The 72,089-nt window shown below is 40.4% G+C and overlaps 1 protein-coding gene, 1 non-coding gene and 1 pseudogene across 2 annotated transcripts; 1 reads left to right on the top strand and 2 right to left on the bottom strand.

Annotated features, from left to right (window-relative positions):
- The first annotated feature begins 18,307 nt into the window (after positions 1–18,307).
- LOC131222012 (small nucleolar RNA R71) lies at positions 18,308–18,414 on the top strand. Its single transcript, XR_009159726.1, has one exon. It is a non-coding gene; the product is annotated as a small nucleolar RNA R71 (small nucleolar RNA).
- A 4,842-nt stretch (positions 18,415–23,256) lies between these two features.
- Positions 23,257–32,108, bottom strand: LOC131249742 (cytochrome P450 93A3-like; annotated as a pseudogene).
- A 13,047-nt stretch (positions 32,109–45,155) lies between these two features.
- LOC131249750 (cytochrome P450 93A3-like) lies at positions 45,156–59,539 on the bottom strand. The gene is made up of 3 exons (XM_058250518.1): positions 59,389–59,539; positions 46,559–47,559; positions 45,156–45,800 (listed from the first exon to the last, which is right to left on the bottom strand). Exons 1-3 carry the CDS (start codon positions 59,537–59,539, stop codon positions 45,156–45,158), a joined length of 1,797 nt encoding a protein of 598 aa, XP_058106501.1.
- Positions 59,540–72,089: the final 12,550 nt, after the last annotated feature.

The raw sequence follows: 72,089 nt of genomic DNA on the forward strand, positions 1-72,089 counted from the left end.
TAAACCCGATCCCGAACCCAAATCCAATTGCTGTAATAATGTAGCCCAATCACATGGCAAGAAACAAGAATGTATCCCTTTTAACACGCCCCTTTTTACAAAGCTTTAATTTTTGTTGTTGTTTCTATTAACATGAATTGAAATACTTTTTTGCATTATTTGCTTGTATTAGTTTTATTTTAAAAAAGTGCCCACTTTTTTGGAAGAAGTTTATGCAATTCTTCATGATTCTGAATTATAATGTTTTGTTGGTTTAATATTTATTTTTTTTCAGATGAAAGACACTAAAAGAAAATTGTTGCTGATTTTTTTCATTTTTTTTTTTTATGATGTTAAACTTATATGTATTTATGCGTGGATGAATGTAATGTGGATAAGATTGTTTGTGTTTGGATGGATGTAGTTTATGTTTGGATGAATGTAGTTTATGTTGGATTTACGTAGTTTGGGTTTAGATGGATATGAATGTGAATATGATGAAATATATTATATAACAGGTGTATATCATGAAGAATACGATGAAATATATTGTAACAGGTGTATATTGATCCCCTCAAATTTGAAAATGTGCTTCAAAGGCTCATAAGGGACGGTTCATGACAGTCCTTTTTAAGAACGGTTTGTGGCCGTCCTTTGAAGGCTCATAAGAGATGGTCTATGACAATCCTTTTAAAGGACGGTCCATGACCATCCGTTTAAAGGACGGTCCATAGCCGTCCTTTGAATGCCGATAAGAGACAGTCCTTTTTAAGGACGGTCCATAACCGTCCTTTTAAAGGACGATCCATAGCCGTCCTTTGAAGGCTCATCAAAGACGGTCTATGATAGTCCTTTTTAAGGACGGTCCATGACTGTCCTTAAAAAGGACTATCAATGGCTGTCCTTTAAAGGCTCATAAGAGACGGTCCATGACCGTCCTTTTTAAGGATGGTCCATGACTGTCCTTTAAAGGCTCATAAGAGATGGTCCATGACTGTCCTTTAAAGGCTCATAAGAGACGGTCCATGACTGTCCTTTTTCCGTCAATAAGAATGATGGTTTTCGACCGTCCTTTAAGTAATAAGACACGTCAAAATTTGACGGCCCTTGCGACGGTCCATGACCGTCCTTTTTGGCCATTTGATACGGTTTTGGACCATCCTTTTTTCGCAGTTTTGGCGTAGTGTTTGCCACATGTGCAACTGTCTATCTTTAAGTACCTTACATGTGCCATGTATGCCAACTTTGCATGTGCCAATAAATTTTTCATGGAGCCTATTCAGGCAAAAAATTATGCACAAAAGCAGACCCCAACTTCCATGTAAATTCTCGTTGAGAAACAAATCAGTTTAAATAACTTTTTATAATGTTACATATGACACAACACTCCTCTCATTAAATACTGTCCTTTCTTGTTATTTTCTTGCCAGTGAACTTGTAAATACTTCGGTGGAATTTTTTCTCTCGAGAAAATGCCATTTTCTCTTGCCCATGAGATTAGTTTTATGAAGAAAAAGTACAACCAAAGAAAAATATTAGGGTTTTTTTTTTTCTATATACACCCAGGATATCATAGGACCCTCAAAATATATCTCATTTTAAAGAATTTTCTTTTCTATACCTCCACAGTTGGTAATGGCGGGATTAGTTTTCAGGATGAAAATTCCCTTGCCATCAAGAATAGAAAAAATTTTAGGAGGTTGATCCTCAATTCACATGTTTAAAGTTGTTATTCATCTTTGTGCTTTTCAACTACTCTATTATAATCTTTCGTGTTTTACGACCACTCCATCTGGTAATCTTTCGTGCTTTACATGTGAAAGAGCCTCTCTTGGAATAGCTCCACTTGGTGGAAAAAAGTTGTCATAATTGAGTATGATCATGCATTTTTTCTTCACGTTTCATTTCAGACTTGACTTAAAGTCATGATGATGTAGGTTTAAAGATGTTTTAATAAAGGAATGTTGAAAAATAGAGAAATTCTGGTGAATGTTTAGTTTATAAGTTGATGATATGAAAAGTACACTTCAAGTTAGATGATGACAAACCAAAGGTCCCCGATCGATGTGGTTTATAGCTCATTCAAAAGCTTATCGAATTACTTCTCCCACAAACATAAGATCATTCGGATCCAAGGTATAACGAGGGAGATTTGGTAGTTTTATCAAAGTTGTGTAGTATTGATTGTGTAAGTAATGTGAGTTACGCTACTTTTGAAAGGACAAATAGTTTCCAAATGAAATGATTCTAGTTCTATTTGAAAGTTAATTAATTTATTTTTCTAACAAGTTTAAGGTTATATATCTCAATTCGGTTTGTAACAAGAGAGTTATGAGCATTTTTATGGGATTGCGGGATGTTAAAAACATTAACGATTGACCTTTTGAAAAATTTACAAATGAAAACTTTAGGCTTACTTTTGAAAGGTCAAATGATTTTCAAATGAAATGATTTTATTTTAGTTGAAGCTCTTTAAATTATCTTTCCAATGAGTTTAAAATTTCTCCAATCCGACTTGTAATGAGGGGATTATGGGTGTTTTGTGGGATCATGCAATGCTAAAAAATTAAGGATCGACCTTTCAAAAAATTCATGATTAAAATTCACGATTTAGGCTCAATTTAAAAGGTTAAACGATCTCCAAATGAGATAATTGTTATCCTATTTGAAAGATCATCGAATTTTCCTACCAATGAGCACAAGATTGCCCTTGATTTGACTTGTAAAGGGAGTTACGAGTGTTTTCTTGAATCATGTGATGCTTAAAAAATTAATGATCGACCTTTTAAACAATTGACAATTAATGACTTTGGGCCCACTTTTGAAAGGTTAAGCGATCTGCAAATGATATGATTATGATTTTAGTTTAAAGCCCATAAAATTATCTTTCTAATGAGCCTAAGATTGTGATGCATAGAAGGGCATGAGAAAGTAAAGAGTAAGATCACCGTCTTCCTCAAGTGATTAAAACCTTCAATCCACAAGAAATAATAAAAAAGAAAACTTGATTATTTTTATTGAACTATTTGTACTGTATATGAATTTTTGATTACACCACTAATAAAGATAAAATAAAACTCTAATTTAAAATTATCCAACATAACAAATTAAATTTTGACCCTAACAGAACTCCTAATTTGATAAGAATAGAATGTACTCAAAATAGTAACTTTTGCAAAAAATAAAAGGTCCCAAATTAACCTTAGTAGTGCATTCCTAACAAGAGTATAATTAATCTCTAAAAAAGATGAAAATTTAAAACTCTAAAACTAACAAGATATGATAAAAATTGAAATTACTAAAAATTATATTTTTTTATGGAAATTGTAGTTTGAATAGAAAGTATGCATTTTCTCGTGAAACAAACGACTGCAACTCATATTGTGGGTCGGTTGACCCTGGATGGCTTGCTGCATAAAGAATATTGATAGGTCATGCGTCCAGTGATGATTTTTGTATTAAAAGTTATGGTCGATTTACGGTTCACACTTCAAACGATAATTTCTCCTTATTCCGAATGAATTTCTTTGAACTGGACATGCCTGGGGCCAGTTATGTCATGGCTTATGTATGATTAGGCCTAGATTTGACAGACTACATTTGCTTCCATTCGGGCCAACTGTGCCAAGAATAAGTCTACTGCCGTAGTACATCAAAATGCTCTTCTCTAACATATAATAAGGGAGTTAACAAGCATTTTAGTGGGATCATGCGATGTTGAAAAAAATTAATGATTGACCTTTTGAAAAATTTATGATCAATTGTGAAAAATTTATAGTAGATGAATTTGGGTCCAATTTTAAAAGGTCAAATGATATCCAACTAAGATGATTCAAGACCTAATTGAAAGCTATTCAAATTATCTTTCTAATGAGCCCAATATTGCTCGATCGAACCTATAACAAGGGAGTTAGGAGCATTTTCATAGGATCATGCGATGCTTTAAAAAAAAAATCATGATCGATAACTTTGGGCCTAGTTTTGAAAGGTGAAATGATATTCAAATAAGATGATTTTGGTCCTTATTAAATGCTCGTCCAATTATCTTTCCAATAAACCCGAGCCCTGAAGGCTAAAATAAACATGCGTGATCTAGTCCTGTGATGATTATGCATAGCCTGAGCCCCTACCCTGACACCCACTTTTGTGCATGATTTAGGTTGTCCATTAGGTGTGCTATAGGGCATGATATATTAAAAAATTGCCCTTAAAAACTGAAAATGAGCCTGGCTGATAGCCTCTTAGACAGTTAGCCTAGGCTCTCTCCTTGGGCATAGTATTCTATATGTGTTGAAGTGGGCTTAAGGTCCAAAACCCAATGAGTCAGCCTGACCCATTAGCAGCCTTACATAGATGGATTGCCTAACCAAGGTTCGGAATGGCAGGATATAAAATAAAGTCAGGTTGGGCTATAATGACTTGTGTGTAAGCCAGACACAAAAATTGATAAGGCCATGATGCAGGCCAAGCTGGTAGGTCCAAGCCTAGCCTAAAGCTGGGTCAAGCTTGTTGGACGACTGCCGATCCCATTGCCATCCTCACTACCATGATATTTGTTGCATCCACCCAACCATCAGCTGTGAGGGCTCTTATCAGGACATGAGCCCAAAAACCAGCAGATCTAAAACTCAAGTTGCCTGCACACTTTTTCTTTGAATATTGTAATCCCCTTCCCCCTCAATGTGTGTTCACGCCATAGCCCACTAAATTTAGGTAACAATAATTATATATTTGAGATTTTGGTAATGATTACAAGTAAGCATACAACTTATGTAATACATAACTATTCTTTCCTGAACTAAAATGGTAATCCAGAGCATCAGTTTTTGGTGCCCCAGGATGAACCATGGATAAATAAATAAATAAATAAATAAATCTTTTTTATTTTTATGGTAGAAGAATAAATAAAATAAAAATAAAAAATATTTTTTGTGACAGTAGGATCTTATTATTATTATTATTATTATTATTATTATTTGTTGTCCTATCTCTATATCAATGTCACAACTCAAGATAACCAAGTTCGTTTTGCCTATAATACGGCTCATGATCTCCAGCATGTGTTGGGTACAATTGTGGACCACATGCTGAGACGCCCAATAATCCAAACCATCCATGTCCTCTCTACTAGACTGATCGATCCACTATCAGCTAATCATACTTCAGAGTTTATTATGATTTTTTATTTTTTGGGGAGTTGATGAATTGAAAGTTTCTTTTACAATGTTCTATATTCATCTACACCAACTGATAAATTATCTATTCGGAGTAAATTTCTCACGTTGGCTCATAAGGTGGAAATGTGTTCTGGACGATCGTGGAGAAGCATACTGGCTTTGGGCTGAAGTAATTTTAGTCCGCCCGGACTGAACAGTTTATATATATTACAAATAGCCCTTTCTAATCTTTCATTAGGCAACCCGTGCTTCTATAATATAGGCTCTTGATTTCGTTTCTCGGGTGTCTATTCTTGTGCATGTGTGGCCCACTTGCTCACCAGATAATTTATGGCTCACCCGTGCCTGGCACACCCAAATTTTTAGTATTAATCTTGGGCCTGTTGTACTAGGTCATTTCTGGTTCTTGAATGGGCCGGGCCTTGGACCTTAAGTATCAGTGGGCCCAGGCCTATCCTGGTCCTTACCAAACGCGGCCCATTTCCACCCCTCCTTGATCATACGGAACGGCGTCCAGAAAATGAACGGTTCTTATTATCGGACCATCTCAGCACTTGTGTCGACATGTGCCAAGACAGAATCCATTTTTTCTACTTTTTCTTACGCACTCTGTGCAAGTGGGTCCATGGTTTGGTAATCCTGACCTTCAAGGTTAAGTTCCCTACGGTAGATAAAGGGGATTTCCAAACATTTCCAAATCATACGTCCATAACCCTTCAACAAATTGTCCTCAAAATAGACGGTTGAGAGAAATATGCAGTGAAGGATAGATTTGATTGCCAGTATTTTCCAATTTTAGAACAGTTTTGGTTCATCTACCATCTGCAGGTTGTCCCAGAAGATCAACAATCTGGCTCAACGAACTAAGGACCTCAGTTGAACGAAATACGTACCGCGGGACACTATTCCGTATTCACCTTTTGCATTGAGAACATAATCTTCTTCGGTGTAGTTCAAGTAGGCCGAGTGGGCCCACCTACAATTGATGGTGGACCACTGAATCAGAGGCGTTCAAATAGGCCATGCATGACCCAGATGGATGGTGGAACGATTCTCTTTCATTCTCCATTTTGCGATCATGGTGATCTGGGGCCATGTCCAGGGACTCCTATCAAAACCGTTCGTTGGTAACCGTAGGTTGGTCACGTGCGCTTGACAGAAGAATCACCCAAAACCTACACGCAGGTTATCGTTGGATGCATTATCTTGTGAGTTAGCTACCATTTATGAAATGTTAGCAACCCTGTCCATAGCACACCTGACAGACGTATATTTCTCTACTACTGTCCATAACACATTGCAGGAGCTACCATGCAAAAATTGCACTGATCAGAAAAACTTGTTCACTCCCCAAGTATAGGGTTGTGATGTAGTAATAAACTCGGTAAGATCGAGGTCGAATCCACAGGGACTGATACCTGTACGTTATCTGAAGCGAAGTAGAGTTAGAACTAGACTAAGATGTGATCTAACCAAATAGAATTTTAAGGAATAATTGTGGAATAATTATCTAAAACTTCAAGGAATTCAGAGGAAAGAAACTAGGGATTCAGAGGATCCACTTGTAGAGATCAGGGAGATCTTATGCCTGCATCAAGAATTATGGAATTTAAACTGAACTTACTTGATCCGGTTTTCAAAAGATGAAAGGTATATGAATTAGAATGGATTCCATCACCAAACCATGCCCAGGAGACAAAGTAAACAACAGAATTAAACTAATTACCAACCAACCAACAATGTATGAAGATTAGGAAGGGTATCGCCATCCGACCATGCCCATGAGACGATGGTGAACAACAGGGCTTCCTGACGTCATAAACATTAAAAGGGGAAAAGAAATATTCAAAGCCATTGCAGACCCATTGTAATTTCAGTCACAACAGACCATTAAAGACTAAGAAAAATATTTCTTTAATAATCAACTAAAATCAACATCAGTTCAGTCTAAACAAAAGGCACAAGCAAAAAGGTCCCCCATCACGCTGCAAGCTTCACCTCTTAGCCCTAGCTAAGAGGTTCAGCCCAACATGAATGGGCTGGATCCCAAAACAAATACAATAGAAAGAAAAGAATAGAAAAAAGAAAAAAACAAAAATTACTTTCCTAGCTCCTTGTCGAACATCCCACGTTGAAGCCTTCCAAAACAAGCCCTCCTGTTGCCTCTCTCTCTCTATCTGACGTCCCCTATTCAAGCATGACCTCTTCTCCACGTTTGGAACTCTTTTTATAGCTTTTAGAGTGGTGGAAATCGGATTTGGGAAGCTATCGCACGCGCAGCGAAAGCCTTTTCGCAGCCAAGTTCGGAGCTTCATAACTCTCGCGTTCCTTGCGTTATTCTTATAAAATCATCGTCTCTTGGAAGTATTTTGGCTGGTCTACACGATGGACGGTTCAGATCTGCCATATGATCAAAGATGGTGGGCCACAACTGCCTGGAAAATCCGATTTCGCGGACGTGCGTAGCCTTTCGCACGTCCGGCGCTGACGTGATCGGTGGGCCCCACAGAGGTATTTTCGAAGAAATCCACCCCGTCCATCGGATTCAGAACGAAATTTCGGTCAAGAATGGGTAGTTTTGAACGTCCATTGACGCGGAATCAGAGAAGAAATCACCCAAACATCAATTTGAACGTTGCAGGGCAGTCCACTTATGGCCTCTGTATCGTGCACGTGTGCTTGCATGGGTCCAAAAGTTTAGCATGGGTTTGAAGAACTCATGGCCCTCTACAATATGGACGGCTTGGATCATTCACTAGGACAATGTGTGGGGCCCACTGGCGTCCGCAAAACGGCCAGTGTCCGTCCGTTTCCTGCGCCAATACGGCAGTTGCCGTTTTAGGAAGGAGACGCGGGTCAGCAGCGCTGACCCGCTGTACGTGGATTCGGTGCGGCTCGCGGCAGTTGTGTACCTTATGTACACGCTGTATATACAGGGCCCACTATAATGTATATGCAAGATCTGATCTATCCATTTGTTTTCTCATCTTATTTAAACCGCCGAGACCAAAGTTGAGACAGTTCCAGATATCAGGTGGGCCCAGAATCAACGGTTTATGGGCTGATATGTCAGTTGGGGCACTTCCACAGTGATCCGAGGGCTGAAATTTGATATGTACGGTTAATTTATGGCCCTCAGGCCATGTATGAAGTTTTGAGCCAATCAGATGGCGAGAACTATGTGATCTTGCATTTTTCACCAATTTCGGGCCTCTTTAACGTGAATAACTTGATTTCCTCGGATCTCTGGTGTGTAATTCCATCGATCTTGGTCCCCTGGAGTCCGTCCCTTGCCTTGGGTGTCATCAGAGCGTCAAATCCATGGTTTAAGCACCATTTTTCAGTTCATGCTTGTAAATACACTCTGCATCACAAACACGATTAAATCAAGCTATTAAACGGTATCATGCTTGTAAATCTATGCAATAACTGGGTCTGATATGCAATATTTGATCCTCAACACAACCCCCAACCAGCATTTTGCTAGTCCCGAGCAAAATATGCGAAAAGTAAGTTGAGAATTACAGAACAATTTCTATAAACTCGAGTGATTTTTGTAGAATAATCCAGATATGAGAATTCTCAGATTCATGAATGTTGGATATTACTTTCTCCTAGACTCAAGCACACGGTAAACTTCATAATCAAGTTCAAAGTATTATTCCATTAATTAGAAAAATTCTAATCATTGAGATCTATGAGCATACATTATAATCTCAGCTTATCATCATTAAAATTCACTTCTCTATTTCAGGATATCACTGGTAACTAATAAAAAAATTCATGATAACCAAAACTTGCCTCATAGATCATCTTTTCATTCCTTCAGCTTTTGGTTTTTCCATTAAAAGTGACACCAAGAAGGGGAATCAAAATCTCACCTACAGGGAGCAAACCTATGATGAAGACTGTACACCCAAATTTTTCACATATCATTTATAGGGAATTAAATCTACACCTATAGGGAGCAAACCTATGGTATAGACCATTCGCCCAATCCTTTCAATTTCTCAGGTTGGTTCCTTTCAAGCTTAGTGAGTACCAAGTAAATCCTTCAATATCAAACTGAAACCTTAACGTGAAAGCGAGATGTGACATGTGAGATCATAACTCAATCAATGTTTACAACTTCTAATCTTGGATTAACAATTCAAACTTAACTATGAAATCCAACAGATACTGAATCCAAGTGTCTTAAATTACCAACATCACGTATCTTGAAATTCCAAGTGCCCTAGATGGCCGTCAAAAATCCCTTCGAATTCACAAGAAAGTCCAGAAAAATTTAAAAAAATTTCACGATTTTTGCTCAAGACCAAGAAAATGCTGATTAGGAAATCTAATCTCCCACCCCCAACCTAAAATCTACATTGTCCTCAATGTAAAAAAATAAGCATGCAATGCACATGGGACAACAAAAATATAAGAGGAGTGATGGAAAGATAGTACCTGGATGGAGAATCAAGAGGCTTTCTCAAAAATATCAACGTAAAAGCGAGTCAGCACAAGAGAGAAATCAACAGAAGTAAAATAAAAATAACAAAAATGAAATCCTACCTACACCACTTTCGCAGGTACTCTCGATTGCATTTAGCGTATGCAACAAGCCTTTAAACCCCTAGGTTGTCCCTAGTGGACGAGTTGTAGTCTCGTGAGGGTTTGCAGCAATGTTACCCACAAACATGGAACTAACTAACTAGGGAAATGAAACAGAAAGAAAAGTTAGATTGGCTCCCATGAGCGCTAAGTTTACCGTCTATCCTAAAACAGCATAAAGGAAACTACCCTAGTCCTAAGAAAGTAAGGAAAAACTACTGAGTCAAGCCGCAAGGTTCCTCTTTCGGCCAATATCTTGATAAGTTTCTCAGTAAGTTCCTCAATAGGATCATCCAAAAGCCCTTTTTGCAATAGGCTTGGACGCCTTGGAGCATGACCTTCCAGAGAAACTTATGTACCTCATAAGAAATTTTCCGTTGAAGTGCTTGAGGTATCCATAGCATATACGATTCACCTGTGACAGAAGAAGTTTCATCGTTAGTATGCCATAGTGAATCAGAAACTACAGGTAGATAAAGTTTAGAAAACTTCGCAAGAAGTAATGTAGTCTCAACACATTCCGAAGTGTCAGTCTTCGGTTCAATTTTCAGTTCCTCCTCCCTTAATGGTAAACATTCAGGATCTGTGGAAGAAGGGGCTTCAGAGTAAGGGTTCGCTTGGTCCGTGACAACCACCGAGATAGTGTCATGCAAGGAGTCCACCTTTTCTTGTATCATGAGGTCATTGGAATCCACAAGGTGTGCCAAGCATGAGTTCAAAGATGTGGGAAAGTCAGCTGGGAGTGACTCGTCTCCTGCATCGAAATCTGTGATGATGAGCCCAAGGATTCCATCGTCTTTTGAAATGGATGGACGTATGCTCTCTTGCTCCAGCCCTACACAGACATATAGAGGGTCAGTAGATGAAGTATTGATGTGCCAACTCTGTTGAAGAGAAAGTGAATCGTCAAAATCCAATAGTTCAGATGGTGGCCTCAACTGGGTGGTTTTAAATTTCAGAGTCGTATCGAGTGACTCGTCCATCTCCCGAATCATATCATCATGTAATTCAGGGGAGTGGTCCAAACATGTCTCACAAGAGATAGAAGGGTTAGTTGTAATGAGCTCATCCACTTTTAAATCAGATATGTCAGGTGAGTGGAGTAGCTCATTATGACCACTCACTTCATGCACTTCTTGATCATTGACCTGGACCAAACTTGAGATTAATTCTAGGGGAACTGGGGCTGCACATTCATGATCGTCATCCCAATACTCATCATATTCTAGTTTAGTGCAGTGTACATTTGGGATGAAATCACTTTCCTCGCATTCTCTTCCCAGATTGGGTTGAGGTTCACATAAACCAACCTCTCTCTCATCATTGAAATCTAGTGTATCCTGTGAGTGAAGTATATCATCATCATTATATTTGAAAGACACCCATTTATCTCCACCATTCTTTTGAACAGTCATTGAGATCGACTCATCGGGGAATTGAACCGTATGCTCATTAATGGAATCCAACTCCTCATTCCAAATTTCAGATTTCTTCAAAAGCGAGTGAGGATCATTTTCCTCGCATTGTATTTCTGGATTGGATTGTAGTTGAGATGAGTGAGCTTCCTCTATCCTATCGAGGCGCGAATTGAGTGCTTCCATTGCTTTTCTAATTTCAGCAAGACACTCCATGTTATATTGAAATGAATTCTCTTGGATCGTTTCTGGTTGGTTCTCAAAGGTAGGGTATCCAAGAGAATAATCATTACAACATGTTGTTGGTTCATCTTCCCAGTTTTGATGGTTCCACTGGTTATAGTCATACTGATCATACATGGAAGAACATGATGGTTGATAATAATCCTCATTCCCATAATTATGATCGTATACAGACCTATTAACCGATGGAACATAACGTTCTAGTCGGTTCTCAATGTCAGTTCTCGATGGAGAAAAATCTTGATGTATACATTGAATTCCCAAAACCCTCAGGCATTCCCCAAAACTGCTTATCCATCTCAGCATAGACACGTACCCAAGCTTCCATAGTGAACCTTAATTCTGATTCTAATCCTAGAAGAAAATAAAAAATTCCTATAGCAGTACATAAAGTAAGAGGAGAAGTTAGAAGGATGTTACCAAATGAGAAGTTCCTATGTTAAGATCCTACAAAATAGAACAAAATAAGTTAGTTTCTAAGAATAGCAAGCCTATAAAATTCTTAAGAAGAGAAATATAGAAATAAAAAGAAATAAGGAAGAATTCCTAAATTAGAAAGTAGAAATTTAGAAAGAGCGTACCAAATTTAGAAATTTCTAATAAGCCTATAAAACAGAAAAGTTAGTTTCTAAACAGAAAGTCTTAAAATAGAAAATTTCTAAAAATAAAATAGAAAACAAAATTAGATTTCAAAAGAGTTAGAATTAGAAACTTACTAAAAAGGAATCCTAATCTAGAAATATAAGGAAGAGAGAAATTACCAATTTAGAAACCTATCTCAGAATCCTACAAAATAAGAAAGTTGGGTTAGTTTCTAAAAAAGGAAAACTATCTAAAAATAGAAAGTTGTTTAAATAGAAGATTTCTAAAAAAATTAAAGGAAAACCTAGAATTAGAAAATTCTAAAATAATTCTAAAAAATCAGAAAAGTCCTAATCTTAAACTAATCCTAAAACCAGTTAACTTCAGGAACGTAGCCGTCAATCCCCGGCAACGGCGCCAAAAACTTGTTCCCATTTATAGCAATATTCCTAGTGAGATGAATGATGTTTTATTTAAACCAACATGATTTAAATGATTTTTAAACTCGCAAGTATACGAATCAGATGTAGATACGGTACGTATTACGAGATCGTTCCCACGAGGACTGGTCGTCACAATTCAAATCTATGATTCTCCTTAACTAATCCAACAAATAATGGAATGAATTACTAAGCACAATTTTATGAAAAATAATTAATTAAGAACAGGGAAGAAAATTCAATCAGAGAGAGAGCACTAGGACTTTCGAATCCACCCCTAATTATCCTAACCCTTGTTTTGTCTGTTGATTCACCTTGATCTAGATTGATACCACTTATATAGAGAAAGCACAATCTGTGTCCTTAATCGGGCATACAGACTGTCTAATTCCTTTAAGCAATGCCATGAATGACATATCCCATATCCTTGGTCGGGCATAAGGGATGTACAATTCATTAAAGCATCCTGTTTCTTCCTCTATAGGAAACCTGTTCTTGATCAGACACAAGCACCTATAATAAGCATCCAAACAACATCCATATATATACTTTGGTCAAGTTCATAGATGGAGAAGTATAGAATTTAAACCCATAAAGCCCACTTAAAGAAAGAAACAAATTAATTGAAATTCAAAGTAAATCAACCAATACAAGAGATAATCAAATTAGGGGCTTCATCTCAGCCCCAGCTGAGAGATTAGTGACCCATAAAATCCATGAAAAATATTAAATAAAATTCATAAAAATTAAACACCAAACCAATCGATCTCTCTCTTCTTTCTTCTCTTTCTTCTCTTTCTTCTCTTCCTTGCTCCAGATCCTGGAATCCCCGTTCTCGAATACCTTTCCCACGTCCAAAACTCCCATTTTATAGCTGCTGGATGGCTGGATCGGTGGCAGAGTCGTAGAAGGACTCGGAGTACAAATTTTCGCAGCCGTGATCGGTGGGCCCCACAGAGGTATTTTCTGGAAAATCTACCCCGTCCATTGGATTCAGGACGAAATTTCAGTCAAGAATGGGTAGTTTTGAAGGTCCATTAGCGCGGCCCACAGAAGAAATCTCAAAAAAAACAGTTTTGAACGTCACAAGACGGCCTGTTTGTGGCCTCTGCACCGCACACGTGTGTACGCATGGGCGAAGAATATCAACATGGTTTTGAAGCTCTCGAAGCCCTCTACACGATGGACGGGTCAGATCGGCCGTACGCGTGACGTACGGGGCCCACAAACCTTCGCAAAAACGGCCAGCGGAAGACGCTACGCGGACGCCAAACCGACGCTGCGATGATGGTGGGGCCCATTCCTGGACTTTTCACAGGAATCCACGTCGTCCATTGGTTTCAGCTCGAAAAATCAGTAGGAATTGACTGGTTTTGGGGTGGATTCGGTGCAACCCACGGAGTTTTGAACTCACCGTCCATTTTACGTTTTTTCAGCGATCAACGTCCGTACATATGTATGGAACCAAACGGACATCTCGGCGATGACGATATCGACCTCAGGAAGCGGATGGACGGTTTGGATTGTCCATTTGGACAATAGGTGGGCCCCACAACCGACGACAACGGTCGGCTGCCGCGGACGCTGGAAACGGAGGTTTCCTTTTCAAAGACGTAGTCGGGTCAGCGCTGCTGACCCGACGCAAGCCCGTTCGGTGCTCGGTCAGTGCACATGTGCACCATGCACATGTCACTCAATGTGGGGTCCACTGTGATGATTTCGAGAAATCCAATCCGTCCATCTTCTTTGTCATATAATTTCAACCGTCAACACCAAGTTTGAAGCAGTTCCAAATATCAGGTGGGCCCCAAATTGGAGATTAACGGGCTGATTTGTCAGTTGGCTCACTTCCCGAGATCTTTAATGGCTGAAATTTAATATGTACGGTTAATTTACGGCCCTCATCCCATGTATTAAGTTTCGAACTGATCGGATAGCGGGAACCATGTGATCTTGCATTGTGGACCCTTTTCGGGCCCCTTTGGCTTGCTTTCCTCCAGATCCCAGGCATGTAAAATCTTCATTATTGGTTCTCTGGAGTCCATCCTGTGCCCTGGAGACTTTGGATCATGAAATCCAGCCTTTAACATCAATTTTCAATTAACGCTCTTCACTTCATCCTGTAACAAAAATACAATTAAAATATGGCATTAAACCTTATCATGTACGTAAAATCAGGCAATTACTGGGGTCTGATATGCAATATTTGACCCTGATCACAACCCCCAACCAGCATTTTGCTAGTCCCGAGCAAAACATGCGAAAAATAATTTTAGAAATAAAAGACGATTCCTGTAAACTCAAGTGACTTGTGAACAGATAGCTGAGATGTGAAAATTCTAAGATTCATGAATGGTAAGTAGAATTTTCTCCTGAAATCAAGCTCTCAACAGATTTCATAATTAATTTCAAACTATTAATCCATTAATTGGAACAATTCTGAACATCGAGCTCCATGAATGTAAAGTGTAATCTCGACTTACAAACATTAAGAGATCCAATTTTCAATCTCATGATATCATTGGTAATTCGTGACAACCAAGCTTGAAACCAACACTTATCTCACAGATTAACTTTTCATTTTACCAGCCTTTGATTTTCTTTTTGAGCAGTAACGCAAATGAGGGGAATCAAATTTATACCTATAGGGAGCAAACCTATGGCGAAAACTCGTCGCCTCATTTTTTTTTTTTAATTTTTTTTTTTAAGTCAACTATGGAGAATCAAATCTACACCTATAGGGAGCAAACCTATGGTGAAGATTATGTGACTTAGCCTTTTAATTCTTCTTTTTACCAAGTTAATCATTCAGTTATCGAACCGAAAGCTTAATGTGTAAGCGAGATGTGATATGTGAAATCATGACTCAATCAATGTTTACAACCTCTAATCATGGATTAACAATTCAAAATGGACTGTGAAATCAAGCAGATGGCCGAATCCAAGAGTCATTAGTTACTAACATCATGTATCTTATAATGGTAAAATCACAACTATCCTTCAAAATCACTTTGAGTTTAATAGAAATTCCAGAAAAAATTTTAAAATTTTCAAAAATTTTGCTCAAAACCAAGAAAATACTGATTAGGTAACCTAATCTTCCACCCCTAACCTAAAATCTACATTGTCCTCAATGTAAAAGAAATAATCATGCGATGCACATGGGACAACGAATAATAAAAGAGGAATGAGGGAAAGATAGTACCTGGACGGAGAATCAAGAAGCTTTCTCAAAGTTTGCGAAGAATTTCAACGGAAAAATGAGTTAGCGCAAGAGAGAAATCAACAGAAGAAAAAAAATAACAAAAAGAAAAATAAAAGAAGAGCCTACCTATACCACTTTCGCAGTGCTCTCGATTGCATTTAGCGCATGCAACAAGCCTTTAAACCCCTAGGTTACCCCTAGTGGACGAGTTGTAGTCTCGTGAGGGTTTGCGAGTAATGTTACCCACAAACATTGAAGTAACTAACTAAGAAAATAATGAAAATGAATGAAATAACAAGCAATACAATAAAGCAAAAGGCTGGGTTGCCTCCCATGAGCGCTAAGTTTAACGTCTTCAGCCAGACAAGAACGGACCATGAATGAAATAATCTTTATAACCAGGGTCCGCCAAAGAAATTACCTCAACATCTTGATTAACCAATCCCAGACAAGTGATGTGAGTTCTCATGAACTGTGCCATCTGAAATGAGGTAACTGACACTGTCGTCAAATAATTTAAGGACTTCTGCTCGAACGACTTCTTCCATGTTAGGATCACGCTTCCTTTGCATTTCACGCGACATTTCCACAGCATGATCCATACATATCGTGGGGCATACTCCCTGTATTTCCATTATCTTCCGTTCAATTGCTGCCTTATATGCTCTAAGAACATTAAGCAGCCTGCTCGCCTTTGTCTTCTCAGAGTTACAAATGTGCTGTTAGGAAGAGTCTCAGAGGGATGAAGAGGTTCCACTTTCGCTCTCCATTTTTCAGTCTCCAATATAGGAGTAAAGTCGAGCAATGCATTGACTTCATGGATGGGACTATCAATGTCAAAATCCATGCCCGATTGTGCTAAGCAGGTCTCAAGAGGATCTTCAAAAGATGTACGGAAGGAGTCCTGCACAAGGCTCTCGATCATGTCCACTTCAAATATGTCATCCAAATCTGAGGGTTGTTGTCCTGCATTAAAAACATTGAGTTTAATATTCATGTTACCAAAGGACAATTTCATAACTCCATTCCTGCAATTGATAATAGCATTAGATGTGGCCAAAAATGGACGACCCAAAATGACTGGGATCTGACTATGAAGATTCTGGACAGGCTGAGTATCTATAACTATGAAATCCACTGGAAAATAAAATTTATCAACCTGGATTAACACATCTTCAATAACACCCCGGGGCACCTTGACAGATCTATCAGCTAGTTGTAATGTTACCTTAGTCGGTTTCAACTCACCAAGTCCTAGCTGCTCATAGACCGAATATGGTAACAAATTGACACTCGCCCCTAAATCAAGTAATGCCTTCCCGATCTTATGATCTCCTATGCCGCAAGAAATGGTGGGAGCTCCTGGATCCCTAAATTTAGGAGGGGTGTTATGTTGAATCATGGAGCTGAGCTGCTCTGCAAGGAAGACTTTCTTATGAACATTCTGCTTACGCTTTTGAGTGCATAAATCTTTAAGAAACTTAGCGTAAGCAGGGACTTGCTTGATAGCGTCAAGCAACGGGATGTTGACTTGCACTTTTTGAAACACATCCAAGATTTCATCAAAGTTATTTCTTTTCTTTATTGGTGCGACGTTGAGGAAAGGGTGCTTTGGGCACATAAGGTGGCACATTCGTGGCTCTTGGAGAGTCAGAGAGTTTTTGGACTTTGGATGCATTGGTATGGCTCTCTGCTTCATCTTGATCTTCTGTTTTAGAATTTGATTCATCCCCAGGCATTTCTATTCTGTTATCAATCTGCTTGCCTGTCCTAAGGGTAGTGATCGATTTGGCCTGTTCATGATATTGCCCTTGGTTGGAATTAGAGCCAATCTCATACTGTCCCTTTGGATTAGCCTCAGGTTGGCTAGGGAACTTGCTCTTCTCTCTCTCACTCAATGTGGCAGCTAGTTGACCCATTTGTACTTCCAGCTTGGCAATGGATTGTGCATTTGCATGTAAGCTTTGCTGGTTGGCCAGTAAGGTTTGTTGGGTGTCTTTTTGGAATTGGAGAGAACTCTGCATGAAAAGATGGAGTGTATCCTCAAGAGATGGTTTCCTTGATTGTGTAGGCAGTTGTTGATATTGTGAAAATTGTTGAGGTTGTTGACTGCCAACTTGGAGGTGCGGTTGCATGGGAGGATTTCCAGATGGTCCTCCTTGTTGTGGTCCTTTTGCCCAAGAGAAATTTGGATGTCTAGCCCACCCTGGGTTGTATGTGTTCGAGTAAGGATCATTCCCAGATTTTTGAAAAGTGTTCATAGCATGAACTTGTTCAGAGAGAAGTTCTGGGAATGCTGCACCAGATGGACAAGACTGCATAGGATGGGCAGGACTGGAACATGTGGCATATGCCTCGACTTGAGCTGTTTGTGGTGGTCCATTATTCAATACCAGAGCATCAACTTTCTTTGTCAGGTTATCAAGCTTGGCACTTAGCTCTGGTATGACTCCTATCTCATATATACCACCTCTCTTTTGTTGTTGGGGACTTCTATCACCTCTATTTGAATAATCCCATTGTTGGGAATTTTCGCACAAAGTTTCAAAGAAGTTCCACGCTTCGACATCACTTTTGGTCATGAATGACCCTCCACTGGTGGCATCAACCATGCGACGGTTCTGTGGTGTCAGACCGTCATAGAAGTATTGAACTTGTTGCCACTTCTCAAAACCATGGTGAGGACATTTAAGAAGCAAGTCCTTCCATCTTTCCCAACATTCATGAAAGTGCTCGCCCTCTTTTTGTGTGAAGTTAGTGATTTCTCTACGGAGGGCATTGGTTTTGTGAACGGGGAAGAACTTGTTTAAGAACTTCTTAGGACAGTTGGTCCCATGTAGTGATAGATCCAACTTCTAGAGAATTCAACCATGCTTTCGCCTTATCCTTCAAAGAAAAAGGAAACAGCGTAGGCGGATCGAATCGTCGGAGAAGTTTTGGAACTTAAAGGTGGAGCAAATGTTTAAGAATTCTTTCACATGATGATATGGGTCCTCTTTGTCCAATCCATAAAAGGATGACAACAATTGTATGACTCCAGGTTTAAGTTCAAAGTGTGCTGCCGTAGTGGTTGGCAACACTATGCATGAAGGCGCATTAAATTGGACAGGAGCTGAATAATCTTTGAGAGCTTTAACTTCAGTCTCATTCGCCATTTCAACAGAATTATTTCTCAATCTTTCACGAATTGTTCTTTCAATCTCAGGATCAAACGGTGCTAGTTCTAAATCCAGAGATCTACGTCCTAGCATAAACTGTGAGATTCTAAAACAAGTTAAAATTATGTAAATGAGAATGGGAAGAAAGAACCCAGAAAAGGAGATGATTGATGTCTGAAGAAGAGCTCCTCCTTTTGAAGACAATGTTATTTAGCAGCTTCCTTCCTTAATTCCTATAAACAAAAAGAAAACAAAAATAAATTAAATTTACTAAAATAATGCTAGAAAAAATCCTAAGCAACGGTTAATTTCTAAAAAAAAAAAAAAGTTTGTAATCTTAGAAAATAAAAGCTAAGTTAGTTTCTAAAAAGGGAAAATTTCTAAAAATAAATAAAATAGCCTGGAAATAGAAACTTTCTGAAAAAATATAACCTTAATTCTAAAAATAGAAATTAGAAAAAAAATAGAAAAATTGGAAAGAGATTACCAAAGTAGTAGTTTATGTCAGGTCCCTACAAAACAGGAAATAGGTTAGTTTCTAAAAAAAAAAATTTTAACCTAAAGTTAGTCAAAAAACCTAAGACTATGAATTATGATAAGAGAGAATCCTAAATCCAATTGGACCGAAACACTCCCCGGCAACGGCGCCAAAAACTTGATGTTTTATTTAAACCAACATGATTTAAATGATTTTTAAACTCGCAAGTATACGAATCAGATGTAGATACGGTACGTATTACGAGATCGTTCCCACGAGGACTGGTCGTCACAATTCAAATCTATGATTCTCCTTAACTAATCCAACAAATAATGGAATGAATTACTAAGCACAATTTTATGAAAAACAATTAATTAAGAACAGGGAAGAAAATTCAATCAGAGAGAGAGCACTAGGACTTTCGAATCCACCCCTAATTATCCTAACCCTTGTTTTGTCTGTTGATTCACCTTGATCTAGATTGATACCACTTAAATAGAGAAAGCACAATCTGTGTCCTTAATCGGGCATACAGACTGTCTAATTCCTTTAAGCAATGCCATGAATGACATATCCCATATCCTTGGTCGGGCATAAGGGATGTACAATTCATTAAAGCATCCTGTTTCTTCCTCTATAGGAAACCTGTTCTTGATCAGACACAAGCACCTATAATAAGCATCCAAACAACATCCATATATATACTTTGGTCAAGTTCATAGATGGAGAAGTATAGAATTTAAACCCATAAAGCCCACTTAAAGAAAGAAACAAATTAATTGAAATTCAAAGTAAATCAACCAATACAAGAGATAATCAAATTAGGGGCTTCATCTCAGCCCTAGCTGAGAGATTAGTGACCCATAAAATCCATGAAAAATATTAAATAAAATTCATAAAAATTAAACACCAAACCAATCGATCTCTCTCTTCTTTCTTCTCTTTCTTCTCTTTCTTCTCTTCCTTGCTCCAGATCTGGAATCCCCTGGTTCTGAATGCCTTTCCCACGTCCAAAACTCCCCTTTTATAGCTGCTGGGGGTCGGTGGCAGAGTCGTAGAAGGACTCGGAGTACAAATTTTCGCAGCCGTGATCGGTGGGCCCCACAGAGGCATTTTCTGGAAAATCTACCCCGTCCATTGGATTCAGGACGAAATTTCAGTCAAGAATGGGTAGTTTTGAAGGTCCATTAGCGCGGCCCACAGAAGAAATCTCAAAAAAAACAGTTTTGAACGTCACAAGACGGCCTGTTTGTGGCCTCTGTACCGCACACGTGTGTACGCATGGGCGAAGAATATCAACATGGTTTTGAAGCTCTCGAAGCCCTCTACACGATGGACGGGTCAGATCGGCCGTACGCGTGACGTACGGGGCCCACAAACCTTCGCAAAAACGGCCAGCGGAAGACGCTACGCGGACGCCAAACCGACGCTGCGATGATGGTGGGGCCCATTCCTGGACTTTTCACAGGAATCCACGTCGTCCATTGGTTTCAGCTCGAAAAATCAGTAGGAATTGACTGGTTTTGGGGTGGATTCGGTGCAACCCACGGAGTTTTGAACTCACCGTCCATTTTACGTTTTTTTCAGCGATCAACGTCCGTACATATGTATGGAACCAAACGGACATCTAGGCGATGACGATATCGACCTCAGGAAGCGGATGGACGGTTTGGATTGTCCATTTGGACAATAGGTGGGCCCCACAACCGACGACAACGGTCGGCTGCCGCGGACGCTGGAAACGGAGGTTTCCTTTTCAAAGACGTAGTCGGGTCAGCGCTGCTGACCCGACGCAAGCCCGTTCGGTGCTCGGTCAGTGCACATGTGCACCATGCACATGTCACTCAATGTGGGGTCCACTGTGATGATTTCGAGGAATCCAATCCGTCCATCTTCTTTGTCATATAATTTCAACCGTCAACACCAAGTTTGAAGCAGTTCCAAATATCAGGTGGGCCCCAAATTGGAGATTAACGGGCTGATTTGTCAGTTGGCTCACTTCCCGAGATCTTTAATGGCTGAAATTTAATATGTACGGTTAGTTTACGGCCCTCATCCCATGTATTAAGTTTCGAACTGATCGGATAGCGGGAACTATGTGATCTTGCATTCGGGACCCTTTTCGGGCCCCTTTGGCTTGCTTTCCTCAGATCCCAGGCATGTAAAATCTTCATTATTGGTTCTCTGGAGTCCATCCTGTGCCCTGGAGACTTTGGATCATGAAATCCAGCCTTTAACATCAATTTTCAATTAACGCTCTTCACTTCATCCTGTAACAAAAATACAATTAAAATATGGCATTAAACCTTATCATGTACGTAAAATCAGGCAATTACTGGGGTCTGATATGCAATATTTGACCCTGATCAGCAGCGCTGACCCGCTGTACGTGGATTCGGTGCGGCTCGCGGCAGTTGTGTACCTTATGTACACGCTGTATATACAGGGCCCACTATCATGTATATGCAAGATCTGATCTATCCATTTGTTTTCTCATCTTATTTAAACCGCCGAGACCAAAGTTGAGACAGTTCCAGATATCAGGTGGGCCCAGAATCAACGGTTTATGGGCTGATCTGTCAGTTGGGGTACTTCCATAGTGATCCGAGGGCTGAAATTTGATATGTATGGTTAATTTATGGCCCTCAGGCCATGTATGAAGTTTTGAGCCAATCAGATGGCGAGAACTATGTGCTCTTGCATTTTTCACCAATTTCGGGCCTCTTTAACGTGAATGACTTAATTTCCTCGGATCCCTGGTGTGTAATTCCATCGATCTTGGTCCCCTGGAGTCCGTCCCTTGCCTTGGGTGTCATCGGCGTCAAATCCATGGTTTAAGCACCATTTTTCAGTTCATGCTTGTAAATACACTCTGCATCACAAACACGATTAAATCAAGCTATTAAACGGTATCATGCTTGTAAATCTATGCAATAACTGGGTCTGATATGCATTGCACTGATCAGGTGATCAGATCCATGGTCTTATTTTCTATAGCCATCCTTATTCGGAGCCATGGATGGGATGGTTTACAATGGCCTATTCTTCATGATCATAAGCTAAACATGAATCCCCAACAAGTAGATGGAATAAATTGATGATTGAACCCATTCTTGTGTAAACGATCTTGGCCATCCATAATAAAGGCCATTGATCAAATAATTAATATTTGTTAGATTAGACTGATGTGTGCATGGTAGCTTATGAAATGTTCATTGGACCTAATGAACAGTCAAGATCAATAAATCCAACTTAGATATCAGTATATCTTCTTCTCCTTCTTTTCTTTTTTTTTTTCCTTTTGAAATTCATCAATTAGCTAAATCATTGGCGCATGTTTAGATGAAATACTTCTTATTTATTTATAACGAAGTTGGCCATCTAGGTAACATTTTTTTTTTTTTCTTTATTTTAAATTTTTAAACAAACCTACAAGCTCTCCGGCAGCCGCCCCCCCCTCTCTCTCTCTCTAGAAACAAGAATTTATTGATCTCAATCAGCAGGATCACACATTCGGGCGGGGGCTGACAAAAAATTGGTCCCTATCTATCATTCTCCACCTTGTACAATGCCCAAACCGAAGAGAAAAAAGGAAAAGAAAATCTAAAGGCCATCTAAATGAGAAACCTGGCCGCAATGGGAATTATATGAGATAACACAATCCCAGCAAAAAGTGGCCCGCCCGCTATGGGGTGCTAGATGTAGAGCCGATAAGAAGATGTTGCAGCCAACATAGACCCATAACGACTTTCCACTGCAGCAGCCAGAAAGGACCAAACATCCTGCAGCAATGTGCCAAGAGGGCCACAACTCCCTAAACAGCCAAAACCAACAGTATTCACGCTCTTCAGGAGAACCCTTTGGGTAAAGGAAAGCCCAACTCAAATTTACCAAACTAAAAGATTATTAAAAGGACCATGATCGACCCAAACATTCCACTGCCTCCATAGACCAAAACCAACATGCCAGCACTTGCCCAATTCCTAACCTTCAGTCATATTAACAGTTTCAGTCTCTCCATCAATCCCAACTCTCCAGTTAAAGCATTGGATCATGGAAGCTAGCATCGTTTGTACTACCTTCAATGCTAGAGAAGTGCCTGGGCAGCCTCTCTGTCCGCTCCCAAATGGCGAGAAATGGAAATGCTGACCCCTAACGTCCACGTGGTGACTCCGGTCGCTCTCATCCAACGGCATGAATCTCTCAGGATGGAATTCAAGTGGGTCAACCCAATGCTCAGAGTCCCTTCCGATGGCCCACACATTGATGAACACTTGGGTGTTAGCTGGTACATCGTAGCCTCCGATTTTGCAATCTTTAGTGGATTCCCTAGGAATCATTGGGACCGACGGGTGCAATCTAATTGTTTCTTTGACAATTGCCTGGAGGTAAGGAAGGTTTTGGACGTCGGATTCTTCCACCAATCTATTTTTCCCGACAACTGAATCGATCTCTACCCTTGCTTTCTTGAATATGTCAGGATGGTTGATGAGTTCCGCCAAGGCCCATTCCATTGTGATTGCAGTCGTATCAGTTCCCGCCACATTGATATCCTGTAGAAGATTCCAAAGAATAGTATAATACTCAGCCTATCAAAAATGATCAGGATCGAAGACTCAAGTAAACCACGCAAGGGGGAAAATTGGGGAAAAGAAATGCCTACCTTAAAACCTTACTAGGCTCATATGCCATCCAAACTGTTTATAAGTTCAAGATGAACTGAAAACACAAAAATTTAAGCCTGATACAAAACTTTTGTCCCCATGCAAAATTTTCAACTCTGGTCATTCAATCCCCAATCTCCGTTGTTTCCTCTTGTGTGGCCCACTTGAGTATCCGATTTGACGTTTTTTTTTTTTGTCATAAGTCTTAAAATGAGCTCTGAAAATGGATGGATTGGGTGGATTTCTCACAAACAGAACAGTGGGCCTACCTAGCCTTCCCGCACAGAACTTTATGCCAAAAGCGTTTGCAGGAGATCTGCCTCCCCATCCAACGTATTGATTATGTCACGCAGGCGTGGAAAAAGGATCACACAAATATCAGCTTAATCCAAAACTTTCTGTCCTAAGAAGTTTTTAACGGGTGAGTGTTCAATCACCACTGTTTCTCAATGTGTATTCCACAGGATATATATACACACAAACACACACACACACCTCACTTTTGGACTTGTTATGGGTAAAAATTAACTGATCAAACAACTGGATGAGGGAGGACAGGGAACATTCAAAAGAAGGTAGCTCAATCTCGACTATCAAGCATGACCTTTGCAAACAACTCAATTATCTATTACAAGTAGTGACCTCGGCCTTGGATTTTGTCTCACAGTCGTGACCAAAGAATGGCCACACAACCAACGAACGACCATGAGTGTTGACCTGCCCTGCCTCGAAGCATAGCATTGACTATGATCAACAATATAACTTTGTCTATAAGACCTCGGCCGAGCTGACCTGTAGGTCATCCCGAGTCATCTCCTGTAATCTCCTCGGACTCCAACCACTCGAAGATCTCATTGAGAGGATCTATCTAAGATTCTCATTGAGGATCTCCGGAAGACAACCACGACACGTTTAGAAAATGACTCATTCCGCAATACGCACCTATCATATAGAGGTATTGCCGTATACGGTAATGGCATCAAAATACTATAAATTAAATAAAAGCCTTACCAACGGTGGAAGGTATGCATAAAAATTCTTGTTCTATTAGACTCTGAATGCCTCTTCTAACTATAGTATCGAGAGTACCCTACCATAGCCTAAGTTATTTGGTTTGGTAGGTATTCAACGGTCCTGCATGGGCATCCAAATATCCGCATCAACCGGGCTCATTCCTTAAAATGAGTTGATAAAATGGGTTAACGGCGTGAATAAAATACATACATCTTAGTATGGCTCAGATAACTTTTTCACTAACCACGGCCCTCTTTGGTACCTAATCATTCTGAGACCGTTGTCACTGATGCAAATTATTTGGTGACGTCACTTCAGTGGCAAGTCACATTCACACGGTCTTTTGACTGCTCATTTTATGCATGATTGGATGCAAATCTTAGCTGGATCGCGTAAAGGAGGAGTGCAGATCCGGTGTTTCCTGGAAACACCGAGCAGCTGAATCCAACACCATTGCTGATCCACGTCACTGTAATTGTCACGTCACCGGTTTTTTTAAATATATTTAAAATAATTTACATTCCCAATACCCCGTGTAACGGTTTCACTTGGAAATCGGATTGCATGCCGATCGGTGCGCTCTTGCTCTTACCATACTGAGTAAATTCAGTTGGGCCCATCTTGTATATACGTGGTCTATCTAGGCCGTCCATCCGTTTTTCCATCTAATTCAAGGGGTTAAGCCCAAAACTAAAGTATATCCAAATATCAAGTGGATCATACCACTGTAAACAGTGGGGATAATGATTTCCACCGTTGAAACCTTGCTAGGCCCTATGGTGATGTTTATTTGTCATCCAACCTGTGCATAAGATCATACAGGCATGGATGAAGAGAAAACACAAATATAAGCTTGATCCAAAACTTTTGTAGACCCCGAGAAATTTTCAACGGTAAACATTCAATTCAACTGTTTCCTATGGTGTGGTCCATCTGAACATTGTATATGCTTCATTTTTTACCTCAAACTTTAAAATTATCTAGTAAAATTGATGGACAGAGCGGATAAAATTTATAAATCATGATGGACCCCACAGAGTTTACTCAGTACGCTAACATAGTGAGTTACTCGATACGGAATCAGCTTCCTTCCATCTGGGGACTCAGCGCACGGGTTGAGTAGCAAGTTACGCTACTAAAGTGATGTCACCTGGTTAAGTAGGTCCCACCATGATGTATATTTTGTATCTACACCGTCCATCCATTTGGAGAGTATTTTAGGGCATGGGCCATAAAATGAATCAGATCCGAAACTTGAGTGGACCCCACCACAAAAAACAGTGCAGAGTCACGCCCACCATTAGAAACTTCCATGGGTCACAAAAGTTTTCGATCAAGCAGGTATTTATGTTTTCCCTTCTTGAATGTCTATGTTAACTTAAGGTCTACTGTGATTTTTATTTAAGTTTTCATATGGGGATTCAATACTAGGGATGAGTAGCGAGACTCGCTACTAAAGTGATGTTACATAGTTATGTTGGTCCCACCATGATGTATGTTTTGTATCCATATTGTCCATCCATTTGGAGAGATCATTTTAGGGCATGAGCCAAAGAAAGAATCAGATCCAAAACTCGAGTGGACCCCACCACAGAAAACAGTGAAGAGAGTATGTTTACCATTAAAAACTTCTAAGGGCCACAAAAGTTTAAGATCAAGCTGATATTTGTGTTTTTGCTTCTTTTATATTTGTGTTAACTTATGAACAGGTTAGATCTCAAATAAAAATCACAGTGGACCTTAGGAAGGCTTCAGCAGTGGACGTCACTCTCCTCACTATTTTCTATGGTGGGGTTCACTCCAGCTTTGAATCTACCTCATTCTTTTGATCATGCCCTAAAATGACCTCTCCAAATGGATGTACAATGTGGATACAACACATACATAATGGTGGGCCCCATAGAACTTGGTGGCATCACTTCAGAAGCGAGTCTAGCTACTCAACGTGTCGGTAGCTAATCCGCCTCCAATATCTTTCTTCTAAATTTAATTAGGTCATGTTATCTCACATCAATTTTATAAGTTTTTTTTTTAAAAAAAAAATATTTACAAAATATGCTTGATTAATAAGGAATATTAGCTGCGACCCAGGATGAGTGATGTCCATAAAATCCTCATCGTGGGCCCACCTTGATCTATGCATTATATATTTACTCGATCCATCTGTTTCCTCATATTATTTTAAGATTAGACCCGAATCGATAATTGAGATCGGGTCAAATTCAATCTAGATTAGTACAGGACAGACCCGGACTTGGATCGGGTTAGGCATGCTAGACTCGGTACCGAGTCAGGTTGAGTTCGGATCAGGCCTATTTCAAAACCGAGTTGAGTCGGGTGTAATATCCTGAATTTTTGCTATTTTGGATTGTCAACAATCCTTAATTTTATTTTATTTTTAGAAGTATCCCACGTCGTCACTTACTGACCCTTGACGCTCGAGGTGAGCCTATACGTAGATTATACCAGTAAAGAAGCCCACAAATTCGATTAACAAACAGTATGAAGCCAACTAATCCGCTTGATCACTTAAACCTCCAGTCTAACCTCTTGAATTGTTCATCTAGAGCTTAAATCTAACCGACCCATCACTAACTAATTAAGACAACCATAACTAAATTAAAAATTTACCCAAAGTCAAGCCAGCTATAACTCAGATCTTAACTAATGGACCAAGTCAACCTATTTACTCCTTTAGCTTAAGAACCAACAGTTTAGAGTGATCATTACCGAATCACCATTTTCGCTAATTTTAAATAGGCCACACTGTGAACTTAGTTAATGCAGACCCTAACAACTGCGCCTAAGAAATCTTCCTATCCAATTCATCAAAAAATGTCCCAATTATCCGAACGAGTTTCAGACTGCTCGTTAGTGGCCCACTAGTTCTGAAATTGTAAAATGATGTCCATCTCACTGGGCTTGACGTCCATCGCGGGTGGCGAACCAAGAAAGTGCCCAGAACTAGTCAACTTGGGCCAAAAGCCAAGTGCTTGAAACACGTGAATCTTCTACGTTAAAATCTGAAAACTTAAGTGAAATAGACCTTTCACTCTTTGGTGAAGTTGTGATATTCCAACCGTTGAATTGTAATCGAACTTGGGCCATGACCCATGGATATTTCCCTACTCATATCCTTATAACTAGGACTCCGATCGAACATCAGTGACCGTTGATCGTAAATTGGGCCCATGCGATCAATTGACTCATCCATTTACTACCAAACTTGGGACAACCCTTTATCTAACTATGAGACACCTATTCCACACTTCCGCCCAAAGTCAAACCAAGCTAAGATTTTCTCACCTCTTCTGGCTCAATATGAGACTTAATAGCCAATGGTTATAGTGGATATTACATAAACATCACAGTGGGCCCCGAAAAAATCAAGAGTCACGCCCCATATATATATATATATATATATATATATATATATATATATATATATATATATATATATATATAAACTCTCTTTACAATTGGAGAAGTATAGGGGATTTTTCCCGAAAGGGCAATAGGCAATCTGCTTCCATCCATTTTGATAATTACATGCGTAATTATTTAGGCCTGAATTAAAAAAAAAAAAGAGGTTAACATGAGATTCATATAAGTCACACCAAATAAAATATTTGGAAGAGAGACATCCACCTTTGAAATTTATAGGACCCACCATAATGATTATATAAAATGGACACATTAGTTTATCTAACGGAACCCTGTCATTTTCTCTAATGGAACCCTATCACTTTGTTAAATGAACCTGTCACTTTGTCTATTGAAACCTCATCATTTTATTTGACATGCCACTATTTTATTTAGTAAAATCCTGTCACTTTGCACAGTAATATCGTCACTTTTTCAAGTGGAACCGAGTCACTATATTCAAAAACTTGTCATTTTATCAAGCAAAATCCTATCAATTTTTTTGGCAACTCCATCACTTTATCTAGTGGAACATCGTTATTTTGTCTAATGGAACCTCCTTACTTTGTTCAATAATCATGTCACTTTGTCTAGCACCCCTTTAAGTACTTTATATAGTGAAATCTTGTCATTTTGTCCAGCAACTAAAGTTGGGTATCGGACTGAGTCGAATCGGATTGGGTCCAACTCGATTCGATCCGAAATCTTAATGGCCTAACCCGAACTCGATCCGATCCGGGTCACCTGACTCGAACCGATCCGAAATGTATATGGCCTGATCCGATCTGAGTCTGACTTGGTCAGGAAAACTGAGTCGGATCGGATTGGGCATTGTTCAGATCGATCTAGATTTCAAGAGAAAAATGATAGAAAATGGGACAGACGGATCGACGCGTGAAGAAAAGGTGTCTTCTCAGCTCCAAACCAGAAGTCCGAAAAAGAAAGACTAGAATTTTCAACATGCTCCCCTCGGTCCTCGTGTTATATATATCAAACGAATCACACGTGCCAACTGAGAACACTTGTGCGAGATCTGATCTTTCCATCTGGTTGGAAGTAATGTTTTTCTCCTTTGACTAAAAAGAAAAGGTCATTTTTCTCCTCGTATGACCGAAAATATATACTGATTTTCTTATAATTTTTTTCTAATTGTCGATTTTTATTTGTATAGTGTAGTCCACTTTAGTTGTGGAATACATTGTTTGCTTCGAGAGAAGATTCTAGAAAGTACGTCGAGCATGATAAAAAGATATGATCAAGAACACGTGCTATTGGCATAGGTTTCTACGCATGGATGGACAGGGCTCCCACGATGATCTCTCCAAAGGGATGGATGGTGAGGATACAAAACATACATCATGGTGGGACCGGCATAACTACGTGATGTCACTTTAGCAGCGAGTCTCGCTACTTAACCTATGCGCTGAATCTCCAAATGAAAACTTAAATAAAAATCACAGTGGATCTTAAGTTAACACAAACATTGAAGAAGGGAAAACACAAATATCAGCTTGATGGAAAACTTTTGATATGTAGAAGTTTTTAATGGTGGGCGTGACTCTCTCCACTGTCTTCTATGGTGGGGTCCACCCGAGTTTTGGATCTGATTCATTTTATGACTCATGCCCTAAAATGATCTCTCCAAATGGATGGACAGTGTGGATACAAAACATACATTATGGTGGGACCCACATAACTAGGTGACGTCACTTTAGTAGTGGGACTCGCTACTCAACCCGTGTGTTGAATCCCCATATAGAAGGAAGTGGATTGCGTAACTCACTATGTTAGCGTACCGAGTAAACTCTGTAGGGTCCACCACGACTGATTTACATATTTTATCTACTCCGTCCATCAATTTTACTAAATAATTTTAGGGCTTGAGACAAAAAATGAAGCATATACATTTAAATCCACACTATAGGAAACAATTGAATTGAACATTTACCATTAAAAATTTCCCAGGGGATACAAAAGTTTGGGATCAAGCTTATATTTGTGTTTTCTCTTCATCCATGCCTGTATGATCTTATGGACAGGTCAGATGACAAATAACCATCACTGTGGGGCCTAGCAAGGTTTCAACGGTGGAAATCATTATCCCCACTGTTAGAGTGGCATGATCCACTTGATATTTGGCTATATTCCAATTTTGGGCTCAACCCCTCAGATTAGATGGAAAAATGGATGTACGGCCTGGATAGACCACATACAAACAAGGTGGGCCCAACTGAGTTTACTCAGTACGGTGAGTGCAAGAGCTCACCGTAATCGGTATGCAATCCGATTTCCAAAGGAAACCGTCTAACGGCGTTATGCTTTTGCTGAAATGTAAATTTTTTAATATATTAAAAAAAAAAAAAAGCCGGTGATGCGGTACTTGCTATTGCTGATATTAGGTTCAGCTGCTCGGTGTTTCAGGAAAACACCGGATCCGCACTCGCAAAGGAAATAGTGGTGATTGAATATCCACCGTTAAAAACTTCCTTTGGGACCACCGGAATGTTTATTTGTCATCCCACACAATGATAAGTTCACAAAGAATTGGACGAAGGGACCACCCAAATATAAGCTTGATCGAAAACTTGTGTGGCTCAAGAAAAGTTTTTAACGGTCAATTAACACTGTTTCCGGTGGCGTGGCCCAGCTGAGATTTGGATTTGTTTCAGTTTTTGGATCACGGTTAAAATGAACTATCACAACGGATGGTGTGGATGCATGGCACATGCATCAGCGTAGACCTCACAGTTGGGCATCAACTGAACTCGGTGATCCAGCGATGTACGAGCGCAAGCCGTACGAAAAGCAATGTGTATGGGCTTATCCACTTACAGTGATGTAAGCTTTGATGTTGTCCCTCGTCAGTTTCATCTCGGCGTTCTCATCTTCCGATATCTCGAGCAAAATATCGAGAATATCCTTCATACCATCTCCTCTCTCCATCTTCATCTTCCTCCCTTCTTCATGCTCTTTGATGATCCTCTCCATCATCGCATCGAATCTCTCGTGCGCGTCCTTGTACCTCTTCTTTAGTCCCTGAAAAATCCAAATTCCGACAAAACCCGATGTAATCCGATACGTTGAACGTGCCCATCAGCACCGTCACATCATGTACCAGCTTCCTCCCTTCCTCCGCCTCCCCTTCCGTGTCCGAACATATCCGGCTCATCGCCATCCTCGATATTATGTTGCTCGTCATCGTAATGAGCTCTCGGCCAACGTCGACTGCATCTCCACTGTTGGATTTCTTATGTTGCGGTCGCAAGAATTGGCGTATCTCTTCGTGGCGGACGGGCTGGAACTGATCGAGCGTGCTCCCGCCTAGAAGCTCGGACATGCAGAGCTTCTTCATGAACTTCCAGTAGGGGCCGTAGCGACCAAAGGCGATATCGGAGGGACCGTAGATTAGGTTACGGACAGCTGAGGATTGAGGTCGGGATGCGAAGGAAGTCTGGTGGGTCTTGAGGATTGCTCTTGCACTGTCGGCGTTTGAGGCGACGACAACGGGGACAGAGCCCAGGGGGCGGTGGATCAAAGGGCCATAGCGCTTGGAGAGCTTGTGGAAGGCTTGGTGAGGGATGAGACCGTTGTGGTGGAGATGTCCGACAATCGGGAGCAGTATCGGGCCGTGGTACGGGAATTGGAGAAGATGATCCTGATTAGGACAGTGGAAATGAGCCAGATGAGGAAGAGGATAGCGTAGGATTGGAGTTCGTCGGCCATGGTTTGTGTGATTGACGCAGGGGAGGACGTGAGGTCGAGCACCGTCTTCCTCAAGAGGATAACTATTCCGAATCCACGGAACTTCTCTGGACTCCTCACAGAGACTTCTCGAATCCACGAAGAAAAAAAGCAGAAAATAGAAATAATTCTAATAAGTTCGAAATTGATTGATGAATGATTAAAAATGAGTTCACAACCCTTTAAATAAGGGTATCAAGCAATGGGAAAGAAATCATAATCAAACTACAACTCAAACTCCTAGAATCCGCGACTTACTATAAATAGTAAACTTACTATTTATAGACGGTCGTGATGTCTACTAGTGCGCAAGGTTTTCGGCCAAAAATAGTAAGTGTCCTATTTGGCTTCACCAAATCGTTCCCCTAATTATTCTAAGCTCTTTTCACGTTGGGCGCAACTCCTAAAGCCCAATGGATGAAGAGTTATAATCAAACTAAAACTTACTATTTATAGTAAAAACGAAATTAAAATAGGGAAACGACGGGCAATCAAGGGGTTTTTCTCAACTCCGGGTTGCGCAACCCGACGTAGCGGGTTGGTTGGCTAAAGTAGCTCGTTCTACCCCAAAATCATATATTTTACGTTAGCTAACTCATTCCGGATTGCGAGATACGCCCGATCTAAGGTCCGATGGTCCGGATCACTTCTGTCGTCGACCGGGCCTTTTCTGATCCGTCTTGGCCATGAAACTGTCCGCGACCCGCTCTACATCAGTGATGGATAGTTAGTTGGAGGGTGGAGATGACTGGGAATGAAGAGGTTATCAGATGCAATGGTGTGAGGATTTTTTTTAAGAGTACTGAAATGAGTGTGAAAATAAAAGCCGACTAAATTGGCCTTCTTAACTGAGAAATGACCAGAATTTACTTATAACCACTGTGACATCAGGGATAAGTCTACTTTTCGAAATCTCAGAATACCAACCCCCTTGGGGTATCTTCCGATAGTTTTCTCTTCACTTCTGTTATGATTTTTTTTTTCCTTCTCTTTCTTTCTGAAATGACTAAAATACCCACCCTTTAACGAGAGTAGGGGTGTACTTCAAGTCGAACCAAGTAGAGATGGCCTCAACTCCACTCGGCTCGGCCACTGGTTGACCTCAGCTCGAACTTGGCTCGGCTCGATCCTCGAGCTTGACCGGCTAGCTCGGCTCAATTCGGTTAGCAGCTTGGGCCAGCTTGGGCCGAATTTGAGCCGAGTTCATCATTGAGGCATTTCCACAAACACCTGGATTGCACCATCAAAATAACTCTGTATGTGAAACAAAGCAATGGTTTTATAGGTATTTTATCAAATACCTTCTAAACAACATAAAAACAACAAAAAATCAATACAACAGCTATATAATTGCTGTGTGGTACACCAGCCAATTCGCTTCCAATGCAGGCAGACACCCTTTATTGAGATAGCCGTACATTGTTTGGTTATAAAGCAATTCAGTGATGCAGTAGCCCTCTTCTCTTATGTAGCCAATGAGACTCGATATGGGATACAACAGTGCTTGGCTAAGACCTTGATTTTGAGCAGCCCTCTTCTGTAGCCAAAGAGACCCGATACGGGATACAACAGTGCTCGGCTAAGACCTTAATTTTGAAACCTATTTCTGTCTTTAGTATCGGTGCTATCACCTCAATAACAGGCTTTTTCAGGCCCGTATGAACCCATACAGCCTATCATTCATGTGTGATACACATACATATCATGTACATACCTTCTTTGCCACAGGCCACACTTCATTGAGTCATTTTATCAAACACTTGGTGAGCAACATCAATGGCAAGGTAACCGAGTCACTGAACTGGTTCGATCCGAGTTTGATTCGAGCTAGATTCGATTCGAGTCGAGTTGAGCTTGGGCCTGCTCGAACTCGGCTCGAACTCATTTTCAAGCTCAAAACATCAGCTTAACTCAGCTCGAACTCAGCTTCGAATCGAGTCAAATCGAGCTTTTTCGAGTCGAGTCAAGCGAGCTAACTAAGCTAGCTCAGTTTGTGTACACCCCTAAATGAGAGTGCATGTAAATATTGTTAATTAGGTGTTATATATATATATATATATAGGGAAATGGTACTATGAGGTCAAGCGCATGAACCTTAATATGAGGTCGAGTCGTGTCTTTATTTGAGCCGTTGGATGATAAAAATAAAAAATGCACATGTGATATGACAGCTTCTCGAAGAAGCTAATATGATAAGAAGCTACTTAGGGCCCACCATCATGCTGTGAGAAATCCACACTGTCCATCTATTTTTCCATGTCATGTTAGGGCATGAGATAAAAAATGGGGTAGATCCAAAACTCAAATGGGCTGCATAGTAAGAAACATTGAGGAATGGACGTCCTCTGTTGAACATTTGTAGGGTTACAAAAGTTTTAGATTGAGGTAATATTTTTGTATCTTGAGTTCATCCCAGTATGAATGACCTTTTGAATGGTACGGATGGCATATAAGAATAACGGTGGACCTTATGAAGGTTTCAACGATAGACATTTCCCTACTCACATTTTCTTATCGTGTGGTCCACTTGAATTCTAGATCTATCTCATTATCTTTACCACATCCTAAAATGAATAGATAAAACGAATGAACAGAGTGGATTTCTAACGAGCATTATAATGGGCCCACCTATCTTTGTGTAGATAAAAATCCCTTCCCACCCAATCCAAATTACAGGCGAGTTGTGTGTGAAGTATATTAGGTGCAACTTTGGCCTCACCCAATAAGGTACGGTCCTTATCGTAGGCCCACATTGACTTATGAATTTTATATCCACGCCGCCCATCTATTTTTATAGATCATTTTAAGATATTATTCAGTACCTGAAGCAGATCCAACTCGACCAAACCATAGGAAAAAGTTGTGATTGACAATTAATCAACTACTTCAATTTTGGATGAATCCGATATTTGTTTTTTGACTTCATCCAGGGTTATATAACTTATTAACAGGTTAGATGGAAAATAAGCATGATGTAAACTTTACGGTGAGCCAGGGGAAGTTTTTAATGGTATAGTATTCAATCACCACTATTTCTGATAGTATGGTCCACCTGAGAATTTGATCTTCTTTATTTTTGGAATCAAGACCTAAAATTGTCTTCCAAAATAGGACGGTATGGATATACAATATGCAGATCAAGTTGGACCCATGGTAAGGGACGCACTGTCTTAGGTTAGGCTGTCGCCGCACCTAATCTGCTCCCTTCCCCGTGAAGTGAAATGGCTGGTGTGCCACACGCCACCGACCTTGGTGGTGTGATGCCGTCACCAAGTTCTGTGAGCCCCACCATGATGTAAGTACTATATCCACACCGTCCATCCATTCGGAAAAATCATTTTATGGTATTAGCACAAAAAATAATTAGCAGATCCAAAGCTTAAGTGGAGCATAACACAGAAAGTAATAGAGATTAAACGGCTACCAATGAAAACTTCTTGGGCCACAAAAGCTTTGGATCAAGATGATATTTGTTTGGTCCCTTCATCCAATTCTGCGTGACATTACGAACAGGTTGGATGGAAAATAAACATCACGATGAGCCATGGAAAGGTTTCAACGGTGGGCATCATTGTCCCCATTACTTTCTGTTTTGTGGTCCACTTGAACTCTGTATCTGCCTTAGTTTTGACTTCATGCCCTAAAATGATCTCTCAAAATGGATAGCATCATTGTCCCCATTACTTTCTGTGTTGTGGTTCACTTGAACTCTGTATCTGCCTTAGTTTTGACTTCATGCCCTAAAATGATCTCTCAAAATGGATAGACGGTGTGGATATAGGACATATACCATGGAGGGTCCCACAGAATTGGTGACGGCAACCCAACTCGGTTCAAAGCCCGACTCAGCCCGACTCGACCGTTTATATATATATATATATATATATATATATATATATATATATATATATATATATATATATATATATATATATATATATATATATATATATATAAGTCATGTGCTTTTAATCCTAATTTAGTTTATTTCATTTATTAGTTGTTCAGAAACTGGGGTGTTTTGATGCCTCTTTTCCATGGTCGCGGTTGGTGGCTTCTGGGCAACAGCTTTCTCCGTGAATCCCTGATCGTGGGACCCACCTAAATATATTTGTGTGGTATACATGTGCTACCCATCTGGTTTTTTCAGGTCATTTTAGGGTTTGGCTCCAAAAATGAAGCAAGTCCGATTCTCACGTGGACCAGGAAGTTTTGGATGAAGTAATTAATTTTGTTTTCCTTTCGTTAAGGTACATGTGAACTTAACAACAAATTGGATGGAAAATAAACATTATGATGAATCCGTGGAAAATTTTAATGGTGGGCGATGAATGATCACTATTTCCTTTAGTATTGTCTACTTAAGATCTTTATTTGCTTCATTTTTTTTTTTTTTTTGTTCATGCCCTAAAATGAGCTAGAAAAAATAACAGACCACATGGATATACAACACACACATTAAGGTAGGCCCCATAGTTAGGGACTAACCAACTTAGATATTACTCGTTGATTCACCTCATATGTGCCCGAGGTGGACCCATGTTTGTATTAGATTGTGTCCTGATGAATAAACTATGTGCGAGTCCACATCGGTGGTTTGGGTGGACTACATGATTGGGTATTTTCAGGGGTTTTTAGTGTAATAGAAGCCTAAGTGATTTCATGTTCATTTTATTCATCTTTAGCCTCTAAACTAGTGAGTTATAATTCATCTTCCTTAAGATTAATACTCTAATGAGGATTCCAACCTTCACCTTAAAGATGATTTTGAACTTCACCATTTTTTAGAGATTAAACTCAATCTAATTTGCATATCCTTTATTTAAATCCTTTAGAAGACCCATGTAGACGAATTCCCTAGGATTACAATTACATTCTCATGAGTTGTAAGAGATTCACCCAACGTCACTTGCCTTGTTTACCTCATTAGACATGTAAGGTATTTGATCTTGAAGCTGAAGCATTGTTAATGATCGGCATTAATGATCGGGAGAGCAATTGAGTATAGCATATTCAAGCACGGGAGAGCTCTGAAGAAGTGACTCAAGTACGACATGTCAAAGTAACTCAATTCAACAAGTAAGTGTTATTTATGGGTCCATACTCACTTTCTTTGTGTAGAATTGAAGGCAAGAGTTTGTGATGCAAACTCGATAGGTTCTTGTGTAGGACTTAAACTCTTAAATGAGGAAGAATTCACTAGATACGGGTGTGTACATGTTAGTCTCTGTGGGAGCCTCCAACGTCAGTAAGCATAGGTCTTTTGACTACGACTAAGGTTGTTGGTTAACCGATAGAAAATTAATTACTAAAGTGTAACACCTCGTATTTTTCAATACCCAGGTGTTACCTTTTAAACCCACGATTATTGAAACTCAAGACCAGTTAACCAAAATGACTTAAGTTAACATGTATAGGTTAGGATTTCCAAGCGACGCTGAGACAATCTGACATGACCTTGGAGACTTAGTTTACACTCCACACCAGTTAAGGAGGTAAGCATGATCGAATCACTTAAGTCCAATCAGTTTCTAAGACAACTTGTGTTAGCAATATTCTAAAAACTCAATCCACGGAAGTCAGTGGGTAACCAACAAAGTATCTCTGTGTTTAGACATGTATTTAACCATTGAAAACAAATATCAGACCCATCTAACCATCGGATCACGGCACGTGGACCAAATATGGCTACAAAAGGTGTGTAGCAGCCCACCTGGGCCTCACATGTGCCCCAAACTGGACCGGGGCCCCTATATAGGGACCCCTAAACAAATGAACGGTGTAGATTTATCACGAATATCACAAGTAGACCCCACACGTGATGCATGTGCAACATGCACCACCATACGTGAGGTGCACCAAGCCAGGCTTGCTCGGTCAAACTGATTTTGCGGAGCAAAAACACAAAAAGAAGTAAATTTTCAAAAAAACTCCTCCAGCCTTTGAAATTTCAAACTGGAAAATTTTCAAACTCCAAAGTGGACCACCCTGGCCACTTTCCGGACGATCCAAACCGTTCATTTCACTCGTAGTGGCCCATTGAACAGAAACGTATAGGGTTCTTGCTCCATGTATTGAAACAACAAAGATCAGCCCCGTTCATTTCCTTTATGTAGGGCTGAGATCCGATGAGAAGGACCATCAGGTAGCTTGTTGGGCAAGCCAACACTTCATGGACCAGAGGCTTTCAGCCTCCTTCCTTGCAAGCTAAGAGGAGTCCTCTCACAGCCTAAAAATGGCTAGGAAATTAAGAAAGGAGAAAAAGAAGATTTTCTTCTTTTGGATGGTGGTGGCTGTCACACTCGTGGCCGTCCGATGGGCCATGTGACTTCATCACAACGCTCCTGCATGGAAGGTACGTGATGAGATGAAGGAATTTCTCATCTCATGAGAATGGGGAGGAAAATAGAAGAGATCTCAGGAGATGGAGCAAGATCTCATCTGAGATCCGAAAATTGGACCCCACACTGCCTTTGGGCCCCATCTTGACCGATCAAACGGTCCAGATCGCCCAAAGACCCCTTGAAGGACAATCCACTATTAAAGGGTGGGTCATCTTCCCCAATGACCCACCAAACCACGTCAACAAGATGGGCCCCATTAGGCCTGGAAAATGTACTCCTAGGGAGCCCAAGGCGCTACAAACACATCTCCACAAACAGATGGGCCCCATGCACAATGGACCATGGATCCAAACCGTTGAACGGAGGGAACTCTAGCTGACCGTCGGCTGTCCCTCTCCCAGCCTATAAAATGGGCTCAGCCCTCCAGGGTTTACACAGAAAGAGAGGAAAGGTAAGGGAAGAAGGAAAGAAAAAAAAGAGAGAAACCGAGAGGGAGAAAGAGAAAGAAACAGAGAGTACGAAAGGAGAGAAGCAGGGTGGGCGTGAGCACCACCGTCCGGCCAGGTGACACCACCCCACCCTCTCCCTTTTTTTCGTCATTTCTAGCAGGAAATCAGCCTGTTACTGAGGTCGAATATGGCCGGAAAATGAGCCTTGTTTTGTGGCCAAAATGTCCTGTGAATGGCTCAGCAGGGAGCTGAAAATCAGCCTAAAAACGAGCCCCTGTTCAAACTACAGCACGCCCCAGGAAAATGGGAATAATACCAGCCTGCAAACATGGCTAAAAACACACCTAGTCGAGCCATCTCTGAGCTGGAATCATGGCAGCAAATGAGCTCTGTTTGAGCTCTGAAATGGGCTGAAAAACGGCCCAGGGGTGGGCCGCGTTGAAGCTGCTAATCGGGGCCTGAAATGGCTCTCAGTTGGGCCAAAAACAGTTAAGGATCAGGCTTAGGTGCTGCCATGAAAACAGTCTGCAAACAGCTGGAGTTTCAGCTCAAAAACAGAAGCAGAGGAAACTGAAAAAAGGGCCTGCAGCATGGGCCGTATGCACGTTGGCAGAAGTGGGCTGCACTGGCTGTGGGCCTCACAAAACGTCAGGCGGGCTGCACTGACTGTGGGTCGTGCCATATAAACAGATGGGCCGCACCCACCATGGCAGCACGTGTGTACACGCCCCTGTGTGAGCTACACATCCAGGCCGTCTGTCAAAAGACGTCCAGGCCCTGGACGTTTGAATATTAAAACTATATATATGTATATATATACAGCTGGTGGGCCACACGTGTCGGCCCACCTCAATGTATGGGATTTACCTGCACCGTCCAGCAGGTCTGGACGGTGGGTACCCACCTCAGGCTTTTTGATCCAATCCGTTCATCTGTCTGGCATGTTGCATGGGAAACCGGCCCCCTGATGTATATGTTACATCCAAACCGTCTTTCCACCTGACGGGAAGTGAAGTAGATTAAATTCCTTGGTGGGCCACGTATGTGGACCCCACCTTGATGTATGTAATTCATCCAAACCGTCCACCCAATTGGTAAACTCGTCCCATGGGCCTGAGAAGGAAAAATAAGACAAATCTGGTTATCAAGTGGACCACACTGCAACCAGTAAGGGATTGAACGTCTACCATTGAATCCCGTTTGGGATCCCTGAAGTTTTGGATAAATATGAAATTTGCTTAGGTCTGTGTGACCTTATCAACAAGTGGGATGGAAAACAAACATTACGGTGGGCCCCACGATCGAGGCAAGTGTGTTTCACCAACGTCGTTCCTCCATTTGATGTCCAAACCGTCTATCTGGATGGTGGGCCAACCATCCTGCCAGCAGCATAAGTGCTGTTTTACATCAGCAAGTTCTGTGCACTAATTGCCAGGTTTGTGTGATATCTACACTGCCCATCACTGGAATGGGGACTACAGTAATGTACGTGGGCCCTATAAAGTTTTAACCGTAGAATTCATTATCACCACTGCTATTTGTAGTATGGGTCAGATGATCTCTCGATGAGATTCATTTTGGATAATACACTGAGAAGATCTCTTAAAATGGATGAATGGTGTAGATGGTGGGCCCATCCATGAGGCCCACCTGATGTATATAAGGTTCATGCGTGAGGCCCAATTCAGGTCTTTGCTGTGGACAAACTCTAGGCCTGGTCTGGGCCATTAGTTGGGATGAAAGCCTATAGGCCTAGTCACCTCTAGGCTAGCCCAAACAACCTTAATTTCGGGCCCTTTAAACCCCACACATTTTTTTTATATACCTAGGACTTGTTGTCTAATAATAACTAACTCTCTAGGAAGCTACTTATGTACCTTGGGGCCACTAACTATGCATAAAAATCCAGATTGAGGGACGTACTACGATCCATAGGTGATGATTCTTCCCCTTGAGCTTTCCATCCTCCCATAAGCTTAAGTTATAGTGTGTATTCTAATTTATAATTGATATCTCCATTTTATAATCATGTGTTAGCTGGTGGAAATTGAATTGCTATATTACATACTTAATGTTCATCTTGTATATTTGTTCATACTTATGGATTATTTGTGAATTGCTTATGGAACTTCAACTGGTACATTAGTAGGAAACCTCTACTTATAAATGTACACCCATACTTGGGATGTAACTCTATTGATGGTGATTGCAATGGACCTTCAATCTAGTGGTTATTGAGTGATGGTCTAGATGGATCATTTTGATGTGAGCATACCATCCAGGGTTGTTGTATCTAAGTAGTTTTTAAGGATGATCTTTTATCGCATGGTTTTGATACTCGCCCTATGTGACTTATTTTAATATTTGCCTTATGTGACTTGCTTTTATATTACCTTATGTGGCTTTCTCGCAGTATTTTTCCTATATGGGTCCAATGTTTTATACTGTGCAACTATGAGATGGTAAGCCCCATATGCTGTAATATGATTAGCCACTAGTTGACGGATTTTCATTAAACATCCTAAGGTGATAGTCTCATGAGCCGAGGACGGTGGTATGAGACCTATGTTCGAGCTGTCAGCCTACCCTGGTGACAAGCTCCCGTAGTGACCTTGAGCTTATTTAAATTGGTTGATTGTAACTGGACTAATAATGAGTTGGCTAATCATGCATCCACAGCATATTGGTGATGACGGGTGGCTAATTCTGGATGCTGTAGCACGTGCCTTATGAACATCGGGGTATCGTTTCGCTAGCTCCCAGATTACCGACTATCGATCTATTGTTACGACTGTATGATTTTTCCAGATCGATGATTGCATGGCTGAAGAGCCCAATTTTCACACGGATGTACTTCCCCGGGGCGATGTGCATTCATGCATCCTTGCATTTAAAAAGACTACATCATGTGTTGTTTTGATTGCCTCCTTCTTTTATAACTATACTTACCTAATGCGGCGGCGTGTAATCGTGAGGAGAATTCACACTGAGTTGGCCACTCATCCATAAAAAATATAACCGTACAGGTAGCACAAGTGGCTTAAATGATATGCAGATTTAGACTTATAAGGAGCCGTTACGGTGGTCAAGGACCCATGGTTGTACTTGTCGAGAAAGCTATGTGATCTTGCGGCTTTCGTTTGTGTTTCACATGCTTTTAAATTTCTCATGTGTGTAATCTTGTATTTGTTATTGTGGAGACATTGGTTTGTATAATTTATTATAGGCAACCTCTGTATGTTCTAAATGTAGTTAAAATTTTTCTTTTATACTTACTTGTCCATTCTATGCTCATCTGCTTACTCTGATAGTTGAAAAAAAAATAAAAAATGTATACTCGAATTTGACCATCCTTTAAGTTTAAACTCAGGTTTTTGGGAAACGGGTCATATACTCGGGTCCTGAAAACACGGGGCGTTACATAAAGTCTTTTGCGGGAGCCTCCGATGGGAGCGTACGCTAAGTTCTTGTGTAGGGCTATAAGGCTAGAGGTGAATCTGATTTAAAACATTCAATAGTGAATATCGGTACACTTAAGAAGAGTGCATCCACTAAGAGTGGCATAGAAAAATCGAACAATTATGTATGCTTTTGTTTGAGATTATGAATTACGTATATATTTAATTCATGCTTATGTGTTTGATTAGGTAAATCATTTGAATACTTGTATTGAATTGTATGCTAGGCACTTAACTTGTAAAGTGCATACAAGTACACTATCGATTATACATTAGTTGCTTCATTGGTATATCTATTGTAGTCTATATAATTAGACCCACTATTGGCTTCGAAGCCGTAGTATTAAATTGTATTAATTTAATTAGCAAATTAGTTTAAGTCAAGCAATTATGTTTTAATTGGTCATATTCACTATTTATAGGACTAAGTCATTCATTCCACAGTTTCTATAAGCTTCCGCGCATAGTTATGGTATCTCACTACACAATTTTAGTACGTAGCCATGAGGTGTAAGGTATAAGTAGTTGTGAGTAGTAAAAAAAAGTTGTAGTTGTGTGATGTGTTATGGGTGTAATTGCTAATTGTAATTGTTATAGCTGTGACTCTCAACTAAGAGTCTTGTAGGTGTGAATGTGTAAGTCGTAAGTGTAAACCATAGTTGTTATTGTACCATATTTCTGATCATTTCTGAAATATCCAATTAGGACATGACATGTGTCATTATACGGAAAATATATAACATGTGAAAGATCTCTAGAGATATTTGGAGTGTTTTTCATGAAACTATACCTAGCACTGGGCTGGATGATACACGTCATCTAATGACAAGGTGCGACCGAAAAGCTCAAGAGGCAAAAGTGGTCGAGCGGAAAAGAACGGTCAGAGGGACACAAAGAGATAAAAGGATTTAGAAGACCAAACGTAGAACGATTCAGCTACCGTAACTGTTGAAATAAATAGAAAAACGTTTAGATGGCATAACAGAGATCTATAAATAGTATGAAGTTCAGCAAAGTAGATCGTCTCATGTCAATCCAACAAACTAATCAAATTATCTTTATATTTCCTTATCATAGCCTAACTCTATTTAAGGAGTGGCGATAATCTTGCAGCAGTAATCGTCGGTTGTAATCCAAGTTTATGCTCACACGTTAGACTATATCCATTCTCAATACAAATTCATCTTTTAGAAATACTCTTTACTGTTGTTCCCTATGATTGACTATAAGTACTTCCTTTCCTTGTTCAATTGTACTGGTATATTAAAGTTCTTTTGCATAGATTGCAAGAAGCTATCCATCATTAAATGAAGAACCCTACCTTCTAAATATCACTTAATCATCTTACAATTTAATTATGAGTGGCTAAATAAGTGACGGATCTTCTCAATCTCGGTCATATATACTCATGTTTGACGTATCTGCCTATCTTTGTGCTTGGGGTCAAGTTGTTTGGTTTGAATTTAGCCGCAAAATTAGCTCTAGGATGCCGCATGCACCACACGTGAACAAAACCAACTGCCAACAGTTGTGATTTGTGATAATTGTGAATTTTAATTTTGTATATACAAGATTATTTTTTTGTACTTTATTACTTTTTTCTCTTCTTATACTTTAGAGCAACGAATCTAATGTGCAGAAGTTATGGGGCCACCAAAATTAGGATTAGACTTAATACCAGTTTGGCTAGATTCCTTGCCCAATAGAGCTAAAAGTCAAGCGGGTTAGGTCAGGTTGGTGCTCAACCCTAGCCCAACCCAAGGTTCCTGCACCTCAACCCTAACCCAACCCAACCGAACCCAATCTCGGGTTGGGAATTCTCAACCCAAGCCCAACCCAAGCGGGCTTGGTTAGGTTGGTCGGTTGGATACATGATAATATTTTCATTATTACATTAGTCTATTGTATTTCAATACACATCTTATTTTTTGTATCTATAGTTTTATTAATTATACATATGTAGTTATTTATAGTAAAGAGCTTTATTTTTTTCTAAATAAACAAGTTAAAATATAGGACAACTATTTCTTTAAAAGCCATTTTGTGTCGCACGCAATCTATTTGGGAGAGAAAAATCCGGCATATCTTATTAGCTTGAGTCATCGAAAATGATGTGGACCAATGAGACCCAACAACACTGGAATTTCTTGTGCCTTCAACACAAACCATCCACACTCAATTATAATTAATTAATAACTTATATATTGATTGGGTTCAGTTGGGTTAGACAACCCAAGACCTCAACCCAAGCCCGACTCAAGTTTTATCGGGTTGGTGTTTGTATAGCCCAAGCCCACGATCAGACTCGATACATCCTGCCCAAGCCCAACCCAATGTCGGGTCGATCACGGGTCGATCTGGTTGTACCCGCCCAACTTTTAGCGCCCAATCGGGCCCCAAGCTTTACTCACATGAAGCAGAACAGGGGAACATTTATTTCACAGTTCTTAGCAACAAACTCCAATTATAAGAACAATATTGAGAAAAACAAAAAACAAAAAAAACTGATTAAAAACGTGGCGTGGATGAAAGACACGTGCAACACGCACAGGCCAACATTAGGTACGAGGCTGCTCATTGCTATGCCCACAAGCACATGCCCCAGTGACACGCCCCCACATTCGACATTCTCCATCAAGCGGGACACGTGTCGTAGATCAACCTTTTGGCAGGGAGATCTAGACAATGTGGCCCACTTGATGGGAACCGTGGACCTCATACACGTGTCCCATGCAGGCATGTGTGGTGTTTCACACACATGTGGGCATCACAAACCAGTGTTTCATCAGTCAATTGAAAGGAACAGGATTTGCACGGGCAATCGGGACACACACCAATGGATGTGCCCTAGGCAATGTCAATCCTGGGCCCTCCGTCATATCAACAGCTGCACTCTCTCCGTTGATCCCAACCTTCCAATCGAAGCATTGGATCATGGAAGCGAGCGTTGTTTGTACGACCTGCATCGCTAGAGAAGTGCCTGGGCAGCCTCTCTGTCCGCTCCCAAACGGCAAGAAATGGAAATGCTGCCCCCTAACGTCCACGTGGTGACTACGGTCACTCTCATCGGACGGCATGAATCTCTCGGGACGGAATTCAAGTGGGTCGACCCAATGCTCGGGGTCCCTTCCGATGGCCCACACATTGATGAACACTTGGGTGTTAGCTGGTACATCGTAGCCACCAATCTTGCAATCTTCACTACATTCTCTATGAATCAATGGGCCTGTTGGGTGCAGTCGGAGTGTTTCTTTGACAACTGCCTGGAGGTAAGGAATATTTGGGACGTCCGATTCTTCAACCAATCTATTCTTTCCGACCACTGAATCAATCTCAACCTTTAATTTCTTGAAAATGTCAGGATGGTTGATGAGCTCCGCGAAGGCCCATTCCGTTGTGATTGCAGTTGTATCGGTTCCGGCCACAAAGATATCCTACAGAAGATTCAAAAGATAGCATAAATACTAATCTAGTCAAATATTACCTTAGCTGGGATTTGTTGCCCAGTTCAGTCCATTTTTTCTTTGGGGCCTTTGGGCTTAGGACTTTGGGGTGGGGCAATGGTTTTAAAACTCAGGCAAGTCCATCCGAGTTGACTCGGACTCGGTCGGATCAAGAGTAACCCAGACCGATCATGGCCGAGCTCGGCTGATTCACCGTCGACTCGCCCTGAAACATGACTCGAGACTGGACGAGTATAATTGCATGGAGGCTCAAGGGCTTGACTATTTACAATCCACGCCATCCATCCATGATCCAAATTAATCTCAGGTGGACCACACGGTGATTGAACACCCACCATTAATGTTTATTTGCCATCTACCCTGTTGATTAGGTCACACATTACATGGATTGATCCAAAATATTTGTAGTCCCCGGGAAGTTTTTAATGGTGAGCGTTCAATCACTACTGTTTCTATTGCGTGGTGCCCCTTAGATTTCGATCTAGATAATTTTTTGGCTCATTCCCTAAAATTAGCTGGAAAAATGGATGGATGGCGTAGATAAAACAAATACATCATGGTGGGGCCCACAGAGCTTTTCCAGTATCACAGAGGGTGCTTCCGTTGTCACGCATCTGATGTACGGGTCGGATGTGCTGAATACATCACGTGGGCCCACGTCTTCCCATTACCACCGTATAAGCTTACGAGCGCTAGCCGTCCGTAAAGGACAAGGTGAATGGGTTTACCAGGATAAATGCTTTGATGTTCTCCTTCGTCAGTTTCATCTCGGCGCTCTCATCTTCCGATATCTCGAGCAAAATATCGAGAATATCCTTCACACCATCGCCTCTCTCCATCTTCATCTTCCTCCCTTCTTCATGCTCTTTCATGATCCTCTCCATCATAGCATCGAATCTACCGTGCACGTCCTTGTACCTTTTCTTCAGTCCCTGCAAATCAAAATTCCGACATAACCCGATAAAATCCGATATGTTAAACGTGCCAGCCAGCGCCGCCACCTCATGCACTATCTTCCTCACTTCCTCTGCCTCCCCTTCCGTGTCCGAACATATCCGACTCATCATCATCCTCGATACTGTGTTGTTCGACAACGTTATGAGCTCTAGTCCAACGTTGACTGCTTCTCCGCCGTTGGATTTCTTATGTAGTAGTCGCAAGAATCGCCGGATCTCTTCACGGCGGATGGGCTGGAACTGATCGAGCGTGCGCCCACTTAAGAGTTCGGACATGCAGAGCTTCTTCAAGAACTTCCAGTAGGGGCCGTAAGGAGCGAAGGCGAAACCAGAGGTGCCGTAAGCGAGATAACGGATGGCTGACGATTGAGGTCGGGATGAGAAGGTGGTCTCATGTGTCTTGAGGATTTCTCTTGCGATGTCAGCGTTGGAGGCCACTAGAGCGGGGACAGAGCCAAGTCGGAGGTGGATCAACGGTCCATAGCGCTTAGAGAGCTTGTGAAAGGCTTGGTGAGGAATGGGACCAAGGACGTGGAGGTGTCCGATAATCGGGAGCCGTTTCGGGCCGGGAGGGAGATGGCGAGCTGTGGTTCGGGAATTGGAGAAGATGGTCCGGATAATGACAGTGGAAATGAGCCAGATGAGGAAGAGAATGGCGTAGGATTGGAGGTCCCCGGCCATGGTTTGTGTGATGGACGGTTGGGTGGAGAGGGGAGAGGAATGGGAATGAAGAGGTGATGAGATGCAATGGTGTGTGGACTTTTTAAAGGGGGCTGAAATGAGAAATGACGAGATTGGCCTTGGTTTGATAATGAAAGCCGACCAGATCGGCCTTGTTGGACAGAGAAGTAACGAGAATACACTTGTAACCACCGTGACATACGTGAGAAGTCAACTCCAGCTATATTCTCGGGAAGCTCATAATAGTATATAACAACTTTGCATTAACATAATAGAAAAAAGATACCATTGAGAAGATAATACTGGTAATCTGATTTTTCCCTTCGATTATGGACCCCTTAATGTTTGCGTTTGCGTTTGATCACCCATTTGATAGAAATTAATTGGATGGTTTAGATTACTGGATCAGTATAATTTAAAAAATGTGCTACATCCAGAATGGGACCTGCAATTTAGACGGTCTGGATGGCTGTACATCAGTGCCATATACTGAGGATGAGTCAATCATTTTTTAGATGGTGCAAAACTAGCGTAGAGTTTATTTATATATTTATTTATTAACCTACACCCTGCGCACTGACGTACCCACCCACACCATATGGGCACCCATCCCTTGTCTCAACGTTGAAACAGAAGTTTATCTACCCCTGAGCCATGGAGCAGGACCCATAACTAGCATAAATTTGGCTTTTCCATCTATGATGCACAAAATCAGGATCAGATTGCTTGATGACTGTTCGGATATCCTAGGCATGTAGTCCAATTAAATCCCAACCAGATTGGATCACTAATCAAAATCACCTGCCATGCCATACTAACCTATCCAATGATGTCAGCTATATGAAGTGTATATGTTAAATAACACATGCGATTTGGATGGGATAATGGCCGTGCATGTACCAAGTTCAACGTAGGTACGACGTGACTATATTTGATCAGACGACGGGCTGCTATCTTAGAGGAAAATGAGATGACAACTTTTAAACACACTTTACATCATGCCGTCTAGTCAAATCCCACCCACATATATTGTGCCTGTGCTGTGCCTGATACAGGCAGGCATAGCATCCAGTTTCAATCTTAAACATGCACCCATGTACACTAATTTGTTTCATTAGGACAAGTTGACCCCAACTTTGGTCTAGGCTTGGACTTATTAGCTTGGCCTGTGGTCTAGGCTTATGTATGGTGTTATGGGAAAAATGGATTAACCATGTGCCTACCCAGGTGGGCTAATAAACCGACACAATTAAAAGAGCCAACCCCTGATCTGAAATCGAGTAGAAAATAAGGTCGAGCTCGAGAATCGAGCCAACATGAGTCCAAGTCGGCCCACTACCTCTAGGTCAGATCAACCTACTGTCTCCAAGTCAGATTGATATATTACCCCCAAGTCAAGTTAACTAAGACTACCTCGGCTTCTTACTGTACATCTCCGCTGATTCTGAATAATCAGATCTTATCTAAGAGAAATCCACCTGAGATCCTCTCCAAAGACCTCGAAGGATATCCACGACATGCTCAGGATCCCGAGACCTTGGCCAAGGATCTTGAAAAATTCCCCCACGCGTTCGGGATCTAAATCCTTCCACAATACGCACATACTAAATATGGAGATCTCCTCTACATCACCACATCTCCTTAACTATAAATAGGAATATCTCTAATGGTGAAAGGTATGCACAATCTCTAGCCTAAAATCCGTTACTCGAATAGATCTAGATTCCTTAACTGACTTAGGCATCGAAGGGTCCCTTACATTGGCTAAGGTCTCCTTTGCTCGTTCCTTATGCAGGTATACAAAGGTCTAGAGAAGGCTAACCAGATTTTTATATCAACACCTGGCATGGTCGCATTAATTTTCAGCTTTAGACATTTTAACCTATCATATATAGACGAGCCGAACCCAACCCAACTTTATATGTACATGCCTTATATCCTACAAATATCCTTATTCTAATTCTTGATTAAGCGACACATGTATCTTGAATGTAGATCGTTGATTTCATTCCTTGCTCATAGGTGTCCATTTGTTTGTGCATATGTAGTCCACTTGATCAATGGATAGATTTGAAACATTTAAGTTGAAAATAGGTGTCCAACTTTTTTTATTTTTGACACATGCACACAGACCCCACACACTCACACTGTGGTGAAATTTCACCACCTATGGGTACTCGAATCCTTGGCCCGGTATTGAAACTCCTGAGAGTCTACCACCGGAGCAAGAGTAAGGATCGTTGGAAGAGAATCATTGAAAACCGGGATACATGTACATGAATATTGACAGTCTGGACAGTTGGAAAAGTATGGTACATTTCTCCACATGCCACATGCGTTAAGCATGTTTGGAAAAGTGTGGCCCCTCATAACCCCTGTCCGCTCCTAGTTAGGGATGGGCGGGGTAGTACCTAAAACTCTGTGGCCCATCAGAGTGGTTATATTGTATTCACTCTGTCCATCCGTTTCGTTAGCTCATTTTAGGGCATGTGCCCAAACATGAGGGAGATGCAAAATGCTAGTGGGCCATGCCACAAGAAACGGTACGGATGAAGATCACCACCGCTGAAAAACTTCCTAATGCCCACCGTGATATTTAGATATGCCATGCAAAACGTTCATAAGGTGATTCCTACCTCCATGAAGGGAAAACACTAATATAACACTCATCCAAAACTTCTGTGACACCGTTAAGGTTTCAACGGTCCTCCCTTGTGTAAGCCAATTGAGTTTTGGATCTACGTCTCGTTTCATCCTGTACGGTACAACATGCCCTAGTGTATTATTTCCCACTAAAAAAATCTCAACTGTCCAACTTCAATAAAATAACAAGGAGGGCATCCTAGGCGGTTAGGACAGTCGGATCAATCCAACTTACAGATGTTACTGTGTTCATGGGTGTTGACTGAACACGAGGCCCACCTTGATGCATGTGCTGTATATCCATGCCGTCCATCAGTTTTTGCAGCTCACTCTAGGGCATGGTCCCAAAAGTGAGGCACATCCAAATGTCAAGTGCACCACATTAAAGGAAACATCGTTTATTGAAACCCTACCATTGAAATATTCATAAGGCCCACCATAATGTTTAGCTGCCATTCAACCTGTTAATAAGGTAACACGGACCTAGATGAAAGTAAAATACAATATCACCTTGACCCAAAACTTTTGAAAATCCCAATTAATTTCTAATGGTGGGCATTCAATCCCGTCTTTGTGGTCCACTTGAGATTTGGATCTGCTTCTTTTTTTAGACCATGCTCTAAAATGAGCTGAAAAAACTGATGGACTGCATAGATATACAACACATGCATCAAAGTGGGCCCCACGGTCAGGACAATACCCACCAACGTACGTGTTATCCAAATATCACCTAATCCGCTCCCACTAGGGCCCAAATGGATGAGTGGATATAATAGAAATGGCATGGTCAGCTCTACAGAGGTTAGGTAATATGGGAGCCGTTCATACCCGGGTTACTGGGCCCAACGTACGAACTTTTTTGAGAACCCATCATACGTGATGTGGATCCAAAATCTGAACCGTTCATGTGAAGCAGAACCTCCTGAAACCTTCCAGGCCCAAGTTTTACTTTGATCTAAAACTTTGATGGGCCATGAAAAATGAAAATAGTTTCCTCCCTTGATTTGCATTTCTCTTTGCTATGGCCCACCAGAATATTAGATTAGGGTGAAAATTTGTCACATGGGGTTTTATGGGATTCCGCATCACATGGACCGTTCAGATTAGACACCATGGCATGTGTGCAAAGGTGCGCACGTGCATAAGTGTGCAGGGGAGTATGACTCATATATATATATATATATATATCGGAAACGCTCACCTGCAAACCAGTTCGTATGTACTACGTACGAACTTTTTTGAGAACCCATCATACGTGATGTGGATCCAAAATCTGAACCGTTCATGTGAAGCAGAACCTCCTGAAACCTCCCGGGCCCAAGTTTTACTTTGATCTAAAACTTTGATGGGCCATGAAAAATGAAAATAGTTTCCTCCCTTGATTTGCATTTCTCTTTGCTATGGCCCACCAGAATATTAGATTAGGGTGAAAATTTGTCACATGGGGTTTTATGGGATTCCGCATCACATGGACCGTTCAGATTAGACACCATGGCACGTGTACAAAGGTGCGCACGTGCGTAGGTGCGCAGGGCGTAGGTGCGCAGGGGAGCATGACTCTAAGATTCGAAGTCAGCGCATTGCCTTGGGATTTTTATTGCACAAGTTGGGGACCTACTCTACGCGTTGAAACGAGATATATAAAGGTTACGTCCGCTTCAATCCAACCCAACAAATTACGATATGACACGTGCATACTTTAGCTGTTGGATTTGGTTATTTTTTACTGATCTGAACCCTTTTTATGATAAAACTCCCATTGGCTGGGGAAATGCGCTTCTTAATCCTTGGATCATACCAAGGTCGTGATGGCCGTCCATATTAAGAACCAAAGAGCGAATTATAATTTATTTTTATTTTTTATTTTTAAAAAAGGGTCGAAATGATGTAAATTAGGTTCTTTAATTATCTGAACCCATCTTGCAAAGTGAGACCCATCGTATAAACGGTCTGAATTATTGGAAGAGAAACCGGATTGAGCGACTGAAGCCCTAATGTATTCTTGTCGGGATGTAATCTGTCAAACCTCAATAATGGTTAGAAGTCATGTGCTTTTATTCCTAGTTTAGTTTATTTTATTTTTTAATTGTTCAGAAACCAGGCATATTGTTTTCTGTTTTTAATGGGCGCGGTCGGTGACTCCCGGGCAACAGCTTTGGCTATGAATCCCTGATCGTGGGGCCCACCTAAATATATTTGTGTGGTATACCTGTGCTGTCTCTCTGGTTTTTTCAGGTCATTTTAGGGCGTGGCCCCCAAAAATGGAGCCGGTCCAAATCTCATGTGAACCACATGCACCATAGGAAATGGTGATGATTGACAATTAAAATAAAATAAAATTGTGCACCATAAGAGTTTTGAATTAAGTTGGTATTTTTATTTTCCCTTAGTTAAGGTACATGTGACCTTGTCAACAAATTGGATGGAAAATAAATATTACGGTGGATCCATGGAAGTTTTTAATGGTGGGCAATGAATGATCACTATTTCCTTTGGTGTGGTCCACTTCATTTTTTGGTCCATGCCTTGAAATGAGCTGCAAAAACTGACGGATCTACGTGGATATACAACACATACATCAAGGTAGGCGTCATCGTTAGAGACTCTCACCGGATTGCATCCTGATGAATAAATACTATATGAGTCCACTGTGATCTAAATGCCTTATCCTCGTCCCATCCATTTTCCCATCTCATTTTAGGGCATGAGCTCAACATTAAAACACATCAAAAGCTCAAGTGGGCCAAACTACAGGAAATAATAGGGATATTAATGGAGGCCTTTGGTAATGCTTATATGTCATCCAACCGGTTCATGAGGTCACACGGTTAGAGCTGGGCATCGGACCGAGTCGAATCGGATTGGGCCCAACTCGACCAGATTCGAGTTCTGCATGGCCTGACCCGAACTCGGTCAGAACCGAGACCGAGTCCTGGTCCTCTGACCCAATCCGATCCTAACCCATGTGGCCCTGGACCGATCCGAGTCCGACTCGGTCAGGAAAACCGAGTCGGATCGGATTGGCCCAGGTTCGGATCCGACCAAGAAAAACAAAAAAGAGGAGAGAGAGAGAGAGAGAGAGAGAGAGAGAGAGAGAGTTTGTACCTTGATATGACATCGCTTCTTCTTGTTGAATCTGAGATCAGTGTGATTGAGACTGCAGTAGCCATCTAAACACCAGCCTGGAATGAGACGGTTTAAGGAGCACAGACCCACATTACCAGCAATTCAGCAAATTCCTAAATCATGTGGTTAGGAATGTTCCATCGATCACCGCACTCTAGGCCAGTGATCCCATCCAAAAGTGGCCCACCAAATCAACAATTTCCCATCATATGTTCAATACATGAACAGCCAGGCTGAAATAGAATTTGTATGAAGTCCACATCAAAGTAGCATTTCTCCAACAAAGAAATTATTATTCTTTCTATGGCTCCCTCACGCCCCATCTGCAATAAATCATGACCGCATGATCGCTGAACAGGTGAGCATATTGTCATCACATGAAAAAAAGAATCAGCTGCCTACAGAGAGACTGTTGTAATAACAAGGAACAGATGATGTTCATGACCCGACATTGTCAAGCCAGAAAAACAAGGGGAACTGTGAAACAGATATGAAAAGCAAAAGGTAATGATGGATGGATGAATACTTGTCGTGGCTCCTCACCTCTGCGAACAGGATCCGTTTCACGGTCTTCACCAAGAACACAGCCATGCAAATGCACATCCATGGCATCATGAAGTAATACGCATAGCTCCAGAAGATCCACCATGATGTATAGGTTTGTCACTGCTGTCCATCCATTTTTCCAAAATCACAACAATCAGACATGGAAATAGTTTGTAGGGGTTGTGACATTAACAACCTGCCAATTGCATTCCTGGATCTGTGTGCGAAGAGTTGGATCCATCTCAGGAATGACATAAGGATTGTCATCACTCATCTGCATCATCAATTGTTAAGCATGTTAGTCTGAACGAAACTGTTCTAGAGAAAAGCATTTTCATGGAGCATACAAGCCTACAAAATGAGAGGATAATTACAAGCTCATATGAATATCTGTGACTACTAGGAGACAGACAAGAAAATCATTTTTTCTGCTTAACTAATTAGTGACATGCTTTTCTTACACGTGGCTAATGGGTATGAGATTTGAACTTGTCAGCAAGTGGGCCCTACCTTGGATCGGCCATATCTCAAAATGCACATATATTGATTGAATAATCCTCAATGGTGGCGAGGATATTTGTGTGTGTTTGTTTAAGAATGCACAATAAGAGAAATCTGTTTGACGTTTTCTATAACCATCCATTTTTCTTTTTGCAAGAGTCTCCCAGTAGAATGGTTATGATGGTCAAATCGATGTTATTTTCAAAATAGGGCCTACCTGATGATCGGTTTGGATCTTAAACATGTCTGCCAAAATCTTAAAAATAAAAATCACGTCTTGGTGAAAACGTTGACTAACAACGTGTGGAAGCTCAAGTTTTGGACAGTCAATTGGACAGGTCTTCAAGCTGCTTCAGTATCGGTGGCGCTCTCTGGATGACAAGGATAAAATTATTGTTGAGGGTCAAATATTGCATATCAGACCCAGTTGCTGCATAGATTTACAAGCATGATACCGCTTAATGGCCTGATTTAATCATGTTTGTGATGCAGGGCGTATTCACGAGCTTGGACTGGAAAAGGGTACTAAAGGCATGGATTTAACAATCTGAAGTCACCAAGGCAAGCGACGGACCCTATGAGACTAAGATTGACAGATTTGCACGCCAGGGACCCAAGGAAATCAAGGAATTGAAGCTCAAGTGGCCTGAAAAGTGTCCAGAATGCAAGATCATAGGGTTCCCACCATCCGATCAGTTCGAAACTCCATACGTGGCCTGAGGACCATAAATGAACCGTACACGTAAAATTTCATCCATTGGATCGCTGTGGAATTGGCCCAACGGATATATCAGCCCATAAAACCATTGATTTTGGGCCCGCCTGCTATCTAGATGAGCTTGAAAATTGGTCTCAACGCGTTAAATGAGCTGACAATACGGATAGATGGAGCAGATTTCTCACGAACATCTCCGTAAGACCGCATGTGCATCACGTGTACACGGTACACAAGTGCACCCACTGTGTACTGGACCGGGGTCTCCCAGTCAGCGACGGAGACCCGTCTCCCTCTCCTTCTCGATCACGCACGAACAGCGGACGGACAGCGTCCGTCCATTTTTCAACAGTGGGCCCCACTCGCTCTCCAGATGGAAAATCTGGACCATTCATCATATTCCCAGGGTCCATGTTACCATGGCCTAGGTGGAGAAAATTCAAGATACATCGGAAATCAACTTTTGATCGTCCGAACGGAAGATGGACGGTGGACTGAACCATCTTGTGGGACCGCACCAAAACCAATAAAATCTCGCTTTTCCCGAACGTTTCTCCATCCTGAATCCACTGGACGGCTTAGATTTCCCAAAAAAATAGTGAAGTGGGCCCCACCATCAGTACAGCGTAAGTACATTACGCACCCTGTTTTCGCGTCCGAGAAATCCAGAATTTTCGGCCGATTGTGGGCCACTGCCTGTGATCGGATTGGTGATCCAAACCGTCCAGATGATACCCAAGCCAGGATTGACCCTAGCCATGAAGTCGGTTTTGAGGTTACTAGACGGCGAGCCTCCCAAACTGAGGCCAAATGCGACTCCTTTTTTCGTTTTGATTTCTTGCTGCGCACACTGCTGCATCGCTGGCTGCGTAAGTTTTTGCTTCCGGGAGTTTTTCGGACGGAATCCAGGAGCCACAGCAAGGGCCTAATGCATATATAGGATAGAGGCTTGAACGTGAGGAAGGCAGGAAGGGACGTGAATAGAGTTGCTGCTGCTGCTGCACGTGAGGGATTGAAAGAAGAAAGAAAAGAGACAGGGAGCAAGGGCAGCTACGGCTTGGACGGTTGCACGATTTGAAGGAAAAGGCTTGATTTTGGAGGAAGAAACGAAAGGACAGGGAGCGGTTTTGGCAGGGACCCATGTCAGGAGGCCGTGGGAGAGAAGCTGGAACGTGGAGGCTGTAAAGACAATAAGTTCTTCCTTCTTCTCTTCTTCTCTTTTTCGTTTTCTTTTTCTTTCTATTTGTTTTGGGTTTTGGCCAATCATGTGTGGCTAAACCTCTTAGCTAGGGCTAAGAGGTGAAGCCTGTAGTGAGATGGGAGATACTGTTTCATGCGTTTAAGTTAAAATTTCTGAACTGAACTTGGTTTTAAGTTGATTATTAAAGGAATATTCTTTTCAGTCTTTAATGGTCTGTTGTGACTGAAATTACAATGGGTTTGCAATGGCTTTGAATATTTCTTTTTCCTCTTTTTTTGTGTTTATGAAGTCAGGAAGCCCTGTTGTTCATCATTATTCCATGGGCATGGTAGGATGACAGTACCCTTCCTGATCTTCATACATTGTTGGTTGGTTGGTAATTAGTTTAATTCTGTTGTTTACTTTGTCTCCTGGGCATGGTTTGGTGATGGAATCCATTCTAATTCATATACCTTTCATCTCTTGAAAACCAGATCAAGTAAGTTCGGTTTATATTCCATAATCCTTGATGCAGGCATACGATCTCCCTGATCCCTACAAGTGGATCCTCTGAATCCTTAGTTTCTCTTCTCTGAATTCCTTAAGTTTTAGATAATTATTCCACAATTATTCCTTAAATTTACATTTGATTTTGATTACATCTTAGGCTAATTCTATTTCTACCTAGTTTCAGGAAACGTACAAGCTTCAGTCCCTGTGGATTCGACCTCGGTCTTACCGAGTTTATTACTACATCACAACCCTATACTTGGGGAGTGAACAATTATAGTAGTATTTTCCAGAGTGTCAAGGCAAAGGACACATATGACACAGAAACAAAAGCCCAAGGGAAGGGATTAGACTGTTCCCAGACTTGCAGAAATTTCCGAGCCAAAGGTGATATGAGGAATCTTCATGCATGGTTAAACAGTAAAGATCATAAACCATGGAAGTTAAATATTTGCATGAAATGAGCTTAGGGACGATATAACGAAGAGGAAAAAATCTCACTTTTCTGCTTGGAAAACCTGCCCTGCTTAGCTTGCAATGGAAGGAGCTGTCTACTCATTGATGTATCATGGGGATTCAATCCCCTTTCAACTCCCCTCTAGTTTCTGATAAAATTTCTGTTCCTAATAGAAGGATAAAACATGTTGCAGCAACTTGCAGCTAACGCAAATCATGTCCACTTGGGTCTGTTGGTAAAATGCAAACTAGTACTCATTTTTTTGCTGGAGAGCTTGAAATAGCACAGGATTTAATTATCTACTGAGGGTATGAGGTCAGATCAGGAGAAGAAAATTGTTCTGGTCTTAGTGATTGGCCGGGCCAATCAATCAGCCTAAAACATTCAAATATGATAGACAAAAGACACCTAAAGAGAAAAGGAAAAATAAGGGGGGGGGGGGGGGTCTAAAGATTGAAATCACTACTTTAAAGGATCTTTTCTAGTCTATACGCTATCCCATGTGGAAAGTGATGTTATAAATAACCAATTTTTGAGTCCTCAATTCATTTTCATTTGCAAAAAATATGCATGCTACATCAGGGGAAAATTATATGGAGCTCAACATGGCCAAACATTCAAAGCAACTCAACAGAATTAAAAATGACAGATTTTTTTTTTTTTTTTTTTTATGATTACGAATGATGGAATTTAGGAGTTGAACATGCAGGTAAATTCAAACTAGTGGATCATCAGGGGAAAATTATATAGAGCTCAACATGGCCAAACACTCAAAGCAACTCGACAGAATTAAAAATGATGGATTTTTATTTTTTTATTTTTTATTTTTATTATTATGAATGATGGAATTTACGAGCTGAACATGCAGGTAAATTCAAACTGGCGGATCCAGTAGTCACAATAGGCAGCTGGAGAGATCTCATGACTCAATGCCGGACAAGAGAATGACAACCTGATGTGTGACTGCTCTGTTGCCGTTTAATCCGTTCCAACTGACAGTTAATTTCAGGCAAACAAGACATACAATCTACATTATTAAAAAACACATTATCATAACATGAGCAAAGAGCCAAATAGCTCTTTTCAGTGATGGGTTATTCAGTCTGAACAACTTGGGAGCCTAAAACTACCACCTTCATGAGACCCAAGCTAATGCATAATCTGCTAAGAGGTGGGAATAGTGAAACAAATCGAAGGGCAACAAGTGGGGTAGAGGAATTGATCGACTCATCAGGCTCATGACGTGAAGATTGCAGTCCGAATGCTGTCCATGCCTAAGAAAGAGTGAAACCGTCTTCGACCAAAGTGAAGGCCTACGACAACTAGAAAGGGATGTGACTGGCACTACCCAAATGAAGCTGAAAACCAGGCCTGCCAACCACAAGATGGAGTTCCATGGGACATTCACCCATCCTTCAGCATGTTGCTAGGAAGGCCATGGCTACACAATTTGGGACCATCACGTCCAAATTTCACGAATGTCTGAAATTCGTGCGGTCAAGTCATCACAATCACCTCAGATGTTCTGCCAAAGCTGGAAGAAACTGAGCCAGATGATCCCCTGTCCAAACAGATTATGATGATATTTTGAGAAGATATTCAACAGTCTGACCCAAGGTGTTTATCTTCTGGGTCTACAAGGGAAGCCTCTGTTAATATAAATACTTCTAGAATACAGAAGTCTATCAGCCATTTGTAGGAATTAGTGACAAAGCTGAAGGATAAATCAAATAGCAAAATGACAACTTTGTACAGTTTCCCGATAGTCATATTAGGAACATGAATGTGTATAAAGGCCTCCTCAGAACCAAATCATGGTAATGCTGAGTATAGAGGCCACATTAGACACGATATTTAGTGCAACCAAGATGTTAAGAAGTTGTATGGATAAAAAATTGTTATGGTTGCGGCAAATACCATGAAATTTCATGACTAATCAGTCTAATTTGGTGCAGATTTTCATGAAATTTGGTACCAAACACACTTTAAGCTAAAATTTAAAAAATAATTAAAAAATAAAGAAAGAAAGAAAAAGAAAAAGATTAGGTAACATGCACATACTAACATAAACCATGTCCAACATCATGTCCAAAATCAAAAGTAAAAAAACCTAACAAGTACATACTGACATATAGATTAGGTAAAACTTTCATACATTCAAAACCCTCTATATGATGAATGCCTTTGTGGCATGTAACTAAATGAACCTTGTTCATAATAGTAACCCCCTCCTCCACCTCCACCTTCGTCACCAGATTCATCCTTCGGTTCTCTTTTTACTGATTCAACTGCACGAGAACTCTTGGGCGACTCCGAGCTGGATGTGTCCAAAAAATGGTCGTTCACCTCTGCTGAATCGGATGGTGGGGATCCCTTCCCATCGTCGACATTCATAGATGCAAGAACTTTTTTTAGACGCTTTTTATGATCCGATTTGTAAGGGATTCCCAATAGCCTATAAAATGCTGCAAGACTTTTAACAAACTTTGATGGTCTACTTGTGCCTGCTTCAGTATCATGTTGTCTCGGAGGTGGATGTTGTTGTCTGGTACTTCTTGATCTGTATGCCATTTGCATGCTTTCTTTGATGGCCTCTTTATAATCTCGTTCTTCTTGCTCCCTTAAAATTTTATCTTGTTCCTCTTCTTTACTAATGGTGGTTGTGGAAGGCCTGGAACTAGAGCTAGAGCCAGTTGCAGTTCCTCTGCTAAACCCTTCATTTATAAGAGGCCTACTTCTATATATTCTTTGGTTAGTTGTATTGGTTGTAGTTACAGGGTGAGGGTTGTGGGAAGTCTTTGTATTAGAATCGAGAATGGCTCCAAATAAATCTCGGACCTCCTGAGAAGCTTTGCTACAAGGTGCGGCATCTCCTCCCCGACAAGCCAAATGTAATTTGAGTCGATTTGTTTTGTTGACAAACTGTTTTTCACACAACTTACATTTCAACTTTATCTTTCCATCCTAGGAGTAGGTTTGGACTCTATAATCCCAAAATCCGCCGATGCATCATCTTCCAATGACATATCTACTGTATATCTGGTTAGTTTAGGATAAAAAAAAAGAGTTATGAATGAACGCAATTACCTAACAATATAATAAAAGATTTAAACAACATTATCTAATTGAATAGTACTAATGAAAAAAGAGAAATATTCATCCACCCATAAAACATAACCATAAAACTTCAATGTAACTGTTTTAACAAAATTACAAATAACATGGTATAACAAAATTAGAAGACATTAAAATCATATTGCAGCTGCAGGCACAGTCTCTTCTATCTTGTCACTCTCCTCTTCATCGAACTCTTCATCAATAGAGGTCTCTTTCCCCCACATCAGATGCAGCAAATCCTAAGTACAAATGAGCGCTTCAACCGATTCAGGTGTAAGTGAGCTTCTATACTTGCTTACGACCCTACTCCCCGTACTAAAAGCGGATTCTGAAGCCACGGTTGAAATTAGAATTGATAATATATCGCGTGCCATTAACGAGAGCACAGGGTACTGCAACTTACCAGATCTCGTCCTCCACCACTCCAAAATGTCAAAATCATCGCCCTTGTTTAGAACTAGAATATCCTCCTTGAGATACTCTTCAAGTTCTGATCTATGCATCTGTGCTTGAGTCCCTTTCAACTGTGTATAGTAAGACATGAAATCATCTGTCATGTCTTCTTGCAATTCATCAACAGCAGAACTAGAACCCACATGAGGAGATTGTTCTTTTGCGGCACACGCATACAAATTGTATAATTCACTAGCTGCACTAGAAATCTTTTCGGCCTCAGTAACACCCATCACACCATACAACCTATTACATATGAAGCCAACCATAAACATCTTGTACCGAGGATCAAGAACAACCGCAACACCCATTAACAGACTACACTCAGACCAATACTTATCAAACTTTACCTGCATACCTATGGTCATGAAGTGTAAAAAGTCTTGTCCACTACTACTTTTACGCAAGGCATCTTTTACCTTCTAAAGTTCAGGCAGAAATATATTTGCTGTTGGATACTTGCAGCCTGAAAATTTCTTCGTGCTGTTGTAAAAAATAGAAAGGAACTTACGAACTGATTCAGCTCTTGACCAGTCATCTTCAGAAGGTAGCCAAATATACGCACTATCACGCTCCGCATAGTGAGAGAAGGCAGGTCTCAAAGCTATCGCTGAATCCAACATTTCAAAAGTTGAATTCCAACGTGTCATGACATCTAACTTCATTGTTCTCTGAGTTGACAAATTCAACCGCTTCACGATCTCATTCCATGCATGTAATCGTGAAGGTGACCCCCGTATGTACTTCACACTCTCTCTTATATTTTCGATCGTGGGATCGATTGTTTTAAGGCCTTCTTGTACAATCAAGTTTAAGATGTGGGCACAACACCTAACATGAAATATCTTTCCACCAAAATACAAGTCACCAGTGGCCTTAAACTGGTTACGCAAATTCATTATCACGCTATCATTTACAGAGGCATTGTCTAATGTAATTGTCGAAATCTTTTTCTCAATTCCCCACTCCATTAGACATCTGTGTATGCAGTCTGAAATCATCAAACCACTATGAGGAGGCGCAAGATAACGGAAGTTTATTATTCTCTTGCAAAGCCTCCATTCAGCATCAACGTAGTGAGCAGTTAGGGACATATACCCCTTTTGTTGATTGGATGTCGTCCACAAATCTGATGTCAGGCTAATTTGAAAAATCGTGGCTAACTCTCCTTTCAACTTGACCTTCTCGCCTTCATACATCTTTATACACACCCTCCTGATTGTTGTACGAGAGACCTTCTCGTATCTGGGGTTAAGGCATTTGACTAGTCCAACAAAAGCAGCACTCTCTACCATCTGAAATGGTCTTTCATCTGAAATAATTAACTTAGCCGTCTACTCATTCACTAACTCTTTGTCATACTTGTACATGGACACTGATGGACCCCTTGCAGATTGCGAAAATGAAAGTGTTTGTTGTCTTACCCCACTTCTTGCTTTTTTAAGACACTTTGCTAGATGTTTCTTCAATATTGTGGTCGAACCATCTGCTTGCTTAGCGTACTGACTCTTGCAGTGTTTGCATTGTATCTTCACTTGGTCGTTCTTCAGGGTTACTTCTTCAAAATCTTCCCATACTGCCGACCTCTTTTTCGTATTTTCCGCAACATGTGACTGTGTGGTACTAGTATCAACCATGTCGACGAGCACCTCTTCATGTTCAACACCTAATCCTTCATCTTCAAGGATCATCGGTGATGTAATTGATCGACCACCAGGGGCCGGGGACAGGGTATTGGAAAGACCCTCGCTTTCCATCTGATAGTTGAAATATACTAAATCATATTAGCATTAGCAATCTAATGCTAACAGAGTTATACTAAATCCTAAATTAGTTACCCATCCAAGGTTGGATAGATTGTAATACTTTCATATTCTCATTTAAACATCCACGCTGAAAATCCGGCAGCATCTCCCCATGCCTCTCCAGATAAGTTAATCTTACATTACATTCCGATGCCAAATATCTAAAGCAATGTAAAGATATTTGGCATTGGATATGAAACGAAAGAAACATATCTAGAGAAAAACAAGGAGATGGACCGCTAATCAGGCATGAACATTTAAATAGGTTATATGAAAGCATACTATCTATCTAACCTTGAACTGTCCAAAAAGGGACAATTTGAACGATTTCTATGTCACCAAAAACACACTATATCTATGTATGGCCACATAGAAATCCTCAAACGGATAACTAATTATCTAACTTACAAGTAACAATTAAATCCTAGATTAGTTACCCATTTAAGGTTCGATAGATTGCAATTCTTTCATATTCCCATTTAAACATCCACGCCGAAAATCCAGCAACATCTCCCCATGCCTCTCCAGATAAGTTGATCTTATGTTACATTTTACTACCAAATATCTAAAGCAATGTAAAGATATTTGGCATTTGATACGAAACGAAAGAAACATATCTAGAGAGAAACGAGGAGATGGACCGCGGATTAGGATGAACATTTAAATAGGTTATATGAAAGCATACTATCCATTTAACCTTGAACTGCCCAAAAAACGGGACAATTTGAGCAATTTCTATGCCACCAAAAACACACCATATCTATGTATAGCCACATAGAAATCCTCAAATGAGTAACTAATTATCTAACTTACGAATAACAATCACAAGTCACATCTATAAACCAACAAGTCACAATAATAATTTAAGAAGAAAAAATGTAATACATATTAAGCTAACTATATAATGAGAAAAGCGAAGAAGCAATGTAATACAATTAGTTAATTATACAATTGTTAGCCCTACAAGCACCTTTAGACATGCAAGTTATACAATATTTTCATGATTTTGAAAATGATTTTACCTGGCCCATTTGAGCAGAGTATCAACTTGATTTTTATGCTTCTAAGAAAATTGAGTAGGGGTGAGAAGTCATTGAAACCAACTATTTGGGGTCAGCCCCTAATCTTTCTTTTTTTTTGCCCAGATGATCTTTACAGTGCGACCCACCTTTTGCACAGATTGAATTTTCTAAATATGCGACAAGTTGGAGAAGAAAGTGTCTTCTTATTATATTATGAAACATAAAATTCAACACATGGGATGAAATGTTTGGCCAAGAATCATATCTTTGATTTCTCACTTACTTAGGGCTACCAAGTACAAATAGCCCCCATGCTCCATTGAGCTTTTTTGGCACATTGGGCTTTTAGGCCCACCGAGTCGTCTCTCACGTGGAGTAGACCTTGTTTTTGGGCTATTTGTATGGTCTCAGAATCCCAAATCTCTTTACAGGCCAAGCAAGTCTTGGGCTCTCTTGAAATCCAACAAGGTAGGCCTAATCAATTTAGAAAGGTGGCTCTTGCTTTGGCCTTAAGGCACAATGAGCTCGCATTGATGAATGCATTTGTTTGTGGACAGAGTACTTAACAGTAGCCCTTGTGCACCATGTAAGGTGAAAAGGACCCTACAAGCCATTCATTTGTTTTTATTTCCAGACACCTCATGTTTATGTCCCTATTCATTTCACTCTCTGCTAATGGACGTCCCTCTCATTGCATGTGAATCTTTTCCATTTCTTATTGTTTCTTAGCTAGGTAAAAGGAAAATCCATTCGACATGCTAGTGAAAAATAAAAACTAGAGGCTGATACTGATCACCTGATGGTGTGCCCACACAAATCCATAAGAACAGCAAGAGCAACCACAATGAAAAAATGGGGGAAAAAAAAGGGAAAAGAAATGGGGGAAACATCCCACCAAAAGGTCATTAGCTTTCCCATCACATAAGAAGGAGACAATAAACAAAAACTCGCTATCATGATACATGTTCATGAATCCTTCGAAAAAAGGACAATCACTCACTTATCTGAACTATAAAATTTTGTACCCTACACACTATTACCCCATGTCTTCTTTTAATTACTTATTAAGACACAATCATAATGGCTTAATGATATCACCATTTTCTTTTGCTTCCTGTTGGGATTTTAGTTTATTGTTTGCTTACTTTTACTCGGTTTTCTAACTTGTTTTAGTGTTATGAGCACTTAAAGAATATGGAAAACATCTCAAATCTGTGGTTGGACTTGCAGTTGTGTACGTCAATAGCTTTCCTATTTAATCCAACCCAGCCAAAAAACTCACAAGTTTGTATTAGTTATGCTTGTTAGAGAATTACAAAATTGCAGAGTTCTTTTCTTTCAAGGCATTATGTTGATTAGGAATCAAGTGGGTGCTTTCAGCTAGCATCATTTCACTAAGTTAATGTAAAACCAAGGCACCTAAATTTTTAATTTTTAGAAAAGGGGAGCTTTGCTGAGCCCACAGATGCTTACACACACCTCATTATGCCGAAGTGGACAACATATGCAATATCCAAGGCATCCATCAGTAGGTCTGACCATGTAGATGTTCTCATCCAAAATACATTTGGTCCATTCAACAGGTAGTGACAAATCGGTAAGAAAACTTACAGCTAAACATTTTCAGCCCTATATCAGTTGTTTCATAAATTGTGGCCCACCTGAACTTGTGCGAGAGCATCCTATAACATAATGGTGCCCCTCTGATGAATGGGTTGGATCTCATGAATAGTTTGAGTTGTAGTGCTCCTAGTTGGATCCAGATAAGGTTAGAATGGAGGTAACGAAAATACTAGTAGGCTCAGCTAATTTTTCAATGTCACTGTCTTTAAAGCAATATTTACCTCTTACCCATGATTAAAACTGTTTTACAAGTACAAACTCCATACTAAACTTCTATGGCCCCGAGAAGTTTTCATCAGTAAGAGTTTAATCTCCATTGGGCTTATATGCTAAAACTACAGGAAAAAAAATACAAAAAAACATGAGTGGACTGTGTTTAAGACCCGCACATCACGGTGCCAGCTCAAAGCTCCTGCACGTTCCCAACATTGGCAGGGTACGATGCAATCCGCGTCCTTGCATTTAGAGCAGGGCATCGGACCGAGTCGAATGGGGATTCAACAATCAACACCCACCATTGGAAAATAAGAAGAGGATTTATAAGAAGAAACTATCAAAGATTCAAATCAAAATAGAATCCTCACCAAAACCTGATTCAATCAAGGAGGAGGAGAGGAGACTGGCGTCGGGTGACAGGCAGGTAGCAGAACAGACGTTGAAGAAGAAGAGGAGAATGGAGAGGAAAAACCGAAGAAGATTGTCCGTCGGGCAGGCAGCAGATCGTCGGGCAGCAGCGCTCGTCCGTCGTTCGGGTGCGGTTAGGGTAAGAAAAGAGGGGAAATGGAGAGGCAGTAAAAAAAATGAGGTTAGAAATGTTAGGGTAAAAAAAACTGAAAAAGATATTTTATAGCACTCGCCCGCCGTTCGGGTCGGGTCGGGTATACGAGTCAGGTCGGTCCGGACATAGGGCTATCCGGACCCGACCCGAAAATAAACGGATCTGGAAATTCTAACCCGATCAGGCCCGATCTTGACCGTCGGTTCTGTTCGAAACAAGCCTGATCGGGTCGGATCGGGTCGGATCCGCCGGATCGGGTAAAAAATGTGCACCTCTACACACGGTCATGGATAAGAGGAAAATACAAATATCATCCTTATATGAAACTCTTGTGGCCTTGGGAAGTTTTTAAGTATATATTCATTTCCTGTAGTTTCCTATGGTGTGGTCCACTTAGCTTTGGATGTGCTTCAATTTTGGGCTCATAGCATACTGAGTAACTCTGTGGGGCCCACTGTCGATATAAGTGTCTTATTCATAATGTCCATCTATTTTGCTAGCTGAGTTTAAGGCATGACCCTAAAATTGAAGCATATCCAAAGCTCAAGTGGACCACACCATAAGAAACAATGGGGTTAATATGATCCCCATTGAAACCTTCCTAGGGCCTACAATGATGTTTGTTTGTCATCCAACCTGTTCATAAGATCACATAAACATGGATGAATGGAAAATATAAATATCAACTTGATTCAAAACTTTTATGGCTCCCAAGAAGTTTTCAATGGTAGGTATTTAATTCACACTATTTCTTTCAGTGTGGTCCACTTGAGCTTTGGATATAATTGTGCTCATGCCCCATATTAATAAATAAATAAAATCAAGTTGACCTATGAATCTGGGGGGCTGCATGAAATGAAACAATTGAGAGAAAGACACCCACTCTTAATTTGTATAGGGCCAATCATGATAATTATATGAAATCCACTCTAATAATTAGATTAAAAAAATTATGCCTTTATTCCAAAAATCATATCTACTTGTGATTCACGTAGGCCACACTAATAGAAACAATTGGGAGGTAAGTGTTACTCTATACACTTTTTCCAATCATGTGTTCCATGTTAATCACAAATAGAGCTTATATTTGAGCTCTTGGCTTAACATAGGGTGACACACCTAGTAGCAAGGGTAGATTTTACATAAACATGGCAGTGGGCCGGGCGCACCTAAGCCATGCAATGATTTGTTCGGATTCAAAAATCGATGGAGTACAAGAGAAGTAGATTGAAGCACTAGAGAGCATCGATCAAGTATCTCAAGGAATGCCATAAATAGAACTCGATCCAACAAGTTATCATTGTAAAGTCCATACACTCTTTCTCTGTGTAGGATTAAGTGTAAGAGTTTGTGACCCAATTCGAATAGGTTCTTGTGTAGGGCCAAATTCACTAAACATGGGTGTATACATGTTAATCTCCATTGGGAGCCTTTGGCAGAGTGCACATAAGGCTTTAGATTAAGATCGCTAGTAATTGTTGGTTAACAGATAGAAAACCAACTAAATTCTCTTATAGTAACTACTGACATGGCTAACCTGTTCCTCCAATACAAGAGTATACATGTGTCAAGTTCTTATATAGGCCTTCAATAAGAGTGTAAGCTTGTAAATGTTATGGGTGAACCTATTGAAAACTCTTAAGATAGTGAATATCGATACAATCGATGAGAGTGCGACCGTCAGGAGTAGAGTAGGGAAACAGAACCACTATATATGCTTGTGTTTGTGATTGTTATTTGAGCATAATTCTATTTATGCTTATGTATTTGATTAGTTAAATCATATGAATGCTTGAATTGGATTGTATGTTAGAAACTTAACTTGAAAACACATACAAGCTTACTATCTTTATAGGCTAGTTGTTTAATTATTACATCTATTATAGTCTATGTGACTGGACCCACTTTGGCTTAAAAGCGTAAGTGTTAATTTATCGTATTATTTTAATTAATAAATTTTATTAATTAGGTAAAGATTTTTAAGTGGTCCTATTCTCCCCCCCTTAGGTTTTAGCCATACTTTTAAGCTCCTTTAAGCTTCTACACATGTTATGGTAGACAATCCACACAACTCCAAATCCTACTCACGTATCGAGGATATCTTTATCCCCACATCCTTCACTAGCACATGACCTGCCAAAAGTGGACCTACATAGAGTCATATGAACGTTTGTGGATATATAAGACATTGTGACGAATGATACGTAACCCTAGCATAAGCAATATGTGTGACTGAAATAGCGTGCCCAATAAATCTATAAAGACCTGCCGAGATAGGAAATCTTAATACAAATCAAAATGTGCTCAACAAAACTGTCTCATACAATCCGAGAGATCCTCCTAAAGATGATCAGTGCTTTTGTAGTGATTATGAAAATTTGAGAAGCGGATTTTTCTCAAAGAAGATGGAAATCAAAGACACCATAATAAATTCGGATCCAATGAAATGGATCTTATAACTGCCATTATCTTTGCAATCACGCTGCTAAGGAGATCTAAAAATACTTCTGACCCCCGAAGATCTCTTTGGCTAGGCTACAATGATCACAAACCAATTGCATCGTGATTGTCAAGGATCTTGGACTAATAAGGAAACCCAATGAGGGTTTGGTTCCTGCCAAGTCTATATAAGGAGCCCGCAATGAAGAGCTCAGGGCTCATGCCAAACACAATAAATCTACAAAGTATAACGCTGTTTATATCTTAGCTTATATTCCTCCACTTCTATATAGTCACACTACAAAATGTATAGAGTTTAAGTTAGCTTAGATCACTATTGTCCAATGCCATCGTTGCAATACACATATGAGTAATATAGATATCCGTGACCTCCATTATCGGATCCTTGATCAATCGAGTTCTTACTTGGAAGTTCAAACATTGGTCACATCATGTTGACTATCTATCTCAATTGTTTGTCCACAAAGACAATCGCATGTATTTGTCTTTCATTTATTTCTCTGCTTATTTTGTTTATTTGTTTATTGTATTGAGCTCCATAAACAAATCAATAAAATCAGTATTGTTAGCTTTTAGTTTTAAATCTATCTATTCATTATTGTTTTATTGAGAAATAAAAATCTTATAATCACCACCGAAAGAAAAGTCCTAAATGTAAGGTATAAAGCATTTATTTGGAAGGGCTACCTCCCACCCTTTTAAAATTACCCATTGTTGTAATTGTCAAAGGCTGAGAAGGCGGCCCATCCCTCAAATCCCTCAAATTTGGTCTTAATTAATTGGTCAATCTCAACATGGGGTACCAGCATTCATTCAAACTCAAGTCAAGTACAACTATAGCACATTTTCATTATTCTAATTGCAAATGTTAACCAAACATGGGTCTTAGTTAACCATGTGCCCATTGTTTGATTGAATTGCCCAAACAGTAGGACAACTCACCTTCATGTTAAGGTACCATGCAGCATCTGTGTATGCACTATCACGGTGTGGCCCACATCACAGTGGGACTCTCTTACTATGTGATCATTTCCGAGTGCTAGCAGCATTGTAAGTTAACAGTGATCCTAGTTTCATTGGTTCACTTATTACCGTCGGTGCAGTCAATAGATCTGTCCATTAAGTCAAGAACAAATTTCATGAACAAGTATGCAAATCCATCCTTGATTTTCCCTTATTTTCTATAAATATCCTTCTATGAAGCCATGGATGAATGGTTTACAATTGCCCAACAAAAGTGATTCTTAGTAGTCATGATAAGTAATCCATGATGGACCCAACAGGTAGATGGATCAAAATGTTGATTGGACCCATACTTGCGTAAATGATCTTGGCCTTCCATATTAAAGGCCTTTGATCAACCGGTTAATATTTATTAGATTTGAGTGATGTGCATGTACATTGGACCTAATGAACAGTCTGGATCAATAGATTGAACTGTCCTAGTGTCCCAATGCAACTTGGAGCATTGTAACTTCATAAAATCCTTAACCTAAAGATTGCCAAGATGTAGATTATTTAGAATTGGCTCGGCCGGGATTGTGGACCCATTCAGATAAACGGGTAGCTGCATTTATGTGGAAGAAAGCGCGCGCCACTTTAAAGCTGCGAATCTGACATGTATGAGGCGTGGGGCCCGAATTTGGTGGGATCGCCGGAAACGGATTGGCTACTCCTCCTACCACCGGCCCCGTGGCTAGTGGTCGGTACTCTGTGGGCCCCACCATGATGTATATGCTTCATCCATGCCGTTCATCCCTTTTTACCTATCATTTTATGTCTTAAACCCAAAAATTAGAGGGATATAAATCTCAGGTTGACCACACCATAGGAAAACAATAGTGATTGGATATCTACCATTAAAATCCTCCTAAGGCACACTGTACTGTTTATATGACATCCAATCTGTTGATTAGGTCATACAGACCTAGATGAAGGGAAAAAACAAACATCAGCTTGATACAAAACTTTTATGGCCACCAAAAACTTTTATGGCCCATAAAAAAATTTTAATGGTCGCGCTCATTCAACATTGTTTCCTGTTATGTGGTCCAATTGATATTGGGATATACTTCATTTTTTGTCTCATAACCTAAAATGATCTAGAAAAATAAATGGACGACATGGATGAACACATACATCATGGTGGGGCCCACAGAGCACCGACCACCAGCCATTGGCTGGTTGCAGGGGAGTAGCCAATCCGTTTCTGGGATCGCTTGCCCAAACGTACACTAAGCTGTACTCACACGAAGCAATACATTTATTTCACTTGCAATAATCCATCCCATCACAGACGCCAATTATAAGAGCAATATTTAAAAGCTGATTAAAAGCATAACGTGGACAGAAGACACGTGCAACACGCACGCGCGAACATTAGGTTCCAGGCTACTCATTTCTAAGCGCACGACAACATGCCAAAGTGGGACGCTCGCAATTCGCAACGCACGACCTTAAATTAAAAAAAAAAAAAAAAAAAACCATACGACCTTTTCCAACGGATGGGACATGAATTTTTAGGTGGGAAGATCTTGACAATGTGGCCCACCTAATGGAAAGCGTAGACCTTATACACGTGTCCCACGCTGGCATGTGTAGTGGTTCCACACACATGTGGGCTTCACAGACTTTGTGTTTCATGAGTCAGTTGAAAGTCAAGGGATCCGCAAGGGCAACGGGGAATCCCACCAAGGGATGTAACGTAAGTACTTTCAATCCTGTGTCCTCAGTCATATCAATAGTTGCACTCTCTCTGTTGATCCCAACCGTCCAATCAAAGCATTGTATCGTGAAAGTAAATGTAACGGCAATGAATAATTTAATAATATTAATAAATATATATATATATATATATTTATCTTATCTATATTATTATTATTTATTTATTTTAAATCTACCTTATCTCATATCCTATTTAAATCTTTAACTCGTTTAGTTTAAATATACTTCTAAACCCTTCCTGCATCTCTCAAGATAAAAAGAGTTATAGTCAAACTTAAATATTAACAAAAAGACTACCTGCGACATAAAGACAGAGAGAAAGAAAACTTTGGAGTGCTTACATCGGGTATGTATATCGTCCTCATTCTAGTATTTCTATATATCTAATATAATTTGATTCGGTGAATGCAAAGAATGGTATGGATTAGTCACACATTCATTGTATTGGATTATGGGTGGAGGCCCTTGAAAGGTGAAGTGAACCTAAAATTATGTAATTGTAGTTGGTGTGCATCTGATCAAACTAGATTTGGTCTATATGGATCATATGATCCCTGAGGCCAAAATATACAAGGGCCCTAATATTCAAACCAATCTAACCATCAGATGGGCCACATTAGTTAGACCTAGAAGTGTTTGATAAAGGAATCTTAGATATTTTGCGCAAGTGTTGCTATCACTTGGCGTATAAGGTCAAGATGGGCCATTGGTGAATGTGTGGCTAGATCCACACCACTCCTCAAATGCATAGAGGTATAACATGACAAGACCTCAAGAATCTGAATGATCTGACCATCCGATGGACCACTCCGATCAAGTAATTATTATTCAATTTTAAAATCTTATAAAGGAGAAAAAAATAGAATAGAAATTTGAATTATTTAATTATTTTGGATCTGGCCACCTAGGATGTTAATCAAAGGTGAGCCCCACCATGTAATACAAATAAAGGAATAATAATA

The sequence above is a fragment of the Magnolia sinica genome, chromosome 1, assembly GCF_029962835.1.
Source record: "Magnolia sinica isolate HGM2019 chromosome 1, MsV1, whole genome shotgun sequence".
Lineage (NCBI taxonomy): Eukaryota > Viridiplantae > Streptophyta > Magnoliopsida > Magnoliales > Magnoliaceae > Magnolia > Magnolia sinica.

Excerpts from the sequence above, each read along its gene's own strand:
- LOC131249750 (XM_058250518.1), bottom strand. The coding sequence starts at position 59,539 with ATGAATGTCGACGATGGGAAGGGATCCCCACCATCCGATTCAGCAGAG. Across the intron at positions 47,560-59,388 it reads GGATGAATCTGGTGACGAAG|CCCCCTTTAAAAAGTCCACA; the intron begins GTGGAGGTGGAG and ends TTCTCATTTCAG. Across the intron at positions 45,801-46,558 it reads ACATCAAAGCATTTATCCTG|GATATCTTTGTGGCCGGAAC; the intron begins GTAAACCCATTC and ends AATCTTCTGTAG.